Source organism: Suricata suricatta, chromosome 2, assembly GCF_006229205.1.
Source record: "Suricata suricatta isolate VVHF042 chromosome 2, meerkat_22Aug2017_6uvM2_HiC, whole genome shotgun sequence".
In the NCBI taxonomy this organism is placed as follows: Eukaryota; Metazoa; Chordata; class Mammalia; order Carnivora; family Herpestidae; genus Suricata; species Suricata suricatta.
Window position 1 is genome coordinate 8977717 of NC_043701.1, and position 53172 is coordinate 9030888.

The 53172-nt window shown below is 37.8% G+C and overlaps 1 long non-coding RNA gene across 1 annotated transcript; it reads right to left on the minus strand.

The window, feature by feature from the left end:
- Window positions 1-12430: 12430 nt before the first annotated feature.
- LOC115304640 lies at window positions 12431-33090 on the minus strand. Its single transcript, XR_003914534.1, has 3 exons — window positions 33045-33090; window positions 16129-16209; window positions 12431-12696 (listed from the first exon to the last, which is right to left on the minus strand). It is a non-coding gene; the product is annotated as an uncharacterized LOC115304640 (long non-coding RNA).
- Window positions 33091-53172: the final 20082 nt, after the last annotated feature.

Consider the following 53172-nt stretch of genomic DNA (forward strand, 5'->3'; position numbering starts at 1 on the left):
CAGGCTACTGATTCACAGAGAAGGAGTAAACGTAGGAAAGAAAGCCTCAAGAACTTTATGCTAAATACATACAATTTATTTTACTAGGCAAAAAACAGCATGATACTGCAAATAAAATACTCATTATTACTGAGAAAATAATCTTTGAACACTTTGGTAAATTTCAAATGAAACCTATTCATAGAGCAAATCTATTTTAATAGAGAATAGATAGGAGTCCCCATATAATTCACCCTAAAGATTAACAACTTTAAGAATAAGCAAAAAGGAAGGAGGGGAAGGAAGGAAGGAAGGAAGGAAGGAAGGAAGGAAGGAAGGAAGGGAAGGAGTGAAGAAAAGAAGGAAAGGAGGAAGGGAAAAAGAGAAGAAAACAGAAAAGTATGAAACAGAAAGAAAGGTAGGGACCATCTGATAAATATTCAGAAAGACTTGTTAGTAGCTGATGGCAATGTGTGTAATTGCTAGGCTACTTAAAACCAAAGTATCTAGTGGATGAGGCTGTGAATTAGCACTGCTGTAATTATTAAAGTGAAAAAGCTACACAGAGTCTCTAAACTTTCCCAGAGGGTGTTTTTCCTGTTACTTATTCTTTGTGCCAAGATATCCAGCAACACACAGACCTTAGTGCTTTGGCAATTACTGTTACAACGTTTGAGTAAAAGGCTGCTTAACTGTGAATAGTTTGGGTGCTGGCAGAAAGTGCAAAACACATCCTGCTTTCTTACGAAAAGTCACCTCCCATCGCTTTAAAGAAAATTAGACAGCTTACTCAATGTGTTGTTTCCGTAAAAAAAAACACACTCTTTATCTTTCAGTCTTAATACATTTATTCCGAGATGAAAGAGAATCCTATCTTCGTACATTTCCTTTGGTCTTAGTCACTCATCTATACTCTATAATAATTTTCTTAATTTTTTATATTTACTTATTATTGAGACAGAGAGAAACAGAGCATGAGCAGCAGAGGGGCAGAGAAAGAGGGAGACACAGAATCTGAAGCAGTTCCAGGTTCTGAGCTGTCAGCACAGAGCCCGACGCGGGGCTCGAACCCACAGACTGTAAGATCACGACCTGAGCCGAAGTCAGACGTTCAACTGACTGAGCCACCCAGGCGCCCCTGTCCTCTATGATAATTTTAGAAGGGTCTGAAGCATGTCTTCCTCAATTCTGAAAATACCACTTCAGCCTGTGTACTTCTCCATCAGGACAGGCTATTAAATCAGGTTAACTTCTTAATCTTTTGGGCTTCATTTACCTCATTTATTTATGTATTGAGTTCCTGATATTCAGTGATTGTCTAAACACTTGATGGTTTACGGGTTCAGATTTTTCCAATAAAGGACACATGAGCCCACAAATCATAGGAAGCTGTGCTTGGACAGGTGAGTCAGTGAGCTTCACTCATTACTTCTTTTAGTAAAACCAAATAATTAAAATGTTTTCTGACTTTTACAGTGGTGTTTCTCTGATGTTGAAAAATATACACAGGCTTCAACAGACTGTTAACCCTGTAGGTTTAAAAGTGTTATGAAGCATGGTATTTAAGCTGTTATAGGATAAAGCATGTGCCTGTAAATGAATCCATATGGCTGGTATTAATTATTTACATAGAAATTAGAGGGTTCATCTACCATTACGGTACCAAGAGACAAGCAAAATTAATGAATAAATAGATCACAAATGTGGAAAAGTCACAAAATTAGAATGTGGTACAATCTATCTAGATCCTATGATTTATTCTGTGAATAGAAACTGCACTGGGTTGAACCTACCAGCTTTACTGACATGGAGTCTCAATTATATTAGAGGCTTTGCCACTCGAATTTTAAACATCCAACAAGTATTCAACAGTTCGGTGACAATACCAACTCAGTGCATGTATAACACTGGGATAAAACTTCAGAGCCCATGAATTCGTTAGTTCTTTCCAGTATTTCCCTTACACTGTTCACATGCCTAAAATCTCCCAGAGATGTGTCCACTGTTCCTTCTACACCAATCATAAGAACTTCCTTAAAAAGTCTCTGCTTTCACGGTAGATTTGCCTGTGAAGCCAGCCTCAGCAGGAAGGGGCCAATGGAGCTGAGGACAAAAAGGTTTCCTCACAAAAGCACAAGAAGGGGGAGAAGCGGGGCGTCCAGTGGCTCAGTCTGTCAAGCATCCAACTTCAGCTCAGGTCATGATCTCTGCGTTCGTGGGTTCAAGCCCTGCATCGGGCTCTGTGCTGACAGCTCAGAGCCTGGAGCCTGTTTCAGATTCTGTGCCTCCTTCTCTCTCTGCCCCTCCCCTGCTCATACTCTGCCTCTCTCTGTGTCTCGCAAAAATACATAAAATGTTAGGGGAAAAAAAGGGTGGCGGGGAGAAGGGAAAAAGACTCGCAGATCTGTGGTCAGTCCATACATACTCCAGCCTCCAGGGGCCAGAGTCTCACACCGTCCCAAGACGGAGAAGCCCAGGATGAAGTCCTTCCTTACACTGAATAAAATATAGTAACGCCACTCAGACATCAAGGACGCTCCAGAGAACTGTGGCAAATAATGGCGGAAGAGATCCCTCTAGATCAGTTTCTTTAACACCCATGTTCAAAAGGAGGAACTACTTCCCATGTGGTCACAGTGCAGATAAAACGCGGCTGTCCCTCCATGATGACACACGCCCGTCTCGTCTCCTCGCTTTGGAGGGTTCTACTCCTGGTTATTATTGTCGACGCCGCAAACCACTCCCTGGTGATTCAGGGCCCCCCACGGTGATACACTGTCCAGAAGGGCCCTGACTCCGGGTCTCACACTCTCTTCTCACAGCTTTCATTACCACCTGCCAGCTCACCCTCTACGTCTGCCTCTCTCTCTGTCTCTGTCTCTCTCTCTCAAAACTTCTTTGTTACCAAGATAGCCTACTTTAGTTAAGAGATCAGACACAAGCAGGCTAGTTAAACTGATGTAAGCTGAGTTTACATTAAACTAGACCTATCACCTGCTTTATCTCAGCCAGAAAAAATGCACATTTTATAAAACTCTCAGTTTTTCTTTACTGGTGAATTCATTTGTTAATTGGGAACCTGCATTTGGGGAGGGAGGATGCCCTCAAATCACATCATATAACAGATCCATTGTTCACTGTGTGGCTTTAGACCCAAATGTAAGTTTAACCAGCCTGGGATCCTAACCAAATTAGCTCAGGCCTCTTGGTTTTTAGGTTTATAAACAGAATGACCGGAGGATTAAAAAACTGACAGAGTAATGTTGCATGCTTGTTTCTCTGCACTCTACCTGTAGGTGAAACATCCAATTCCTAATAAAATATTTACTATTTAGAGTAATAACTCATTAGATGCATGTTTTTCCACATCCGAAGATTACAAGAACTAGAATTACCAAATGGAAATTTTAATGGATAATTTTTCAAATCCTTTTTCTTTTTAAGAATTTTGTTTCATATTTTTATTTATCTTTGAGACAGAGAGAAAGCACGAGCTGGGGAGGGGCAGAGAGAGAGGGAGACAGCAACTGAAGCAGGCTCCAGACCTACAGCAGAGAGCCGGATACGGGGCCTGAACGCACGGGTCACAAGATCATGATCTGAGTTGAAGTCGGACACTGAATGAACTGAGCCACCCAGGCGCCCCCAAAATTTTAAAAATCTTAATCACATAGGATTGCATACCAGACATCAAATCAAGGATATTCAGGTCACTCCTTGCAGAGGTAGAAAGCTGTCGTTAATTATCAATTAAATATACCCAAAGTCAATATTTTGTATTGCATGAAATAATATCTAATAAAATAGCATATTATAACTTTCTTTTGGGGGGGTAAGTTTCATTAATCTGATGCATCATCATTCAGGGTAACTGTGATGAAATTACGTACTTAAATAGTCAAAATTCATATGAAAGAAATGTAGGTAAATGAGGAGTATTTTCCAAGTAGCTTACGAAAACAGAACAAGTACAGGCAACACAGAGGTATTCAGTGCTACCACATTATATCCAATGAAAGAATTAAATAGGTAAGGTGGAAGAATTAAATCAATGATCTCTAAATGTCTACACATGGTTCTACTACTTCCAAGGGTAGGGTTCTAAAATTGATGAAATGGTAGAAATAATATGATAGAACCCTCTGTGAATAGAGGCAGAAGTAAGTAAAATAAATAGGAAAGAAACTTCATGAGAATCCACCCAATATTGTGGAAAAACAAGACAGTGAAAGTTCAAAGGATTTCTTACATATAAATATACATTGTTCTGTTACCGACAGAATATAGTTCAAGAAGTGTTTTCACTGGGAGATACTAGGAAGTCAACCTTTCGATTTAGTGGCTTGTTTTCAGGTCTTTGTATTGATATGTGAAAGGAAAGCCAGCACCAATGGAACTAGAAAGGAATACTAAGAATGTGAGGCATTTTTTAGAAGTAATAACGTAACAGCTGCTCAGGTTCAGTTTAGCTTTTCACTGTTATTTCTCAGTAATAAGGGGGCAAATGCAGTGAACACCCAAAGAAGAAAATTACGTGGCATTACTGGAGCCAATCCTAAGAAAATTCCAATCCGTAGAGACTTGTATGTTCGACCAATTTGACAATAGTTCGTCTTGTATTGTTTCGTTTTTTTGTTTTTTCATATTGTGTCTCTTGCCCGGAATACAAAGCCCTTGTTGATGCTTCAGATTTTTTAAGAACCATGAAGAAATTGAATGTTATCCCAGAATTTCTTATATTGAATCAATACAGCAAAGAATTTAGTCAAGCAAAACGGGCTCTCCGGGAGGCCCCGCTGCCCTTCAGTACTATCCAGATCTACAATTCAGGAAGTGCTATAGACATTAGAGTTATTCAAAATTTACAATCCCCAAAAAAGCAACATGAAAGGACTACAGAACAGAAGCAAAGAAAGATGTGAGTTGTGCAGAGGACAGCCTCCTGTGAACACAGCTGAATTCACAGTGAGGATGGAGAGCAGAATAGGTTACTAATGTTCTCTCCAAAGTTACGCCCAACTCCCCAGGGCTCTCTCCAGAATGTCCTTTGTCTTCCCTGACCCCCTCTGGAGGCAAGGGGCCACTTGTAGTATAGACAGAGGCACAACACCTTCTCCTAATGCATATCTTTTGCTGTGGTACGTTATCAAGATACCAAAGTATGCTCTGTCTAAATTCTAGGCCCAACTAATTTATTTTTTAAATGTTTATTTATTTTAAGAGAGAGACAAAGAGACAGAGAGAGGATCCTAAGTGGAGTTCATCCTCAGTGCAGAGCCTGATGCAGGGCTCGATCTCACAACCCTGGGATCATGACCTGAGCTGAAACCAAGAGTCGGATGCTTAACTAAGTCTCCCAGTCGCCCCAAGTCCAACTAGTTTAATCTAGAACTAGGGCAGATTTGCTCACAAATTATCTAATAATAACGCAATCACAGCAGACTGTAGGTTTCATGAAGCCCAGCAGCTTCTCCGTATTGATTTTACCCGAATCTCCAACAGTTTACAGGGTGTTTGGCATGTGGTAGGCATCTCAAATATTTGAACAATGAAATGAATCATGAATATACTGACAAAGAGTTCCAGTTTATGGAGAGTTTCTACGAATTCCCAGGGAATTGGATACTCTGGTTTTCATCCTTTTTATGATCAGCTTAAGGGCCTTTTGTCTGGCTTTCCAAAGGATGTCTAAATTCTCTATAAATGTGTCTTCCAGTAAAATGACAGCCCAAATCCCTCCATATGGTATTCCTCATCTTCTGAAGCAAAATCATCTTTCTTTCCTTCATCCTCCTTCTTTACTCCTCCAGCCCCCAAACTTAATTACCTTATATTTTTTCTATAGGAACTTACAGGCAGTATGACCTGTATACAAAGAAGAGACTGATCTACTGTTTTTCATTTCAACTACCAATAAAATATATGACAGTCTCCAACACTCAGGAATGTGAAACCACACTTATAATAACTGACACCCAATATGCCGTATTTATAGGACATAATGAGCACTAATTCATTATATAATTCATGAATAATTCTTCACGAGTACTTTGTTTCATTCCGAAATGTGAAAGAAGAAGTTTAAATATGTTTTTCTAAAGCATATATTTGCATATACAGTATATAAAACTATCCCCTAGGGTAGCAATAACTGTGGATGTAGAATGTGAGAGAAATTGCATTAGAAGAACCATGAGTCCCGTTGGCTTTGCTGCACACTTTCCATCGCTCCCACTAGGGACATAAGCCCAAGCTGCTAATAGTTTGCATCTATAATCCTACAATAGGGCTACTGCCAGTAATGCAGAAAGAAAAAAGGACGAGAGAGAGAGAGAGAGAGAGAGAGAGAGAGAGAGAGAGAGAGAGAGAAACGAAGGAGGAGGAGGAAAGAAGGAAAAGAGGGTGGAAGCAAAGGAGAGAGACAGTAAGGGGAGGAGGGAAAAAGAGAAGGGATGAGGAAGAAAGAGAAGGGATGAGGAGGGAAGGAGAGAGGAGTAAAGATCCATCAATTGTAATAATACAGAGAATTCTAACTTAGAACTAAATGAAGGGCATACAGTTGGAAAAGAAACATCAATTAGTGACTAACTCTACTCATCATGTAAACCTAGTAGTATTAACTTATCCAATAATTGCATTTCGTCCTGATTGTCTGTAAAGTGTTCTTAATATTTTTTAGGTCATAGTCACTAGATATTCTCTGTCTCTCTGTCTGTCTCTCTGTCTGTCTCTCTGTCTCTCTCTCTCTCTGTTTCTCTCTCTCTCTCTCTCTCTCTCTCTCCTCTCCAGAATCTCTACTCAATGGCAACTGAGTGTCACCATAACGGAGAACTGGAGAGGGTCACACTTCTCTGCCAGCAGGCTCCTATGGGATATTTCGTATTCAGATGGATAATTAAAAGTTAATGTCATCCCTGGCTGAACAGCCCACCTCATCTGCTGTCTCACAAAATGGCTCTGTTAAAGAATGCATCAGAAACCTGAAAACAGAGCTTTTACCTCTCAGTTCCTCAAAGACTAAAGTGTATGGGCTTCTCATAAGCTGTCCCCACATCCATGCTATCCTGTACATGATAGCCATCCCTCACCTCTACACACCAGATGCCAGGGGCACCCTCTCCCCTAGGTGTGACAACCAAATGTCCCCAAAGATGGTCCAATGTTCCTAGTTCAGAGCCAATTATTTATGCAAACAAAAGAAGTATTTCAAGAAATGAATTGTAAGAAATTCAAGGATGGTGGTTCAAACCAGAATAAAAATAATATGATCAGTTAACAGGACACATTTCCAAAGTAAATATCATATTTTATAGCATAGGCTAATAACATATAGAAACCGAACACTTCAAAATTTGTAAAAGAAAAAAACAAGGACAGAGCCAGTTTGTCATTATTAATGTAAGGAACAAATGATGTCAAATAAAATCTGCATTCAAGGCAAATGTAATTAATTAATTTCAGCTTTGTTACCTATTGGCAAGATGTCAATACAATATAAATATATCCTTTTAAAAACATGTAAAACATTTAATTACATATTTTGTAATAGTATATTAATAAACTATCAATAATAAATTTTTACAGTATTATTTTCATAGCATTTGGGAAAAACATTGTTTTCCTTATATATTAATAGAAATTTTAGGCAGTTCCAAACTTGTGATGATATATGATGAAAAAGAAAAACAGGGCAAATTATATTTTTGATATTAAGTGAGTTACGATTCATAAAACTTATTCATAGCTTTTGAGCTAATGAAAACAAATAAATATTGAAAGTGTAATGATCATAATTAAAGTTAGATTTTTAAATGGATAAATGGGGTAATGTTTACCTGCTTAAAATATTTCATTATTTGTATGCATGCTTGTTATATGTAATTTATTTTGGTATTTTCCTCTTTCGACCATATTATTCTATCAAGCACCTCTAAAGAACTAATACCAAAGAAACAGGCTCAAGCCAAAAAGAAAATTGAATTTGCTGAAACTTCCAAAGGCAATGATTACCCAACTATACAACAAAATATTGTTTTGTCCTATACACTTTTTTCTTTCTCTCTTCCTAGTTACTGGTTGCTGGGACAGGTTATTTAAGGATAAGAGGGATGTGAGCTTGTCCACTGCCAATCAATCAGGAAGCTTTTTAATGGAAAACTATTCACTATAGCAAAGTATACTGGGAAGGAAAAAAAACGGTTCCCTTTTTAAGAAGTAAATGTCCATACGTATGAAGAATCCTTAACATCTTCACAAATTGTGTTTCTGGTCAGGTAGTTTTGTTTTGCAAAGCTCTGGAAACATTCCATTCACATATTCTGTATAAATCTATATATTCTGTATTTTTTTCTAAAATTAGTGCTTCTAAAATTGTTCTATGTTGATTGCATCAAAATCTGACTCCACCAGAAAAAAAACTTTAGTGCTATTCAACCTCCACTTTTGTTTTAATTTTGGGAGGCCACGTGAGTGGAGGAGGGGCGGAGAGAGAGAGCCTCCAAGTAGGCTCCCTGGGGCCAGTGCAGAGCTCAACATGGGGCTCGAACTCACAACACTGTGAGATCATGCCCTGAGCCCAAACCAAGAGTCAGACGCTCAATCCAGGCGCCCCTAATCTCCATGTTTTAATACAATAAGTATTCATCAAGCGGTGTGTCTAGTACTATGTGTCAGGTACCATTCTAGGCATATATTAGTGGAATAAAGAGACAAATTTCCCTACCCTGATGTGGCTTACATTTTAATGGCAGGGACAGAAGAAAAATGTCAAGCATAAATAAGTTATATACATTAGAAGATGCTAACTTCCATAAGAAAGAAAATGTACAGGAGAGAAAAGGGGCTTGAATGAGTTATATTTACAAACAGTGCAGGTCCCCTTGAGAGGGAGAAGTTTCAGCAGATCATGAACAGTGGTAAAGGTGCTTGCTCACGTGTGGACAGCAGGGAAAGAAAACATCTTGTGAGAAGGTCCTGAGGCTCAAGCACGCCTGGCATGTTCAAGGGCCTTGGAAGACAGCCGATGTGGCCGGTACTGAGTGAAGCGAAGAACAGTAGGGGAAGAGTGCGAAAGTAATGTGGACAGCTATGTAAGTCACCAAAAATGTTGGTTTTTATCATAAATGGAACGGACAGCCACTTCAGGATTTTGAGCAGAGGGGTGGGATAATTTGGCTTTTACTTAATAGATAATTGACTGCTGTGGTGCGAATAGTTCTTACTGGAAAGAAGCTAAGACCCGGTGAGCCACCAAGAAGCTATTGTAATGACCCAGGTGGGAGAGAATAATGGCTTGGGGAGGGAGGAGGACACGCATAAGAACTGTGTGCACTCTGGGTGTATTTTTAGGTAGTGTCAACAGCATTTCCTTACCAATTAAATGGAGATACGAGATAAGGAGCAGAGTCAAGGCTGAGGTCAAGTTCAAGGGAGGGTGGGGGTGGGGAAGGTCAGCCTCAACACAGGGAGAAAAAAAATGGGAGTGCCTAAGCTCAAGGCTGCCTTTTGGCAAGAGTCACAATCTACAACCCCAACCAGACAAGACTTTGGAGCATGTGTATCCAACACCCTATAGCATTTTTTTCATAGATAATCTACAACCACCTCAAATTCTCTGTGTCTAAACAAAAATCCAGCAACTTCCCCTTAAACATGTTCCTCTTCTGGTATGGCATATATCTTTAAAAGGGAAATACAGTTGTACTAGTGGGATATTTAGGAATCATCCCAAACTCCTATCTCTTTCTAACCACACGTATCCAAATCTTTAAATGCCTCTCGGATATGTGTCCTGTCATTGTCCTTTCTGCGATAGATCAGTCCTGCACTCTTTCTCAACTGAGTCACTGCCATGGCTCATTAATACCTCAGCACACCATAACTGCAATATCATTATCAAGATTATTTCCTTTAGATTCCACCTAGAGCGCTGTTACTTTAGGAGAGTCCTTCATAATCCCCATCATCTTATTTGAATCCATGTCTCTGTGCTCCCACAATATCCAAACATGCATCCTTTGTAATACTTACAGTATTATAAGTAATAATACTAATTATATAATAATACTGTATGCACTACATGCCAATTGTATGTAGTATCATCGTATGTCAACTGTTTAATGTCGGAGCAAATCCTATTAGAGCTACTAGAATTAACATGCTGGTTTAAGGAGTTGAGGTTGTAGAGGGCGTTAAGGAAGGTGAATAGAAAGGGGACAAGTGGACCAGCCAGTCAAAGAGTTCTTGAGAGTTCTTGGTCTTGTGATGGGAGTCCAGAGAGCAGCTCCCGGACACCCGGTCATCACGACCAGCTACAACTCCCAGCTCCGTGCCTGAAAAGAAACCCACAAGGTGCCTGATTCGTTCTCAGTACATGTTTGTAGGAGGTCTATTTCATTCCACTGCATTCAGATTGCATATTTCTGGTTTCTAACTTCTCCTACCAACCACATCACCTCCAAGCTCCTGTTCGAGGGTTGAGCTTGACTCCCACACTTCCTCGTCAGAGCCCCTGGGCGCCAGGTTAAAGACTGAGATTCCCTAAACCTTCTCTCTTCTTCCACGGAGAGAACTGCCCTCCAACTAGCCCCCACCGCCCGCCCTCCACATCCACCTTATTCTGATCTTACTTAATAAGATCACCCAACAATGCAAGAGGGTTGGATGGGATACTAGAAGTTACAATATTCTTTCTACAACTAGTTTAGATTCATTACTAGTGCATAACGACTAATGACTGATTCACAACTGTGTATACGTCTACCTTAAATTTTTTTCAGCTGTATATTTTATTTGCATTATGATTTACTTAAGGTCAAAGAAATTAGTATGAGACCTTACTTATTATTAATACTTATGACTGTGAAAAAAATGGATTTAAGTTTACAAATTAATTAACTTTTAGAATAAGGCCCATCAGAAACTTAGACACTGATGACATAAAGGGGAAGATATGTCAATATTCTCATAAATATTGTTGAGTACATAGTTTCTTTTTTTTAATTTCATTAATGTCTATTCAGTTTTGAGAGAGATAGAGACAGAGCATGAGCAAGGGAGGGGAAAGGAGAAGGAGACACAGAATCTGAAGCAGGCTCCAGGCTCTGAGCTGTCCACACAGAGCCTGATGCGCGGCTCGACCCCAGGAACCACAAGATCATGACCAGAGCAAAAGTCGGGCACTTAACCAACTGAGTCACCAGGCGCTCTCATATTATTTCTACTTGTAAAATCATACACACACACACACACACACAAATAATACCTATAATCCTACAGGATGAGAAAATTGAATAATTTATTATTATTGTATAATAATAACATATGTTGAGAACTATCATGACCTCATATGTTGAGGAAAATATCATGACCTGCTTCTATCATTATGGATCACACAAATGATATTAGGAAAATACTGTATTATTGCCTAGTATAACATGTTAACTTTTTCTTTAAGCTAGCTATCTCCCACTAAATTTATATTTAATTACATATATATCTAACATTAATTCATTTTTATGGCATTATGAAGTAGAGGCTTTACATGGGTACCTGGGATAGCTACATTTTCTGGAAAGCCCACTGGCCAATTTAGCATTGCTGATGTAAGACTTTTATCGGTTGAAAATACTGATTAATGGATTACTTGAAATGTTTAGCTTTAATAATCAAGAGGAAAAAAAGCTTTGATTACTTTTATAACCTACATAAAAACTATTACACAAATTTAAAAGAAAAAGATAATTTTGATAACCGTTTTTTAATAACATGCCTCTATTCTTTTGCTCGCTTAGTATAAAATATATCTCTTGATTCAAGCATGCCACCTTTTGGGAATATTAGTGATTCATAATAAAATTAACATATCTGATTTGAATTAAGAAAACGTCAGTTCTTTTGTATTTGTGATGAATTAAACATAAAGTATTTTATTCTAAAAGTACATTCTCTGCTTTACTGAACATTGCCAAATTCTCTGAAAAATATCTTAGTAATCATATGTTATGCTTTTCCAAGACACTAAAGAAAAGTTAAAAAAAGAAAAGCTCACACGAATGATAATAGATTTCTCTACTGCCTCACAATTTGAAAGTTTAACAATAATTATTATACATCAGAGTTTTACAGGGGCATCATATTTAATTCTACGCTATAAATGTTCACAAGAATATATACAAAGCCGAAAATACTGTTTTGTACATCACAAATAGTAATTCTGTATGTGTGAGAGGGCTTCCATTTATAGAATTCTTTCAAACACACACACACACACACACACACACACACACACACACACACACACACAGAGTTTACCATCTGAAACTCCTAATAACTTCATGAAGGAGACTGATCCCAACTAAAAGATGAGAGACAAGCCTCAGAAAACTTTCAGAAAGAAGAGGTCTGAACACAAACCATCATTTTACACAATATGTAGAAATGTGAGATTTATTTAAAACTTATGATGCATTCAATAAAATGAGAAAGAAAATAAAGACAACCAATTGGGAGTCACATGGAAGAAACAGTGTCCAAAGTCATGAAAAAGTAACCCAATGTTCACGACTTTGCAATTCAGCAGGGAACAGACCTTCTTCTTCAGTCAAATGAGAAGAAAATGGAGGTGTAGCCTATTGATAACCTTCAAATTCACCAAGAGTCTTTCAGTTGCTGTTCAGGAAATGGAAATCTGTTCTTTTAGTCACACCACGGGATTTCCTGCAAGACGTGCCATGAAATCAGCTCTACAAAATAACTGTATTGATAGAAGGCTATTGATAACATAACAAGAAAATAAGCACCTCAAAATACACACACACACACACACACACACACACACACACACACACACGGTACCTTATCTAAATCATTTAAGGAAAAAAAAACTCATCTCTTCAGGATCAAATTTTCTTAAAATGTGTCGATATGTGAAGTATGATCAGAAAATGATCAGGAGATAAGGTTCTATTTCTTAGTTTGTGTTTAATGACAGCCTAGAATATATACTATAGGGTAAATGTCACTGAATTTTATAGTTAGAGAAGTCAAACGTTAAGGAGAAGAAATTATTAGGGGGCGCCTGGGTGGCTCAGGCGGTTGAGCATCTAACTTCAGCTCAGGTCACGATCTCACAGTCCATGGGTTGGAGCCCCACATCAGGCTGGAGCCTGGAGACTGTTTCAGATTCTGTCTCCCTCTCTCAATGCCCCTCCCCTGCTCACTCTATCTCTCTCTCTCTCAAATAAAATGAAGGCATAAAAAAAATTTTTTAAGACTCTCATAAGAAAGAATTCTTCAGCAGAAATACTTTTTGTACATCTGTGGATGAGCTCTCCTTTCAAAGTGCCTACCTTCTCACAAGAACACTACAACAGCCTCTTGAATTAAGTAATCTTTTAAGAATTGCTGAAGAATGCAAAAAATAACAGAAAGTCTACACTGTAAAGTTATTTGCCACAGATTATTATGTAAATTTGAGTGTTTTAATGTTCATTTAGAAGAATGCAGACCTACGGATTCCCAGATATTATTCAAAAGTACTAGTAGTAAAAAACATCCAGGATATAGATGTTTGGAAATTCCATTTCTGTCACCTTTTCCCCTTTTTGTTTCTTTATTATTTTACCCCATTGCCTCTACACTAAATTAGAGGTGGCATAATGTTTAAAATAACTAAAAATTCAGGGACACCTGGTGGCTCAGTCAGTTAAGTGTCTGACTTCGGCTCAGAGCATGATCTCACTGCTCATGAGTTCAAGCCCTGCGTTGGGCTCTGTGCTGACAGCTGGGAGCCTGGAGCCTGCTTCGGATTCTGTCTCCATCTCTCTGCACCTCCCTTCTTGCTCTCTGTCTCTGTCACAGTCTCTCTTTCTCAAATATAAAATAAAACATTAAAGAAAATTAAAAATACTAAATTTCAAGCCAGAACACTTTGATTCACTTCTTAGTTTTACATTTTGTCATTTACGACCTCTCTGCCTAAATTTTTTTTTTTTTTTTAGTTTATTTATTTTGAGTGAGAAAGAGCAGGAGCAGAGGAGGGGCAGAGAGACAGGGAGAGAGAGAATCCCAAGCAGGTTCCATGCTGTCAGCGCAGAGCCTGACACTGGGCTCAATCTCACAAACTAAACCATCAGATCATGACCTGAGCGGATAATAAGCTGGGGTGCTTACCTGACTGAGTCAGGCAGGTGCCCCCTAAATTTCCTCACAGGCCTAGGACTCCTATCAAAGTGCAGTAAACCAGGTATTACTTTAAAAGGGACACAAATCATGAAAGACTATTGAATACTGAAAACGAACCATGGACTGAAGGGAGAGGGGGAGGAAGAGAAGGGGGTGATGGTCATGGAGGGGGGCACTTGCGGGGAGGAGCACTGGGTGTTACATGGAAACCAATTTGAAAATAAACTATTAAAAAAATAAATAAAAATAAAAAATAACAAAAAATAATTTAGAAAAAATAAAAGGGCAAGTCAAGAAGTCTCTGAGTAAATAATACTAATTTAAAAGCTGTGATCTCTACCTTACATACATTAATTTTAGCACAGAGAAACTGTGTTTTTTTCCCTTCAGGAAACTCTTTTCTATCCTTCTTCACCAATAGTCAGATAGAAAAGTTTACTTCATTTCAACATACAGCTTCTCCCATCACTTGTATATCAGTAGTATTTAACCTGTGATTCCAAAAGGTGGCCAACATACATCTATGGTATTCTATAATGTACTGATGTGCTTTATCAAAAAAAAAAAAAAAAAAAGGCAGAAATTCTCCATTCTCTTTCCTGTTCTCAGCATGACTCCAGAATAGAAGAAACAGCACTGGGGCCCTTTGAGAACCCGGAACATCTCTGCCGACTTAAGACAGGCCTCATCAGATTTTAAGTGAATGGAGTTCTGTCCCAGAGGATGTGAGGAGAGACTCCAGGAACTGACAGCTTCTGGGTCCTAAGATGACTGACACAGAAGACGGGAGTTTCCCTTTGTGTCTTCTCTTCCTAAACCCTATTCCTCATGCGAAGTTCCCAGGAATACATTCCGCAAATCTGTCCAAGCGTCAAAAATAAACCTATGACTTGAATTCAACTCAGTTCATTTCAGTTCAGCAAGTAGCTGTTGTTACTGAGAGAGGCCAGGGCACTCTTAGTTCCTGGAATAAAATGGTGGGAGATAAAAAGGTTCGTGATTCCTGAGAAGTTACTCCTCAGGTGAATTAAATTTTCTAGTGGTGGCTTCCTTGCAACACCAGTATAATTTGGGACAACATCTGCAGAGAGCTTTTAGGGAGTCAATTTAGATTTAAATGGCTTAAGCAATAAGATTACTATCTATGATTTAAAAACAAATGTCCTTACACTACTCTTCCTTAGCTCTGAGGAAGCACGGCGTAAAGACGAGTCTAGGCTCCCAGGTTAGCAAAATGTGCGTGAGAATCTCAGCCACACTACACTGGAGCTCTGCACCTTACAAAACCATCCAACCTTTAAAAACCTCAGTTTCCTCATCTGAAAAGTGGGAGTACTAAATAACCTTTATCCTAGAGGTTTTGTTTGGGATTGAAGTTTATCCCTACATGTGGCCTCTGGAACACAGTCATGTTTAACAAGTATTATCTGTTCTTCTTATAAACAACAGGAATGCCAGCAGAGGACAAGACCACAGAATGCAATTTCAACATCCTGACCTGCAGCTCACAGACTTGTAAAGGGAATGGCCTCAAGATAATAAAGATTTTCCTGTGTTGGCTTTGGAGGAAAGGAATGTCTTCTTCCCAGGTACTTCCAGTCCTTAGATGCTCTCTACAAGGTGTAGAGATCAGTCCAAAAGATTTCAAATACCCCGTGGGAAGAGCCGAGTAGTGCTCAGAAAATGGATGAAGCGGGTCCAATGGAACCTTGGAGCTGTCAGCTGGATGCCTCCATTCCCTGGCTCTCAATCAGGTGTTTCCTTTCTCTGGCTCAGTGGAACACTCTAGAAATGCTCAGTGAGATTCTAGGGGCAGAAAGCGTGCACTGACGGAAGCACGGATGAGACCGACTTCACTAAGAGCACTGCCAAAATTCAAGTTGTCATGTGAAACTCAACATTGACTTTCCTGTCACCGTGTCCGGAACACCTAGGCGCCGAACGAGACGTAGCGGGCTGTCCCACCTCATCGTTGCCTGTGCTGGTGCAAAAGAGCACATTTTATTCTTCATCAAGTCGTTATTCTGGTGTTTGATGACATCAATCCTTGAATCATTAAAAAGAAACACAGTTGATCTAGATGTGTGTCTTGTAAAGTACAGCAGGTTGTGCATAAGATTAAAAAACAATTAAAATTAAAAATAAAACAGCAAAGAAACCCTTTCAAACCCCTGCATCACAAAAAATAAATGTGTTTATTATTTTACAAATGCAGTCATCATCGCATTCTTTCTCCGAACCATCCATTGTAAACTCAGAGCGTGGCTATTTGAGGAGGATTGTAAGCCCCCTTTTCAATCAGTCTCTAGGAACAGACATACTGTGCTCAAAACACAAAGTGAAACAAGGAGGCAAAATGAAAAAGAACAATCAGTGTTTTCCAAATCACTTCCTTTGTAATGATGTCTTAGTGCAACCTTTAAAACAAAAACGTGGAATAAATTGAAGAGGTAGAGCAGATCATAAAAAAAAAAAAAAACCCTGAGAGTTTAATCATCTGCTGCCTTTCCCTTAGCCATAGAAAATACTCTTTACGAACAGATAAAAACATTCCAATAATAGAGATTATTACTGCTATGTGTTATTCATGCAGCAATGAATTCACAGGATGCTTCCACCTCAAGTAAATCAAACTACCCACAAGGAACTAACTTCAAAGTACACTGTCGTTCTGGTCTCCAAAGTAATAAAGATCCAGACACTTCCCTTTTGGGGTATTTGTTCCACACAATTTATAAAGCTGTAGTTTCTCCCCTTCATTAGGCCCTCCACGTGAGAGAGGCTAAATCAGAGGCTACAGAAGTACAGAATTCTTGGCACCGACAGTCTCCGATGTGTAGGACCGTTTCTACACTAGTGGTTTCATCAACCTTCTGCTCCCTAATCCACCCGCTTGTTCACAGCTGCGCTACGGAATTTCCACGTTCGTTACAGTTTCTCTACATGTTCCAGAAACAACACTCCAGACGCTGCTCGGTTAGAAGACTGATAAGGTAAATGTGAGCATCTCTCCTAAAAATATGTGAAACTGGTCCTTGTGTCCTAGTCCACAGTAAAGGACATTCCCTTATATTCTGGCTCATCAGGGCTCTGGCAAGGCCGTGTACTTGGACTTTGTTATTTTTGTGCGAATAATGTCATGGAAACAAAGGGAAAAATTTGAAGCCCCTAAGTTACAAAAATGTTATCAGAATGAAACACTGAAGAAATACAAAATAAAATCAACGATGTTAAACATTGGCATAACTTATGAAATGGGAATGGAAAGAAAATACACCTTGATGTTACTGTGATGAAGGTAAATGTGAAATGCAAAAAACATCATATGAAGCTAAGGTCCAAGATTACTTCTGCCAGAAAGAACTGATAAGGCATTTCCATTTTGATCAGATTTATGGCACATGAAGCGGTGCCTGAAAGAGTCAGGAAGTAAATCATAAAATGTATATTTTTATGGTGAAATGTTGATGTGTTCTGTTACATGGCCTATGCGGGAACTCTTTGATAGACTTTGATACAGTAATTTACTTTAGGTTACAATGGTGAACCGGAAGCTCTAGGTGACTGTTCTCAAAATGTAACAAGGGTGTCCTTCTGTAACCAACCACTATGAACGTTACCATTAAACATTACACTGGACGTATTAAAGCAATCATACAAGAAAAAAAACAGGAATGTAAATATTGGGAAGAAGAGCTAAATTGCCTCTAGTTGTAGGTGATATAATAATAGAACTAAACTTTTCAAAAAAAATCTATAAATACATGAAATTAATAAATAAAAATCTATAACTCATATATAAAACAATAACTACTAGAGAGACTTGATAATCAAGAGAACCTTTAGAAAGTATGGAAAAATATACTCCACAAATATAAACAACATATGAAGAATGTTTCTCTCCATCATTATCTGAAATAGCCAAATACTGAAAACAAACCAAGAGTCTGAAATAGTCTATTAAGAACTATTTCGACCAACTATCTAACAATCACAAAATGGAAAACTCTGAAAGCATAAACTAGAAAGAGGTATAAATCTCCAAGTATAAATATAAGGAGATACCCTTAAAGGGTAACTTAGAAAACAATATACAGAACATATTGTATGCCAATGTCTGTGTCAGAAAAGAAGCGAGTAGGAATGCACACACATATGGAGGTAAATATGCAAAAATTAGTATCGGGGGGGGGGTGGTACCTCAATGGCTCAATCAGTTAAATATCTGACTCTTGATTTCAGGTCAGGTCACAATCTCACAGTCCCAGGCATGTTCTCTCTCTCTCAAAATAAATAAATATTTTTCAAAAATAAATAATATTGGAAGGATATTCCCAAAACTAAAAACATCATTATTCATATGGGTTAGGGTAAAAATCTAGAGCAAATATACATGGAACTCCATTTTCTCTGTGTACTTCTCATAAAATTTTGACCTGTGAGCTCATTAAATATTTTACATATTCATAAGGAAAAAAGTCAAAGTAAGAGAAAAGGCCTTTGGTCAATTCCTGTTTGTAAAATCCAACGATCAGCTTAAGATTTCCTAACTGTCCACTTAAACAAAAATCTGCCCCTTCACGGGGGGAGCGACAGGAACCTTCTCAAACTAACGCCAAGCCGACAGACAGGGTTTGACAACAATACATCTGAGGCGGTTTTATTGAGGAAAGCATTGCCTACTTTTCATTCCCGTTTCTCACAAAACAGTCAAAATTATTGTGGCATATTTTACAAGTCATAAAAGTTAGAGATCTTAACTAGTTAGACGAATTTTCAAAAATATTTGCCCCTTATAACCATCAGCCAAATGAATGATTTAGAATAAATAAGTTTCCCCTGAAAGTTCCTTCAGCTGAACAGCACTTTCTCTGAAGCTAAGGTTCCTAGGATTATATATGTGAGTTCCCAGGGTGCCTGGGTGGCTCAGCTGGTTGAGTGTCTGACTTTGGCTCAGGTCATGATCTCCCAGCTCATGGATTCAAGCCCCACATCGGGCTCTGTGCTGACAGCTCAGAGCCTGCTTTTGGATCCTCAGTCTCCCTCTCTCTCTGTCTCTCCTTCACTCGCACTCTGTCTCTTCCTCTCAAAAATAAAATAAAACATTAAAAAAATTTTTAATATATATATGAGCATTCCCTCTTATTGAACTTCACATAAACATTTTTAATATCTGTCTATAATTGTTCATATAATGATATTTGATATTAATCTTGTCCATATCAATATTTATTTATTATGCTGAGTATTATTATTTTATATTAATATAGTACCTATTTGGTTATCCATTCTCTTTTTGATAAAATGTTGGGTGATTTCCAGTTTCTGGCTCTCTGAAAACAGCTGTTATGAACATATTTTTATAAGTTTTTGTGTGAACATATGTTTTTATTCTATTGAGTAAATGCTCAGAAGTAGAAATCGATGTCAGAGGGTGACCATATGTTTATTGGTCAAAGAATATAAACTTTTAGTTATAAGATGAGTAACTTCTGGGAAGCTAATATACAGCCTGGTAAATATAGTTAGCAATACTGTATTGTGTACTTGAAAGTTGCTACGAAAGTAGATATTAAATGCTCATACTACAAAAAAAAGTTATATAAGATGATGGATGTGTTAACTAATCTTATTGTAATAATCAATTTATAATACATAATGTGTATTAAATCATCATATCCTACACCTTAAACTTATACAATGTTATACATCAATTATATATCAATAAAGCTGGGGGGGAAAGCAAGTAAAACATTGTGTGTGTGTGTGTGTGTGTGTGTGTGTGTGTGTGCGTGAGAGAGAGAGAGAGAGAGAGAGAGAGAGAGAGAGAGTTTTACCTTCCTTTTCTCCAGCTTTACTGATACACACACATACATGAAACCACCCAAGAGATACCCAAAATTGTTGTATCATTTTTCATTCCCACCAGCAATGAATGAGAATCTAATTACTCAATACCCTTATCAACAGTAGGTACTATTAGCCTTTTTAATTTTAGAAATTCTAGTGTGTAGCTGCATTTCATTTTGGTTTAATTACATATAACTGATGACATGATGCTGAATGCTAATTTTGTGATTATTGGCCAGTTGTTAATCTTTGAAATCTGTCGAAGTCTTTTGCTCATCTGATTTATAACTGATTTGAAGGAGTTCTTCACATAGTCCAGATAAACGTCCTTTATCAAATACATGCAATGTCAATTTTTTATTCAGGCCTTACATTTTTTATTCTCTTACTGCATTTTTCTGAAGAGCAGAGCTTTTTTTATTTAACAAAGTCATTTTTGTTTCCTTCTAGGGCTAATGCGGTTTGGGCTTTTTCCATGAAATCTCTGCCTTTCCCATGCTCCAGAAAATATCTTCCTCAACTTTCTTCCAGGAACTGTTGAGTTTATGGTTTTGTATTTCCTCCGTGTGCCATCTAAAATTAATGCTTGTGTATGGTATGATATAAGGATCAAGCCTTTTTCTTCCCCAATACAGATTTCCAGTTTTCGAGGTGCGGGGGTTGAACCAATTCTCCCTTCCCCATGACATGACGTGCAGGTCTTTGTTGAAAATCAGTTGATCTTATATGTATGGGTCTTGTTCTGGACTCTCTTCTGTTGTTTTAGGCTATTTGCTTATCATCACATCCACACTTTACCTTACCATCCTAATGATTGTAGTTGCAAAGAAAGTCAAACTCTGCACCACTGCACTAGCCACTGTCTTCCCAGGATGGTGAGCCAATTAGACGGGAGACGTTTCTCTTTGATCTGTCAAGCACGTACATGAATGGATACTGCAGACGTATGGGATCATGAAGGACAGCAAAGCCTTTGGAGACAAACGGATCTGAATTTGAGTCCTCCCACACAGCAATGATTTTTATGTTCTTTAAATGTTGTTTTCTTCAGCTAAGAAAATGGGGAGTAAATCGGCTAGTTGATAAAATTTTTGAGAGGTTAAAGAAGATACTGTAAGAAAAGTACAGGGGCACCTGGGTGGCTCAGTTGGTTAAGCGTCCGGCTTTGGCTCAGGTCATGATTTCACTGTTCGTGGGTTCAAGCCCCGCATCAGGCTCTGTGCTGACAGCTAGCTCAGAGCCTGGAATCGGCTTCAGATTCTGTCTCTCTCTCTCTCTCTGACCCTCCCCTGCTCACACTGTCTCTCAAAAATAAATAAAAGACATAAAAAAATTTTTTAAAAGAAAAGAAAAGTACTCAGGGAAGTATCTGACATATAGGGTATACCTCTAAAAACATAAGCACCTTTAGAACACTCATCAGAGAGAGTGAGGGCAAAGGATTCCTTGTAGAAATTCAAACGATGGAGACAATTTTGAGTGACTGCCCTATAATTTGTTTTCAGATTAGCAATTTCTCTCTTCAGAATGTATTATCAATTATTTATAATGTACTATTTTATTCTGTTTATGGTAGAATGTTATATTTCATGCATTACTAATTATTAATGATTGCTTTTGTAATATAATAATTATACAGAGTCATTTTTTTTCATCATGTTGACAAAAGATAAGAACTTCGCTATTTGTGCACATGCCTTCTAAATGTTGTCTCTGAATTTCCCAGCATATAAAATGAAACAAGTAGGCACATCTTTATCAGGAGGAAACAGAGCAATGTTACTCAGAGCATTTTCCCAACAGGATTAGTCTTTCATTACTATGTAATTAACCCCACATTGAGAATTCTATAGTGAATTCTTATGCTGCAGCAAATTAAACATTTGACTTGCAGACTATTATATTTCTGTGAAAGTGACTATCATGTCATTATAAAATAGGTGAGCAATATTGTGAGTAATGAAGAGTTTTCAGAGAAGTTTTCAATGAAGCTCGCAGATGTGCCCTGGGAGAAAACACTGTGTATATTCCAAAGGCCTCACTACAATCTCCAGCACGAAATCCATCAAAATCTAATAAGGTAGCTTCATCAGCAATGATCATCACCTTATTAATAATTCACTGGTTGGCGAAGGTACTGATGGGGTTCTAATGTGTCATTTTAAGCATAAAAGAACATTATTGTGATGCTCATTAAGGTGCTCTTTGCAGAAGTCAAACCCGCGGTAAACAAAGAGATATCTCCAAAAAATCTAACTTCCATTTATTCATAAAGCAGCAACCACAGTTGCTTATGTCTCTAGGAATTTGCAGTCCATATCTGAAAATTGACTTCAAGGTGACCATTTTGACATCACCAAAATATGTATTTTCTTGATCAAAAGTTCATATTTTCAGAATTTTCATGAACAGGCCAATTTTAATACAACAACTAAAAATGAGTCAATTTGTCAATACAGGATATCAGAATTCTTTTCCACAGAAAATGAGATCCCCAATGGACACTGGAATATTTATAATGCCCCCTGTATATCCACAATTCATTATGTACCCTGTATATGGAAGTCAACATAACACAACAGATGTCTATTCTAAATCCTTCTCACATTCCTTGAAGAGTCTAGAGTCTAGAGTGACTGCTGAGACATTGATGCGACCTGGGCACAGGGATCAGCAAAGAACAGAGAGAGAGCCTACAGCTCCTAGGTCAATGACTGAAATGTGATCCTGGTATACCCCTGGGGAAAGAAGGACCAGGATGGGCTTTCCACTCTATTCATCTGCACTACAAAAGCCATTATTTTATGGATATGAATGTCCTTAGCCTTCTAATATAATGCTGCTACAGCCTACAAGGCAGGCTAAGCCAACATCCCGTCTCTAATGGCCTTTTACAAGACCTACTTGTGAAAATGCTCTTACTTATTTCAACGAATCACCTCTGAACTGGCTGCTTGCACCGGGGCTGCACCATCGACTAATCGCCAGTCCTCGTTTTGTGAACTAAAACAAGAGAGAGTGCGCTTCCTTCCCATAATGCAGTCCCTGAGAGCCGGCTCCAGTGTGACTGTTCCAGGGTCTAAGGCAGTATGTTCAAAAGAAGGGGAACAACTGGATTTAAGCAAAGGAGACGTTCCTGGCAATTTGAATCACTGGCTCTTGAGCCGTATTTTGATGACAAGTGAGAAGCAGAAGTGGTCATTTCAGGGTGTCATCTGTCTGAAATAAAAGCCTGTATTCCGTGGCTATATATTTATTCATGGTCCACGAAGCACACTAAAGTACTGAGAGCCCAAGTAGGAAAAACGGTGTGTTAATCAGATAGGATTTTACATCCTTCACAAACTATGCACAGACAAAACTGAAAGGGAAACACAGACCATCTAACAATCCTCTTCTAACCAAAGAAGCTTCTGATGCATCTAGAGGTGCTTGATTATACTTCATCATCTAGAAATTACTTCGAGGGGAATAAGTCCTTCCTCAGAAAACATTCGTATGTTGTTGAGATTTTTAAAAATATTTAACGCATTTGCCCCAGAAATTTGATCCAATACTTTTAACAGTGGTATCTTTAAAAACTTTCTGGCTCACTGGTTTTTAAACATTATCTGTGTGGCTACTTACTCAGTATCTTATCAGGGTGGTCCTGGGGTTTCCACAAAGACAAAGCCACAGGCTGAAGTACAGTGATATCTACCAAAGAGAAGGGATCCCTTGGCAATTAAAAACTTCAAGGCAAATAACTTGGCAAATGTTAACAAGAACAAAGTATATCGATAGCGATTATTTCTACTTATTTTAATTAACAGAATGGGCCAGGGGAAAGGCAAAATCAAATCTACTCACGTGTGTGTCACCTTCTCCAATAACCTGTAAACTTCCCGTGGCTGAGGATGTAACTTAAACATTGTGTGGCCTTACAGTATCCCACGTTATAACAGTGGCCTCTTACTAAATGCTTGGTCCTAAAATTTAACCTTGAAATCCGTCCTTCATAACATGTAAAATTTGCATAATGAAAAGAATCTGAAAATTTTCCTCAAGTGAGGACTATATTGCTAGAATTCTTTAAAACCCGCAATATTCTTAAGTCGCCTTTTTAAATTCAAATAAATGAAACTAAAAGGAAGCTGAAAAGGTTCTGATATAAATAATATATTTCTATCAAGCGATTATAGTTTCACTGTGTTCACCATTAATCTGCTCATCTTGAGGTGAACGATATTTTTAAATGTAATAAAATATGCCTCAAAGAAAATATATCATTTAGAGATTAGTAGTCCTAAATTCTATTCTCACTTGTATTTTGTATTTATTTTTCGTTTTTAGTTTTGCAACCGCCTAACAAATTGCATTACCAGAATGATCTATTAAACACTGAATTTTGTCCAAGGTATGGAACAACCTAGTGGATACAAACTCACAGTTTCTCCTAAAGGCAAATACCTGCTTCATTTGCCCTGTTTGGATACTGAGACTTCTGTTCACCTGCTTTCAAGAAACGGGACACCAACGCCCTCTGTTTTGGTAGAGCCTGTGAGGTACTTACACTTCCTACATTGATTTCCAGAAGTGTAAACCCATCCTGCAGTCTCTTCCCTCTGAGATTTCTTTCCGAATAACACTGCATTGCCGAGGGACTGCGGTCACTGGTAGTGAACATGGACAACCCACATGAGGGCTGCCTACCGTGCAGAGGGGACACTTTTCATTCCTCTGTGAGACTCCACTGGGAAACCAGCACACCGGCAATCTTCCTCTCTCCACTCGTTCTGGATCAAGGACACACAAAGGCTTCTGTTCTTTTCTAAATATAGAACGTCTTCCCTTTCCCAGGTATTGCTGCCAAGATTTCCAGTTGCCTACTCAGTCACTGTTCTCTTTTTCTTCCTCACAATAGTGCTCTAATTTGGTTTGGGGACAGCAAAGTGTCCTGCTGAAATGCAAAATATTCTAGTCTCACCTGGACATGAGAGAGGCTGTGTGAGCACCATCCTGGTCAAAGAGGTGAGCACACGCGTCCCTGGGCGGCTTCCGGGAGTGCTCCCAGGGGAGGCTGTGCCCCGAAGCTTCTTCTTCACTCCTGACTCTTTCCTCTGCTCTGATCACAGACATGGAGGTTACAGCTGGAGTCACTTCCTTTTAACCATGAAAAATGACCCATGGCATCTGAGAGTTTGAACTTCTAAAACAATGGCAGCGATGGGCATGTGCGTGCTCCCTCCCTCTCTCTCTCTCTCTCTCTCTCTCTCTCTCATCCACTGACCCCTTTATGGCCTCACAAACTTAAGCCTGCACAAACTTGAATACAATAAAACAATTATATATATAAAATATATTTTAATGTGATTTTAAAAGCCCTTGTGTAGGGAAATATACACACACAGAAAGTGCCGTATTTCCTATTTAAAGGTACTTGTGATATAGGTCTACGATATTCTAAATAAGACTGTAAACTCATTTCTAAAATGGCCTTATTCCCTAAACACATGAGTTTAGGAAACATACCATTAGCCAATCATTTCTTTAGGAAATTGGATATTTGCAGACATTAGAAAATAAAACTTATAGATACCTTTTTACAATAGGAGGACCAAGCTATAATGCAAGCCATTTTGAAGAAAGTTTTATAATTATGTATTTCTGGGGATTACGTCATATGGATAAAAATAAGTTTATAGGAGCGACATCATAAGACTGGACTTGATCCATTGGGAACGCAAATGAGACAGCATAATTTAAGTGTGACAAGAGTTAGAAATGAGGCTTTTGTCCTCATTCATAAAAAAACCTAAAATTTTAATAACTTTATGTCTAATTTTAGGCATATCATTAACAAAGTGGAATCCATTATCTCTGTTTTCTCACTTGTGACTTCAGGAGAAAGTTAATTTAAATTCCTTATTTTGGAATGACTTTTAAAGTAGTATAACAAAAAAGAAGTAAAATTTGAAGAAAACTGTCTTAAGTTTTCTGTTTTTATTCTACAGAAATTTGAAAGAATATTTACAACCACGAAATTCTCATAATCAGGTAGGATGGTTATTTTGTGCCATCAACTAAGAGATTTATTATTTCGTATAGAATTTGAAGAGAAATCACAATTAGAATCATAGCAAATGAAAGTTGACATAGAAGGTAATCAATTTACAGCATAAGGTTTATATTCTGTTCATGAGTGATAGGTTCACCCTTGAATTTAAAAAATATAAAAGAGATTAAATTGGCTACGGCCAGATTTCAGTCTTCAACTTCTCCCTTTCATCTATTTCCTTTCTGTTTTCTTATAAAACCTCTTTCATTCCTTCAGAGCTGCTATTTTGTTGAAAAGTGGATGTTTTCTATTTCTTTTTCTTCCACAGTTACGAGTGTTGAGGACCACCATGCACACGCATGCAGTTTTTACTGTGCACGAAGGTGCCCAGCTGAGGTGGCAAATCCCTAGTGCAAACAGACTTCACAAACTGCCCACAGAGCTGTGAAAGGCAATGTCTCCTCAGAGAAGGAAGCGGAGGAGGCTGAGCCCTCTGCTCACCAATCCCTGAAGTTTGGGACTACCGCTGCCAAGGATGAGGGTCAACTGTTTTCTAACCCACACCCACTCTGGTAGTCTAGAAGCAGCCCCTGGCTTAAATGTTGCAACTCTGCTGCAAATGTTTCTAACGTGTTCAGTGGTGTGGTGACTCAGAGTCACTTGCAACATTGTAATAATGAGGAAACACAGGGTCACTTGAGTGTGTGTAGAGCTGAGAAAATACAGCAGAAGACACAGCCGTAAGCACTTAGCATCTCCGAACCATCCAAGGACGTCGCTGACGAGCCCGGTTTGAGATCATCTTTCTGGTGAACCACACTATTGAGGAACAGCAAGTTAGAGACGGGAGCAATGAACAACATTTGCTGAATTTTTGTTACCCTCACCCCGAGTTGCACATTACGTGGACTTGAATTTTCCAGTATAGAACGACACACGTGTCTCATACAAACTTGTAAGGATGCAACATCAGTGGGATTTTTTAATGTTTATTTATTTATTTTGAGAGAAAGCAAATGTGAACAGGAAAGGGTCAGACAGAGAGAGAGAGAGAGAGAGAGAGAGAGAGAGAGACGGAGAGAGAGATCCTAAGCAGGCTCCACACTGCCAGCACAGAGCCCAATGCAGGGCTCAAACTCACAAGCTCACAAACCATGAAATCATGACCTGAGCTGAAACCAAGAGTTTCCAACGCTTAACCAACTGAGCCACCCAGGTGTCCCAACACCTGGCCAAAGGGGCCAGGATTATCCTTAAAATTGCTAGGAAAGCCATGTCTTGGAAAGGAGATGTTGGTAACCCTATGGTTCCATTTCAAACTGACTAGACAGTGTTTTCCTTTTGCATTGAGTGCTACGCCCCTTCAACTAAAATAAAACTAGGTCAAAACAGTATCCCTCAGCCTGTAGATAAGAAGCCAGTAGGTAAAAGGGAAACCTTTCCTAGACCAACGGTTCTTAACATTATCAAAGTCCAATGCCTCATATGTGTAAGTAAACATTTGTTAACTCCTTTCTCATAACCTGCCATACAATTCATTAAAATATAATCTACCAGGGCGCCTGGGTGGCTCAGTTGGTTAAGCGTCCGGCTCTGGCTCAGGTCATGATCTCACAGTTCGTGGGTTTGAGCCCTGCATCGGGCTCTGTGCTGACAGCTAGCTCAGAGCCTGGAGCCTGTTTCAGATTCTGTGTCTCCCTCTCTCTCTGACAATCCCCTGTTTGTGCTGTCTCTGTCTCTCAAAAATAAATAAATAAAAATAAAATAAAATATAATCTACCTGTGCACAAAATGTATATATGAATCATTTAAAAAATTTTTAACATTTATTTATATTTGAGAGACAGAGAGAGGCAGAGCAAGGATGGGGAGGGGCAGAGAGAGAGAGACACACAATCTGAAGCAGGCTCCAGGCTCCCAAGCTATCATCACAGAGCCCGACGGGGGCTCAAATCCACAGACCGTAAGATCATGACTTGAGCTAAAATAGGAAATCCACTCAACTGAGCCACCCAGGCGTCCCTATATGAATCATTTTAATGAAAACAAAAGGAAACTGATTCATACTGATACTATATATTTCAATATGAAAATACGCAAAGACCGTCACACTAGAAGACTTGGTAGTCAGATGTTTTACTGACACCTAGCACCGCGAATATAACAGCAACAAATGCAGACTGACCAGATGTGTTGTATTCGCCACTCAAACACCATGAGCACCACTATTTATAAAGTTTTCCGAAGTGGGGAACTCTCATATTAATGATCTGAAAAAGTACAAAGTTTCTTCATTTTACACAGTAGCTGTATGTGGAAAATTAGTGCATATCACAACTATGTCAAACACTTTGAATATCTATGTAAATTCTAGGCAGGCTCTAGATTCAGATATTTCTATACAGATTTCTCATCTGCTTGAATCCCATAGGCACTGGGAGGTGGGAAATTCTTTGTGGGGGACACCTGACAAGCAGAAAGCAAACATTCTAGACTCCACTCTCTCCAGATCAATGGCCAGCAGCTTCTTCATTAGAACAAGGAAAAACGCCACAGCAGATTTCCAAAATGCTCTCTTTGGTTCTGCTTTCCTAAAGACTCTTCATCCAGGAGAGCAGAAAGCAAGCACCAATTAATTCTCCTTTCCTCTCCTCACACTCACTGGCATCATGAAGAATAAGCCACGTGGGGTGATTTAAATGAAGATCCCTTATCGATGAAATATGACTTCCCCTGCCAAGACTTGGAATCACAGCTTCTACTAAGTATCCGAGAGAAACTTCATGGGAGATGCTGTTGGCCTTTCCCATCCCTAAGTTACAACACCCAAGAGAATGGATATTTTACTGACAGAAACTATGAGAGTCCATAAGTGAGAATCATATTTCTTTGTTTTTTTCTATTTCTTTCCTTCTTCCTTTCTTTCATCCTTTATTTTTTTCCTTCTTCCTTTCTTTCTTTTTTAGAGAGAGAGAGCAAGTGGAGGACAGGGTTGGTAAGGTGGGGGACAGGGGGAGACAGTGTGAGAGAGAGAATCTTAAGTAGGCTCCATGCTCAGCACAGAGCCAGACTCAGGGCTCAATCCTATGATGCTGGGATCACGACCTGAGCCGAAACCAAGAGTTGGACGCTCAACCGACTAAGCCACCCAGCACCCCAAATGAGAATCACATTTCACACACTCTGTCCCGCCACCTACCTAATTTCTCCCAGATCTCAATGACGTGGTTCTGAAACTTTAGTCACCAGAGATATTAGACACATCAGGACAGAAAAACATATGAAAACATAGTGATGAGGTAAATATGGTATTGGGGTAGTTTTAGCTATTGATAATTACAAGGTCAAACGAAGATGCCAGAGATCTTTTTAGAAACAGCTTTTAAGAGGAGTCAAAACCAAGGAATAGAAGGGAGAGGGAGGTGTGAATACTTCAAACACAGATTGGTATACGCTGTCAAGGAATTTAATACTGCTGTCACTTTGCTTGGCCAAATCTCCTTGATAAGATTCCCTTTTCCACGCATGATGGAGGGAGATCATGTCAGTGTCTTGAGTCACTAAACAGGAAGTGGTCCCCATCATCAATACTGGAACTGTACCAGAACCTTCCACTTCTTTATCTACCCTTTGACTTCACGGTGAATGTCTCATCTTCTCCTTTCTAGTTCATTTGCTTTGATGAGTCATCTACAAACCGAATTTTGGAGTGGGGTGTTCTTCAGCAATAGAAAAACCCTACTAACCCTACTTAGGTATACTCGGAAACAAAGCTGGCAGGCAACCAAATTACAGAGTCGTAGGGAGACGGGTAGGAAAGTGTCACATCTGCTAGGATGATACCCGGCAGGTGCGCACACATCCCCACAGAGGGCTAGAGCTCACGGGGACGCTAAATCCCTAAGACTGTCCATGACTTACATGTTAATTTTACACAAAGATTATGCAATGAGAACTGACATTTATTAAATACCGACATTGTGCCATTGACTGCATGATGCACGTGACTGTATGTCATCTCATTTCTTCTTCACAGAGAACTCGGGGAGATATTATTCCAATTATGTTACAAATGAGAAAACTGATGTTGGTGGACATTAAAAACATTTCTAATACCACAGACTTCTTTAATAGAGGCCTTCAGTTGAATGTGGTGCTGTCTAACACAAAATCTATTCCACTCACACAACAAATCAATATTTTAAAAATAACTGACAGATTGGATGAAGAGTGTGTGTGTTGATAAAAATGAATGAAAGACTCAAATGCCACTCACAGAATTTTAAAGAAAATTAATCCGAAGCCCAGAAGAAACTCTGAAGTGTATAGAGTTTCGTTGCAAGAAAAGTTTAATGCAATTTGAATACAGGACGACTCATCTTTCTTAATGGTTTTAGAAGCTTTTTTAATTCAAAAACAAACAGTCAAAAGAGAGTTTTGGCATCAATAGGCTAAAATAGCAAAGGGCATGCTCTTAAGCCTTTTAGTGGAGTGAACGCAGCCCCAGAGACCTGACTGGTGACTGAAACAATAATCACAATAGTATATTTAATAAACGTGCACAGTCACATCCCTAAGTACTCTGGATAATTTTACACTGTATTTAGGTTAAGAGGCACGGGGTATGTAAATCAGTCACAAATGTGTTTTTTAAAGTTTCTTGTTCCATTATGTCACATCAATAAGGAGAGGTATATTTACAAAGAAATTTCAACTATATAAGCAACATTTTTTTAATGTTTTTAATGTTTGTTTATGATTGAGGGGGTGTGGGAAAGAGCAGAGAGAGCGAGGCTCCAGGCTCTGAGCTGTCAGCACAGAGCCTGACATGCGTCTCGAACCCACAAACTGTGAGATCATGACCTGAGCTAAAGTCAGACGCTTAACCGACTGAGCCATCCAGGCACTCCTAAGCAACACAGTTTAAGGTACGTCACAAGTTACACTATTGTTGACCCAAACTGAAAAATGGACTCCAACATCTGGGAGTCCAAAGGTTATGTTTTTCACGCCATTACCCGAATTTCCTCAATACCTGTGCCTAACACCATCCTGACTGTTGAACCTCTTAGCTTAGCTCATGGTCTCCTTCATTATTTTATTATTTACAAAGTTAACAGCAGCACCACAAGATCAGTTTTATGAAAACTACATAGTAACACATTGGGCTCTCAGCACTAACAACAAGAAAATAATCAATATGAAAAATCAATTAAAATTTTTTGAGGTGGAAACAACGGATGCACCTAATAAAAAAAATCGAGGGTGCCAACAATTCTGCATTCCTTAGACCTTCACTACCATTTCAAAATTCCATGCACAAAATATATTATATTATTCGCAGAGTAAAGGAAGTTGGAAAATATCATTTCACACCTTTTTCTTCATAGAACTCCTAGAAGAAAAATGCTAAAATGACAATGTGACATTTGTCATCAATTTATAGCTAAAGTTTTACAGTTTGAAAATTTGAGAATGTTTATTCTCTTCATATGCTTTGCTTAAATTATGCCACACATTGGGCTTTAGTGTTATAAGATACAAAGATTTACTTATAAAAACAAACTCTCACTGAAAGAAAATTAAGCATAATTTTCAAAGATTCCCCCCATTAATATAGTTAGCTATGGTGCTTATGAAGAAATTACTTGATAATCTTTTAGTAATCTTCTAAAGATGTATATATTTAGGTATAATGTGGTCTTTCCTCACTTAATTTTTATAATTTACTTTTAAATTACACATTAATTTAAAACTACTTAATTAAAATTGTAATTACATGTTAGAAAAGGATCCTTGGTCCTATCTTTGGGCAAACTACTAAGTTATGGTACACAAAAGTTATCATTTGTTTTTTCAGAAAACTCTTCCATGAGTTAACTCGATAAATTTAGACTCTGTTTTAATAAAATCATACGTATATTCATCATTCTTAGACTCTTAATGACAAGTTTAAATGACATCAATTAGCCTTTAGTGGCACAGAATAAGCGAGAGGCTCACACTCTTCTTCCAAGTACTAAGTGCTTCCTTATGTGAATCAAAAGATAAAAAGCATGAATGGATAGAGAAGTTGTGGTATATCTATATATACAGGGAATATTACTCAACCATCAAAAAGATGAAATCTTGCCATTGCAATAATGTGAAAGGAGTAAGAGTGAGTATAAATTATGCTAAGCAACATTAAGTCAGAGAAAGACAAACACCATATGATTTCATGCATAAGTGTAATTTAAGAAAAGAAAAAGATATACATGGAGGAAAAAAGAGAGAGACAAACCATAAAACAGACGTTTAACAAGAGTGAACAAACTGAGGGTTGACAGAGGCGAGTGTGGGCTAAATGGGTGATGGGGATTAAGAAGGACACTTGGAATATGTTGTATGTAAGTGATTAATCAGTAAACTCTACATGTAAAACCGATATTACAGTATATGTTAACTAACTGGAATTTAAATAAAAACTTCAAACTACAAAAAAAAGTAAAGAAGATACCAAAGACACTCTAAGAAAAAAAAATCCCACTATGTTCTTAAAGATGAGTGAAACATTCCTCTCTCTCATGTGGCAGGTAAGTAGGTATTTAAAGAATGCATACCTTTTCCAGAACCATATAGCATGGCCTGATAGAATGTTTAAAATTATATTTTTAGAGCAATTTCATGATTTAAAAAATATTCCGTTACTTATTAGTCTTAAAAAAAAAAAGAACAAAGTTTCCAACAAATCAAAACGTTACGTTCACGTTGCAGGTTGTCCAAGTATGTCAGTTCTCTGCCGCAAGACTGCACACAGGACACCACAGGACACTCCTGGGCGGGGCCTCAAGGAAGTTACAAAACACCCAACACAAGTGAGCAACTGGTCGTTGGTACAGGGCGCGGGAGCTCGTATCTAATATTTTCCCATGTAACGTTTCAAAATTTGTTTTTCCCATTGTAATCCCTTGTATGTTCTATCATGACAAAGAGCCACGTAGAGTATTTTTACCTTGAATCACACAGCACAGTGCTAAAATGTCTCATCTGCTCGTCATGCAGGGCTCTGAAGCTGACCACGCCCATGTACGTTAACGTACACCCAACACTCGAAATCGAATTGCTGGATATTAAGTGGAAGTGCTGGCCTGGAGGATAAACAAGTGTGGGAGGGTCTCCGCTGTCTCCACCTGCTCCAGGTTTAGGAAATTCGTGCCCGTGGACATTATGAATGTCCCTCCGGAGGCCCTGTCTGATCAACAACAACTCAACCAAACCAGAGGAAACAAACCAACAGTCTGTATTTCTGTGGAACCAAATCCTGTGGGAGAGCACGGCATGAACTTCCATCGTACAAGCCTCAGAACCCGCACCAACAAGCCACTCTAACGTCCCCCCAACTCTGAAATGCCTAGACTTACAGCCAGGGTGCCTGTCCTAACTTCCCTACTGCCATCAGTGCCTGACGTGGAGCCTTGACATAATTTAGATACAAAATATGTTAATAGTAATGCTGTGTGGTCCCTGGTCTGTCGATTTTATAGGAAAGATGGTCCCAACTGTCTGTTGTAAGTGGAAAAACTCACCATATTGGCATAAATGCTATGTAATTTATGGGAGGAAAACAAGACTATTGGCAGCCATCTATCATGCCTATACAGTAATTTCTGGTTGTGCACGTTGTAAAAATCACACTCACTTACTATTAAGAAGGGCACAGAGGACACTGATCAATCTTGCTCACTTTTATTAGACCTTTTTTTCTATTTACTCAGGCATAGAAATATGTTCTTTACTTATAAGTTGAAAAAATGAGACAGTACATAATAATTGGTTTGCCAACATGATATCATACTCTATGACCTGAAGATATCCGCATATAAGTAAACAATATTTTTATTACAGTATTAGAACAAAAAAGGAGTACATATACACACACATTTTATCAGACTTGAGGATAGAGTATCTATTTTTTAATTTTTTTATGTACTTTATTTATTTTTGAGAGACAGAGAGAGACAGTGGGAACAGGGAAGGGTCAGAGAGAGAGGAAGACACAGAATCTGAAGCAGGCTCCAGGCTCTGAGCTGTCAGCACAGAGCCCAATGCAGGGCTCGAACCCACGAACGTGAGATCATGACCTGAGCCGAAGCTGGACGCTCAACCGACTGAGAGCCACCCAGGTGCCCCGAGGATAGAGTATCTTGGTAACTGAGATTAGACTGATTTTGGTAGAACTGTAGCAGTTTTAACAGAGAAAGCCAAGCTTTGTTTCTCCTTTTGTGACAGTCTATGATGATGACTGGCTTTGCATAGCTCTTTTGTTATTTTCGTGTCACTCAGCAAATCTGTAGAAGCTGCAGGTCCTGGGAGGAGCTACCTCACCTTCCAGGATTTGATCTGTCTAATCTGTCCAATGCTATCACTAAAAAGTAATATTCACTGAGCACTTAAAATTGGTAAGGCGCTTTGTTAACTATTTTAAATACGTATTATTATTATTCAACTTTAGAAACACTTTTGAGACTCTATCCCAATGATCCTGTTAGACGTTTTAGAAAATTTTAAAAAGAGAAAGACTGAGGTTTAGAAGAGATGCTCTTTTGTTCTAAGACTGCAAAGTCTAGGCAACTGGAATGATAGATTTTTAAGTTTGTAATGAACCAGGGGCACCTGGGTACTCCAGTCGGTAAGCATCAGACTCTTGATTTCAGCTCAGGTCATGATCTCACGGTTCATGAGATCGAGCCCCACATTGAGCTCTGTGCTGACAACATGGACCCTGCTTAGGGTTCATTTTCTCTCTCTCTCTCTCTCTCTCTCTCTCTCAGTAAATAAACAAGCTTTTTAAAAAACTGTTTAAAATTATAATGGACTTTAGAGATAATCTATTGCAACTCTCTAATATTATAAATGCAAAACCCAAACTTAGATTATACAATTGTGCAAAACTACCTAACTATAACCCAGTATCTACATCTTCTTGCATGTTTTTCCTCAAAACTATATCATAGACTACATTATTGTACCTCCTATGTGCACCCAAAATATGTAACCGTCTGATATATAATGATGGTACATTGTTTCAATTTTCCCCAAAGTGTGCTAAATTTCAAAACAAGCAAGAAATATGTTATAGTATCTTTCAAGATTCCAAGTTTTAAAACCTGCCCCTCAATATGTGGTCCACAACCCACTCTCTGCAGCAGCATCATGGGAGAGCTTTGTAGATGCCACGTCTTAGACCCCATCCAGACCCATGGACTCAGAATCTGGCAGAAGGTTCATGTTCATATTAACAGGTGAAAAGGGTGCTCTGTGGAGGTTTGGCCCCAGTAATGGCCGCTGCTGACTAGTACTCAAATGCCCAACAAGCATCCACATATAACTTCTTGTTGGTGTTTTAAGTAAACTGATAATCTGCTAAAGAACATTCTTCTGTACAGACTATAATCTGAGATACAGGTATAGACACTATATGACTGTTTTATAGATACATAATCATATAGCACTTGTAGGCGATAGTTCATGTGAAACTTGAAGGCTAAGCCTTTGATGTATAGCCAATATTGAAAAGCTAAGCTTCAAATATACTGAAAGTGTAAAAAACATATATATCAAGCTCTATATTACTCTGAGGTGATAGATTACTCAATTCTAAAATAAACTCATTGTAATACTATATTCCTTAAAAACAAGTGGCATGAAGCTCAACTGTAGTGAGAACTCAAGGAATATCCTTTTGCACTTTCTAGCATTTTATAACTGCATACATGTTTAATAAAACTCAGCCACTATTCTTCCCAAAGTGTGAAGCAATCTAACTAACTGAAATTTTATTAAAATCAGAAAAGTGTTGAAGTATAGAAGACAGTAAAACCAAAGGTAAGTACTTACAGAATATAAGGCATATTGCCATTAGTAGCATTAAAAAATAATTACAGGAGCCTGGTGGCTCAGTCAGTTAAGCGTCCGACTTCGGCTCAGGTCATGATCTCACGGTTCACTGGTTCAAGCCCTGCACTGGGCTCTGTGCTATCAGCTCAGAACCTAAAGCCTGCTTTGCATTCTGTACCTCCCTCTCTCTGCCTCTCCTTCACTAGAGCTTCAAAAATAAATAAACCTTAAAAATTTTTAATAAGAAATAATTACAAATATCCTGTAACTATTAAATTAAAATATCAATATATTATTCTATGAAAGTATGTTATAATTATACTTAATATTATTTACTTCCTTTAAAGTCAGCTAAGAACAATGTACTGTGAAATATACTTTATTTAGGAAACTGCCTCTTATAAATAAATGCCTGCTGTTTCAATAGCACCCAAATATGTGGTAAATGATCAACGTTATTTCTCTCCTTAGCAAAGTTCTCTAATTGTTGTAAATGTTAGTACTGACATTTCCAAATGAGGCTGGAATGATTGCTCATGTATGGTCCAGGAATAAAAATTTTTTTATAAAGAAATAAATGTTCCTTTTTGATATTAAATTATTTAGGCCATACATATTGAGTACAATATAATTATAAAGTTGAGATGGGGTCTTGATGGCTCAGTCGGTTAAGTGTCCGATAATTGATTTCAGCTCAGGTTACGATCAAACGCCGCACTGGGCTCTGCATGGACAGTGTGGAACCAGCTGGTGATTCTCTCTCCCTCTCTCTCTTCTCCTCCCTCACGTGCACAAGGGCATGTACGCTCTCTCAAAATAAATTAACACTCAAAAAAAGAATAAAATTGAGATAAGTTTTTGAAAACCACCTATCTACCATGTAAGTATATATTAAAGCATTTACAAGTTTTATTAAATATTTCCAGCCCAGTCTAAACAGTTAAAAATTAGGTCATATTGAAAAATATTCTAATTATTTTAATGTTTATTTATTTCTGAGAGACAGAGAGAGACAGAGCGTGAAAGGGGAGGGGCAGAGAGGGAGACACAGAATCCAAAGCAGGTTCCAGGCTCTGAGCTGAGCTGTCAGCCACAGAGCCTAATGTGGGGCTCGAACTCATGAACCACGAGATCATGACCTGAGCCAAAGCCAGATGCTTAACTGACTGCGCCACCCAGGTGCCATGAGAAATATTTTAGAATTACTAATGTTCAATTGTCCTTAATTCCTTTTGGATTTTAATGTATTTTATCTTAATGTATTAAATAATAAATTTGATTTTTAAAAGTGAAAGCAGAATTTAACTTCTTTATGCCTAAAATCACTCACAAGAAAAAAGAAATTTTATCTAAGTCATGAGTGTTCTCTCTTACTGCTAATTTTATTATTTGAAGACATCAGAACCAGTGAATTCTCTCCTGACTGTCCTCACGTTTTCTCTACCTCACATCTTCCTGTTGGATGTGAGTAAGGAGAAGATAACACAAGAAATAAGAAAATTAGGACAAGAGAAACCGCAAGAGGAAATTCTTTTTCTCTAAGTGAAAGTTTAAGTTCTCCTCCTTTTCCTGAAAAGAACATTCAAAATTACAGGACGGGAAGAAACAAATGTGCTCCAAATTTACTGTCTTACATTAAGGTTTTAAGAGTCCGTGGCCAGGAATCCGGAAATTGTGAAAATAAATATCTGAATCATGCACTTTACCAATCTCAGAAACTGATAAATAAAGTCGCTTGGACCAACTCCGGCTGGCTGCGAGCCAGGACCCAGTCATGGTCTGGCGGATGGGCCTGAGAGGTCTTCGGAGCCACTGAAAACACAATGACAAGAATTCACTAGGAAATGCTGATGGGCCCTAGTATACGTCTCGGAATATAATTTTCCAGTGACCAACTTTCTCCATCATTTTTATGATCCTATCCTTTCCAATGCATACTGTCATTATCTATGTAACAAAATGTAAGTGGTAGTTTTGTCTGGGCCTCCTTTGCAAGGCAATCACATAGCTTTTACTACAGGTAAAGTTGCTCATTTAAAAATTTTAATTATGAATATTTTCTACCTTCCTAGAGATTAAGAAACTCTCTAGGAAAGAGACCCTGTGCTCGCAGTTTCTGCAATCTTCAGAACTTACCACAGTGATCTATTTTTAAAAGACACTCAAGCATTTTCATTAGTAGCACGAAAAAGATGTGTATAAACAATTTCAGCTGAACCTCCAGATATCGGGGCACTGATTTTCAAGGACTTAAAATAATATTCACGGCCTGATTTCCCAACTTTCTAGATACTTGGATAGTCAAATTCAAAACTGAAAACACTGTCAAATTTCTTTTTATATTTTCCATCGTATTTCAGAACACCAGCTTTATCCCACCTGGACATATGGCTGACAAGCTAAGAGTAAAAATGTTTTCATTTTTGGATATGTACCTCATGCCCACAAACTCTCTAATTTGCAAATATTGTGGTTTTTCCAGAAACATTTGTGAGTAAGGGAAGTGAACACCTATTACATTATAAAATAGGCTCCACTAAATACATTATTTTAAACTGCTCTCATAATTTCTGCCACACTTTTTAACATGAATACACTTTTTAAATAAGTGACTCAAGTATCAATCTCTGTGTGTAGAATACAGTATTATCATATAGAGTTACAAAAATACAACAAATCATAAATTAATATAGGTTATATGTGCATTACTTCCTTCAATTAGGTCTTTCTTAAGATATTCCAATGATACTATCTCATTTTTTGACCACTTACACATGATACATGGAAATCAGATAACATTCTGGTCTTAGCTTTGCTAATTGTTCCAAATGTAAGTCTTAGCTTCCCTACCACATTATAAATGAGATAGCAATAGACGATTCTCCAAAGAAGACATCCAGATGGCCAACAGACACATGAAAAGATGCTCAACATCACTCATCATCTGGGAAATACAAATCAAGAGTACAATGAGATACCATCTCACACCTGTCAGGACGGCTAAAATCAACGAGCATTGGTGAGGAGGTGGAGAAAAAGGAACCCCTGCGCACTGTTAGTGGGAATGCAAACTGGTGCAGCTACTATAGAAAATGGTATGGAGGGTCCCCCCAAAGTTAAAAAAGAACAATCCTATGATCCAGTAATCACACTACGGGGTATTACTCAAAGAAAATAAGACACTAATTTGAAAAGATATATGCCCATCTACGTTTCACGCAGCACTATTTACAACAGCCAAATGAAGGAAGCAGCCCAAGTGTCCGTTGATAGATGACTGGATAAAGAACACACGCACACGCACGCACGCACACACACACACACACACACACACACACACAATGAAATACTACCCAGCCATAAAAAGAATGAAATCTTGCCATGTGCAACAACATGGATGGAGCTAGAGATTGTAAAGAATGCGAAGCAAAATAAGTCAGTCAGAGAAAGACAAATACGATATGATTTCATCTTATGTGGAATTTTAGAAACAAACAAATGAACAAGGAAATAAAAAGAGAGTGAAAGATAAACCAAGATAGAGTCTTAACCATAGAGAACAAACTACAGGGGAGGTGGGGGGATGGGTCAAAGACGTGATGGGGATTAAGAGTTCATTTATCTTGGGGCACCTGGGTGGCTCAAGTCGGTGGGCTGACAGCCAGCGCAGAGCCTGGAGCTGCTTCCGGTTCTGTGTCTCCTTCTCTCTGCCCCTCCCCCTCTCATGCTCTGTCTCTCTCTGTATCAAAAATAAATTTAAAAAAATTTTTTAAAAAAGTTCATTTATCTTGATGAGCACTGGGTAATGTGTAGAATTACTGAATCACTATATTATATACCTGGATGTAATATAACAATGTATGTTAACTATACTAGCATTAAAATAAAAACCTTAAAAAAATAAATGAAGCAATTACAAATGATTTTGCAACACTTATTACTCTATTGAGTATTTACTCATAGTATTTATAGTATAATATACTATTAAATAGTATACCATTAATACTATAGTATTTAATGCATTCAAGAATGACCCCCAAAATTAAATTAACCAAAGTAATTAATTAAGTAAAACCAATCTACCATCGCATGCCAGTCATTGCACATTCTATATTAATCTATTTTTTTTAAGAGCACATGCACACGTGTACACACAAGCAGGGGAGGGGCAGAGGAAAAGAGAATCTTCAGCTGGCTGCATGCTCAGCACAGAGCCCAACATGGGGCCTGATCCCATAACTCTGGGATCCTGACCAGAGACAGAATCAAGAGTTGGACACTTAACCAACTGAGCCACCCATTCTGTATTTGATCTTTATGGCAAGTCTTTCATGTAGGTACTGTTATTTCACCATGTTTCATCTTTTTTAATGTGTATGTATTTTTGAGAGAGAGAGAGAGAGAGAGAGAGAGGGAGAGAGGGAGAGAGAGAGGGAGACAAAGCATGAGCGGGGGAGGGCAGAGAGAGAGGGAGACACAGAATCCTAAGCAGGCCCCAGGCTTGGAGCTGTCAGCACAGAGCCTAACACAGGGTTCGAACTCACCAACCACAGTTATCATGACCTAAGTCGGAGTTGGATGCTTAACTGACTGACCCACCCAGGTGCCCTATTATTTCACCATTTTAAGTATGAGAATATTGGGGTTCAAAAGTTTAAGTAAGTTATGTAAGGTCGCTGAGGAACAGAGCCAACAACCAAACCCAGTCTTTTGGACATGTTGGTGTCTGGTCATAACTATTAACAAGATATTCAAAAGAACAGTTAGATTCTTTTTTAAAAGCATTAATAGTTTTACCAAATCAATATCAATATGTTTCAGCAGGTAATCAGTATAAAGCTAATTTTCAGTAATGACGATAGAACATTAGATTACAGCGGTCTTTACTTTAGGAGCGTCCTGGATGGGATATTCATCCGCAGTAAAGGACTATTTATTTCACACAATTATGGGGACTGGCTTAGAAAGCAGAGACAACTTGCCACAGACAGTAAATAGACATATAGGTAGAACACTCACATATGTTTGTTTTAGTGAAGTCTGCCTAACAAATTTGCCATTTTTGGTTGAACCAAAGTAGATGATGACTACTTTGGGTTCATACAAACACACGTACAAAGAAACAAAACAAGGCAAAACAGAAACAAATAAAGTTTTCCAAGATCTTTTAACAAGTTTAAAATAGCAACTTTTAGGAAAAACGTCCCCACCTTACACCCAAATCTATGTTGTATATTCTATGTGCTGCAATTTAGATGCTTTATATTTTAGAGAGTCAACTTGCTAGATAGTCAAGTTTGTCCATAGGATGTAAGGTTTCCCCAATGCTTTTTTTTTTTTAATGAAAGTGATAAAACATCAGTTATTGTGTTTAAAGATAATACTTATTGTCTATATTTTCAACCAACAGAGATTTATTTTCTATTTGTTGATAAACTATGAAGCAGGGGTGCCTGGGTGGCTCAGTCGATTAAGGGTCCAGCTTCAGCTCAGGTCATGATTTCACAGTTCGTGGGTTTGAGTCCCGCGTCGGGCTCTGTGCTGACAGCTAGCTCAAAGCCTGGAGCCTGCTTCCGATTCTTTGTCTCCCTCTCTCTCTGCCCCTCCCCTGCTTGCGCTGTCTCTCTATGTCTTCAAAAAATAAATTAAAAAAATACATATTGTTAAACTATTAAGCAGTGCCATTTACGCTTCCAAAACTTTCTTTTCACTACATTTTTTACAAAAGTCTTATTCCAAAGCCACCCAATACCTCCTCATCAGGGTGAAGTCTAAACTTAAGCCAATGTCAGAAATGTGTGGCTTCTTTTGGGTGGAACATTCTTTCTCTTCTCTTTTCTTGGCTACTTCCTTCTCATTCTCTAAGTTCCAGCTAAAATGCCATAATGGGAAAGGACCTTAATCACCTACTGATAAATTTACTTCTGGACCGACAGAGATGATTTATAATTTTAATTTAAATTTTAACGTGCCTCATAAATAAAAGGGAGATTTGAGGTAACGTACTCCAGTGAAATATTACAGTTAAAATAATTTTGAAATAAAAGTTAAGAAACCCTGCATGTGTGACTTACAGAAGCACACTATTAAGAGGCAGTTTTTTCCTACCAAAATTGGGATAACTGAGTGTGTTACGTGGGAGCATTTAAAGGTACTATAAATAAAATAATGAGAAATCATTTTAGCTCGAGGCCTAAACCACTCATTTTTCCCAAACAAGCTGATCAGCAAGTTTTGGATCAATTTCTTGGGCACCTGTTGTCACATGTCAACTTCAGGAAGGAAGCCAAAAGTCTCCTTCACTTGACATGGTTTGTCTTTGGCTCTACTATCAGCGCATTTGTCATTCGCAAGTTCAATATGTAGAAACACACACAGTGTGAGATGCTCTAAATACTGTAATTATAGACACACAAATGAACAAACAACAGATCTGAAAGTCTTTTTCACAAAGCTCTGCTGGTGCCAATTTAATAAAAGAACAATGCCACTTTATTTACAAGGTTCTAAAATCTCTTTTTAAAAAGTGGATGTGTTATTCTAATTTCCCCCCTTATAATCTAAAGTGTGTAGGACCAACACATTTTAAACTCACAAATTTAGATTTGGGGTGATGATATCATCTTTGTAAATGCCTCAGATCACCATCTACAATGATAATGTAACATGAAGCCATATTTTCACAACAGGAAGACTAATAGAATTGCAGTGATGTTTCCCTAATATACTTTGGACAAAGGACAGATGATAAATTCAAGTATATGTTGCTTTTCACACTGAGTAAATAGGTATAAACTATACTTTAAAATAAAATAACCTTAACAGCCCTTTTCCTTTTGAATGCAGTCCTCTGAAATACCTACCTGGTTCTTTTTTGTTTTGATTCAGACAGACACATCAGTTTTAAGACAGGATTTTTATAACATGAGGATTACTATTTACAGACAAACTTTGCTATAACTCATATTAAAATTATATTAGTTCTGATTATAATGCTTTTAGCTATAAAAATACAACTAAGAAAAGGTATCTGTATTTTGTGCTACATCCCAGCTAGATGCACAGTTCATATACAAAATTATCTTACAAAACCCACTGCAGTTCAATGCAATTGTATTTATTTATGCTGCTCATACACAGTATTTTCCCTTAATGGATGTATTAATCTTTGACATTTTAATTAGCCATCAATAAGAATAGTGACTAAATCTTAAAATTATAGTTAATCATACTATCATATCTGTCTCCAAATATTTTATGGCAGTAGAATATTGGCTAAATATTAAGTTTTTATTATCTTAAAAGCCCAACTTACAACCAATGGTCAGATTTATGAGGATGTGGATTTTGTATCAGTAGAAGGGAGAACTTGATAAAAGTAAGAACTATATAAAAATGAAACCAATGAGCTTTCAATTTTTTGAGCATCCCTATGCTCAGAGTATTCTAGCAGAGAGATAACTGACTAATTTCAGGTAATAAGTTCAGTGCAACCCGTTATAGTACCGGGTATGATGGAAAATCACTGTTGAAGTCTGGTTGCTTCACTACAACCATACCTTTATGCCTGTTAATCTATGTACAAAATAAATGTAGGGCTGCGTCTATGCAAAGTCTGCGATAAGAGAAAAGGAGTAACTTTTGTTACCAATAGGCAGACGGGGCGGGGGTGGGGGGGGAAGGCGGGAGGGGGCCACGGGGAGTCGATGTGAAGGATATAAACCTAGGAAGAGCCTTTGCCTGAATCTTGGACTTTGAAAAGGCAAAGATCTTACAGGCTGGGGGCTATCTTCAAGTTGAAGTGCAGCATCAACAAAGTTTCCAGGGCAGGGATGAGGGGAGTCAAAATATAAACAAAATATACACGTGCCTATGCTTTGTACTCACTGAGGGATATTTTTGTTATACTAAAAATCAAAATGAAACCCCCTGACATTCCATACCAACTTGGACAAAAATCAACTAATATGCTAAGATTATTATAAACTAAATGTATATAATGACCAACTTTCTCTGCAACTACCTCTACCATTTACAAGATTTTTTGACATCTTAAGCACTCTATTTCAAGTACCCGTTAGGCCCAATAATTATTTTGTTGACATCTGTCTTTGATTTGCATGCAGATTACAGGTGTTTCTTTGAAACAACTGTGTTCTGAAAAGGGCAGTCAGGCGTGGCTTCCAAGTGATATGGCCTAAGTGAAGGGCAGAAAATACTGCCAAAGAGAGCTATGCAAGAACAAGGGCTGGAGAAATTACAGAGTTTTCAGAGCACAGTTTTGTTATTTCCCTTGAAATAATCGATTACTATTCATGTATCAATGATGATAAGTATCTGTGTTCTATCTTTTAAAAATGTATTTCTTGCCTTTCTTCTGTTGTCAGTAATTTGGGATAATTTCTCACTCTACCATCCGATTATTGAAGAGGACTTGCATTATTTGACATCACTCCACTCCCTGTGAGTCTAGATAGCAAAGAAATTGCTTACTCTTTTCCTGGATTTTTGCCTGTGAGACCAAATCACCACAAGGAGGCGATGGCATCTCTGATCTGCTCCAGGCCCGGAGTCTTGGATCATCAATGAGTCTCCCCTAAATCAGCACTGATCAAATAGGAAGAGGTGTTCCAGGAGGAGAGACAGAAGTGAGGAAGCAAAAGAGAAACAGGATGGAAAAGAATGTGTGGTAAGGAGGATCTGCAAGGGGTTCCGTATCGTGAGGTCGCAGGGTGCACGTGGGGTACACTTGGGGTGCCAGGGGGTCTGCATCAAAAGGACAGGCGAGCACCAGGGAAGTGGACCCCTAGAACAAGATCTGGGTCCCCGGAAAGTATGCCAGGCACCCATATTGACGGTAAACTAGAGGGGAATGGTTGGAAGTGACGAGGCATCCTTAGAGGCTACTAATTTGACGACTGGAGGGAAATGCTGAAGACCTTCACAAGAACCGGTAACAGCATCGAGTGCAGGGAACAAACACAAGAAATGTTTAAGCGCTGGAAATGGCAAGTATTTTCCCACTGCCTTTCGAGTCAAAGAAGTTTTCCTCTCAACACGACTCTCAAGAAAAGCTTTATGGTTTAGACACTACATGAAACTGATACTGGAAACAATGGTTATAGATTACATAGGAATCCTCATTTACACTTAGGGACATCAATAGTATTTATGGTTTAGGATACAAACTGCAAAATCTCCTTAGAATCTGCTTAAAACAGCTTTTATTCATATCTGATAAAGCATTTCAGCAAATACTTTACACAGCTTTAAATAAATATTTTCAACACGTGACCATTAAAATGTACTCTAACAACCCCCAAAAGATAGAATTACATTCTCAAATCACTTTATTATGAAAAGGAAGAACATAAATGACAACTTAGGTATTGTTATTTAATGGTATTATCATTGAAATGGAAACATTACGATAACAGGATTTTTTTTCTCACTATTACTCTAGACAAGCAGTTAATTAACCTTAAAATGTTGCCTATGTGCACGATGAAACTCAGTATTAGCCAGAGAACCGGAAATCAATGGCATAGGATTTCTCCCTCAGCCTGAGGCATCATGGTCAAGAGCACAGACCGGAGGGATAGACCACACACGTAGCCTGGCAAACTTCTTCCGTTTTCTGTCTGCCCACTTTTCTTATCTGCCAATTGGAACACCGGTCTAGGGACTAAAAGAGTTAATGCATCTAAAGAGTAGTGCCTGACCTGAAGTCAACACTCAGCAAATACCGTTCATATCAACAGGCAAAAAACTGTAGAGTATAGTAACGTCTACCAATGCCAAGAGTTCTAGGAAACGATGCTCACTCACACTGGTGGTGAGTGTACGAGCCATTACAAATTTATGGAGCTCAGTGGGGAAATGTTCATCAGAGAAAAAACATACAAACTCTTTGCTCCCAGTCTTTGACACTGAGTCCATACAAATAAACACATCGGTATATAAATATCTGAATGAAGCTGGGGTGGTTTTTTTTTTTTGCATTCTTAATAGGAGAAGCAAAGTAAATACTTACTATGGAGAATGATATCTTTGACACAGTTTGTCAACGGACATGCTAAAATGGTTACTCTTAATCCCATACCCCAGACAGCCAAAAAGCATAATCAACAACACTAGCATGTGCTTTAAATTAGCCATAGACACTTACATGCTTAGATTAAGGTATCAGAAGAAAATTCATATATACTACAGACATGCATGAGGCATGATGAAATTTTATTTTTGGAGATTTCATCACTAAAACCTATTCTATGAGGCAGGTATAAATTCTCCTAAATATTCTTTTCATAGAATTTTTAACATTAATCAAGTGATTTAAGTAAGGAGTTTTATCACTAACAGAAGTCAGCTGAAAACTCCTGGTGAGGGTACACATGAGTATCAAAGTTTTATTTTATAGATCAAATCTCATGAGATTATGCACAATTGTCTGGCATACTGTGTTGAGGAAGAAATGATTCTATGGCCATATAGAGACCCACTGAGCAAAAATGCCCAGACAGAAAAACAACATTGGTCTTGACAGTGGCATTAGCCTCAGGGTCACTGCGCCCATGCGCACAACGAAAAGAAAAACCTTGGATCATGTGTCCTTAGCTTGGTGGCTCTGAAACCATTAACCCAACAGCATACTCATTTAATCATCTGAGAAAATTGATAATCATACATTTTTCCAGACATACCAATTTCGGTTTGAACCAAAAATGTTTCATATACATCACATAAATCTATAAAGTTTGAGCTAAAATTCATTAGCAATGAGGTCATTTAATGCAGAAGAGACCATTGTTAATGTGCAATTAAAAACTTCTAAACAAACGATGCTCATAAATTATGCTAAAATTTTGCCATGTGACATAATTAGGCTGAAATTTTTTCATGTATTGTGTTCACGTATTTTGCCTAATATCTGAGAAAATACATAAAGTATATGAAGACAAATATTTACTTATAAGGATGCTTAATAGTCCGGTTCTCATTAAGAGGTGGCTGACTACTGAAATGAGTTAACAGAGCAATGCCATTGAATCAACATATGTTTTCTGTTAGTTCGAAATAAGCATTCGAGTCAGTATGATTTACCAGTAACAACAAGCACCTTCTATTTTACAAGAATATTCTTAGAGGAAAATGCATTATTTCCTTTGGCAAATCATGGTATTTCAGCATATAATAATCTGTCATATTAATTCAGCGTGTACGTATTTATGTTTTCCACACATTCCTTTCAAATAATATTATATTGACATAACTGACATTGTAATGGTAGTTGGAAAATTAGGAGGAGTCAGGGCAAAATTTTTCTTTTGACATACTTTTTGCCACATGACATCTAATGTGCAGAAGCACGCAAATCCTTGCTGAATTTACTTAAAATTAATAACTTGATCGCAGGTATTAAAAAAATCAGGGACCCCGACAGCACGAAGGCTTCATGTGCACCGCCATTTTCTGTCATACACATTCCCCAACCCCCAAGACCACTAGCCAGTGCCAACGAAGCAGGGGGTGAATGTACTTGAAAAAAGCTGGAGAACCTTCCATGTGCTTGGGGATCATTTTACCTGGTAAAAGTATTACCTCCTAAACGTGAAAGCGTTAAAGGATACATCACCCTGCATTTCTAGGAGGATATTTCAAACTAGTGTAAATCATCAGTAAAATGCAGAATATGGCCCTTAGGAGCTCTTTGGTACTTCTTCCGCACTTTCGCCGTATACCAAAAATATGATATCTTCAGCAAGCAAACTCAGAGCCAATGAATACATCTTTATTTTCAGATTTCCTACTATCATGGGAGGTTTTAAAATCTGCAGTGCTATAAAAAACCAGTTACTTCAAGCTGTTATTATGAATAGCCTACCCCCAAAATGAACTAAGCAAGATTTTAACAAGCTTTGTAGCAAAATTCACAATTGAGAAAATTGTCAACTTTGTCTTCAAAGTGCAAATGACTTTTGTTTTCTTTTTTACAATAACCGACCCAAAATACCTAACCCTTCAGGACTGGGCAGAAGGAATGTGGACATAAAGTAGTTACCAACTCAAGGCAGGTCGAATTCACCTGATACTTAAATAGGTAAGATTCAATTGAACATGTAACCACTAAAGTCCACAAACAAGATGCATTTAAAATGGTAATGGTATTGTCCAGAGGTAAAGAAATGGCGTTCCAAAGGCCTTTCTAAACTAAGTATCACTAATAACAGAATATGAATGAATGATTCTAGGTCATAGCTGGAATAGGTCCAATTCTCCAACTCAACATCAAAGGGAAAAAAGGAGGCTTAGTGCATTGCTGATTTTTAAAACATGCAAAAATATTCTCATGTTCATTTAGTTCAATACTAAATAAGCTTCTTGCTGGCATTTTAATGTCTTTGGTTTTGATGGGGTACAATAAATAGCACTCTCTGCTCTGCCTGAGTTCTGCATCAGAAAAGAAGTCACAAGTGAAGAGCAAATATTGGCCAGTGCATAATAACTGCCGAACAGGGCTTAGCTGTGTGGCGACAATGGGATACATTAGCCTTAATTTTGAAATTAAACAAACTTTCTAGCCATAGGAAAAACCGAAACACCCGAAGGCTTCTCATTTATCACACATTTATTGCAAAGACTTAGCCTACTTTTGTATGTTTTTCAGTGGAATCTGTACCTTTTGCAGGCAGCCTGGAGGGAAAGTAGGAGGGGCTTAGCTGTGATGGGTCTTTAACCCAAGTCACCTGACAGGTAAGTCCCTCCACTCAACATGGGAAAGAATGAGTGACCTGGAGAGATAGAGGCTGAGAACATCACAAGAGGACTTTTGCTCCACATGAAAGGAAACATTAGGGTGGACAAAAAAGTAGCCCCTCTATCCCCCAACACCGTTAGACGGTTGGAACTCAAACATCCAAGTTCTACAGATCCCAGGAGATGGAGAGATCCAATGTTTTAACTGAGCACTCTTTTCAGACTGTCCTTTAAGTTTCTCATTTGAAAAGTTAAAGGCTATATGAAGATCATTTCATCATTATTCGTACATATTAAGATGGCAAAAATAAACACGTAGCTTCTACCAATGGCCAAACATTAGATGATTATAAAACTATGTCTGATTTTTCCAATGCCCACAGTAATACTGATAACGTTCAATTTCAGATACTGATATATGTACGGAGAAATCTAGGATTCACTTTGTTTCCATAACACTGCAGTTTTGAGATTTAAATTATGTACTTTGCTCTTTAATTTTGCAAGTAGCAAAAAATGACAAAACACTTTTCAAACCAATTAGAAATAGGAAAATTTTGAAATTACATGTTTCATTGCTTCCTCCCATTAATATCAATCACCACAAAATATGCAAAAGTTGGTTGTCCACATGTATAATACTCATAAGATAATCATGCACTAGATATGAATTACGAATTTCTGACCCCAGACTCTGTCCTTATTCTATACATATTTTTCAACAAACATCCTTTAAATTTTTAAACAGAATAGCAAGTCAAGAGGATATATATCAAATTCTTCATATTGCAATCATAAAGAGGCTACATCAGACAAGAAGACTTCTTAGTTCATTTTTAAAGACTTATTAAGACTTTTTCTGGAAGATTTGATAATTAAGACAAGTTATTTAAAATCTTCAAGAAGTCAGAAGTTGAAATATCCTCCAAATTAGAATAGAAACAAATTAGAAATGTGGTTTTAAAAAATACAATGCATATCAAACCACTTTGATGTTGCTCATCAAAAAACGAGGTACATTTACAGCTGTATACAAGTTAATAAAGACCTACACTGAAGTTGGGGAGTCCTTTTACATGTTTTAGCCAATTTTGCAATATGTCCATTTAATGGAGGAAGTTTTGGCAAATGTTCCTGTCACAGCTCTGAATCTCAGTGCCTGCAATGAAATCAGGATTATACAGTTCTCTTCAGTGAGAAAATAACACTTTTCTTATTATTAGCTTAAATTAAGTAAATAATATACTATCTCTTGTCAGCCAGTGAATTTGCTGGCCTAAAGCATTTTTCTGTTTAAATAAATTTTATTAAGACAGCCTCGTTACTGTGTTTAAGCTCAGTGTAAACTAGTCGCATTTGCCTTCATATAGATTATACATTTACATATTTTGCATTTACTTCAACTATTTCAAAGATATCATTTTAGAGTGGTATATGAGTTGGAGAAGAAAAGAGATCAATATACTATTCTTCTGATATTGTTGCCTTAGTTTCTTGAAATAACTGCACATGAAAAGACCTATCTCTAAACTTGTAGGTAGTTTTAAATCTTTGGATTATTAGAAAATATATAAATATACACAGTAAATATATCATATACACACTATATTAAATAATAATCTATACATTACATACATCTGTTTAAAGGATTTTGCCAAATACATATATGTCTGTGTGTATATTTATATACATTTGTGTTTCTATTTGCTTACATATATATAAAAATGTATTTGTTAGAAAGTATTTGATCGATCAAAAACACAGTTCTCAAGTGTGACAGTGAAATTATAGTTTAGTGGGTATGCAAAATAATGTAAAGTGATCTTTATCAGAAAGCACTATTTATGTCAAAATTTATATACTATAAGAATAAGTTAAATTCATTACATGCTAGCTCAAACTCCTAGTCATTTAGAACTGCAGGGTCAGCATCTTTCAAATGTGTTCAAATAAATGCAAATCCCTAAGAGTAAAATATTCTACTTAAACTTTGCATATGTATCTGTATATATACATTTACAAGAAATGTTATATGATTCTATCCGCTCGGCGGCCGCTTGGTTTCACTGTGTGTCAAGAAATTAGATTCTATCTCTACCTAACCCTAGAGATGAGCTTCTTTAGTCTAGTTGTAAAAAACATAGTATTAACAGCAATACCATTTTTATATATGTTCTAGTAACAGAGAGAAAGAAACAAGCCAGAAGCAAATACATATTTGAAATGGTGCCCTTATCAAGTGAAAGATATTAACTTCATCTTCTAGAAATGTCCATCATGTTAAAAAGTTATTGGGGGACAGAAAGTTTTAGCATAGTCATTATATTTTTTTAAATGAGAACCAAATAAAAGCATCACTTTTAGATTTCCACACTACTTTTTGTCTTGTGATGACCTCTCCTGGCTGAGTTGTTCATTATCTTAGATTCATGCAGTTACCATTTTTTTCTCCTTTGAGTGTTTTCAGTATTAAGAATATAACTATCGTTTCTTCTTTTTCAGAGTTGTATGTAATAATACAAAAATTTTTCATGAGGTGCAAAATTATCATTTAATTTTAAGGCACTGAGTATATGAAGCTCATTCTAGTCAATAAAGCCTGCATCATTCTTATTATTTAATTGATTTCCAGGATGGAGGGAAGCTTTGGGTTTTGGTCTCACAATTTAAATTCGAATGAAATAAAAAGCCATCAAGTCATTTTACCTTTTTAAACAGCAATGAATAAGCTAATGAACAAGTCTTAATCAAATCTTAAGAATCAACTACCTTAAAAGTAATACTCTCTGCCCTTCCCTCTCAGCAAATTCTAAGTTGTAAAAACCAAGAATATGCTTCTGAAACAACTTTACCATTTTTAAAACATATTAACCCAGTGACTGCATTATGCTACCCATTCTTGGCACATGGCATGTTTCAAATGGGTCCATCATAACTTAAGTATACAGAAAGATGCCGGACAAACCCCAGGAAAAATCCTGGATATGAGGGCCTTTAATCAGTGAAGATAATTAATTTAATTTACCATGAATTGCATTTCTGAGAAAAGTGGCAGTGAGTTCTATATAACCAGATCTTCAAATGGGAACCGAAATTTAACCAGAATAGTTTTCTCAGTAAATAGGTACATATTTACGTAAATATTAATACTGAGCATTGTCTTCATAATTTCTGTCTAAATCTATAAAGCTGGCACACGATATTAATAATATATCACTTATTTGAGGTTTAACTCTCTTGTTAAGATGCTATACAATGCTTTTCAAGTCCATTACAAACTGTCATTTAGTAACTTCCTATCTTGCAAGAAAAGAGAAGCAAATTCAATACTTGGGAAAATACATCAAAACAGTAATACTGATTCATCATAAGACATTATTATGTAGTAGATTTTTTTAGCCCTACTGATAAAGTCTTTTTTTCAATGGTTATTCTTATTAATATTTACATCCTGGAATAAGAATGTTAAGATTCCCGTATATGTAAAGATGCATCAATGTATCCAGCGATCTCATAAACAGAAATAGGACTATGCATACATTGAATTCTGGAAAACACTAAACTTTTTTTTTCCTAAATGGAAAACGTTGGTTTTCAAAAGAAAGCCTCCATGAGTATTCTTTAACAAGTAACTCATTCTCTCCCGTCAACAAGCACTGTGTGCTTATGAATGTTATCCTAAGATTCTTATAGGCAATCTCTCTAGTGTTTAACCCTTTCTGAACCAAAGGAGCGAGCATGCATATCCTCTCTAGATGCAAAATACGCACTTCCAAAGCAATTCAGAAGATGGGCTGGAATCTTCTACTTCTTCCTACTACTCTTGCTAACCACATGAAAAATATGAGCAATATTAAATATCTTGGGAGGGGGGGAGCTTGCCAAAACACAAATAAGTAAATACACTGAACTACATCATTTTCCTGAGAACTCTTTTAAGAAATGTGTTCATGACAATACTGATTGTTTGCCCTGCCTGTCCCAAGTCCCAAACTGTATTACATCAAACTGTCAAAGAATTAGAGCAATCTCAGTTACAATTGTGGATGCACTGTCTTCCATTTCAATAAGCAAGTACTATACGGTCCTTAACTTGTGGGGAAGGGGGAGGGTGGTAAGAGTGGTCCATGGGTGCCCAAACTGCTCAAAAGGTGCTCCTCTTTCACCCCCAAACCCGTGCTCACTGAAGTTAAAACCATAAATAAAAATACGAAACTTATTTTTGCCACAGTCTTCACTTTTCTCCGACCGACCTACCCAAGCAAACTGCCGCGAACTCCGTCCACCACAAGCCCACCGAAGTGGAAGAATAACTCCCGGAGACGCTGCCATCCGCCCCCATCCCTCCGACCCAGCAGGTGCCAACGCATCTCCAGGACCAGGCACAACTTTCCAGAAGCATCGCCAGCCTCCCAGCCCGGTCCTGCCCCCACCCCCCGCCCCCACCGGGAGCGCCGGGCGCCGACTTTCCCTGCGGCGGCGGCGGC